The sequence below is a fragment of the Euprymna scolopes genome, chromosome 31, assembly GCF_053919585.1.
Source record: "Euprymna scolopes isolate OS-2025 chromosome 31, ASM5391958v1, whole genome shotgun sequence".
Taxonomy (NCBI): domain Eukaryota; kingdom Metazoa; phylum Mollusca; class Cephalopoda; order Sepiida; family Sepiolidae; genus Euprymna; species Euprymna scolopes.
Window position 1 is genome coordinate 14022146 of NC_136512.1, and position 72089 is coordinate 14094234.

The 72089-nt window shown below is 35.3% G+C and overlaps 1 protein-coding gene across 1 annotated transcript; it reads right to left on the reverse strand.

Annotated features, from left to right (window-relative positions):
• Positions 1-13571: 13571 nt before the first annotated feature.
• On the reverse strand, positions 13572-56079 carry LOC145255633 (thioredoxin domain-containing protein 17-like). Its single transcript, XM_080114162.1, has 4 exons — positions 55498-56079; positions 42105-42186; positions 24018-24099; positions 13572-13730 (listed from the first exon to the last, which is right to left on the reverse strand). The coding sequence occupies exons 1-4, from the start codon at positions 55634-55636 to the stop codon at positions 13662-13664; spliced, it is 372 nt and encodes a 123-aa protein (XP_079970288.1). The 5' UTR covers positions 55637-56079; the 3' UTR covers positions 13572-13661.
• Between the last annotated feature and the right edge of the window lie 16010 nt (positions 56080-72089).

Sequence of the window (72089 nt, forward strand, 5' to 3'; positions counted from 1 at the left end):
ACAGGCCAATAAGTCTCCTGTGCGTCATGAGTAAGTTGCTGGAATCTGTCTTAAATAGAGAAGTAATCAACCATCTCAGCAAAAATAACCTTCTTAGTGACACGCAATATGGTTTCCATTCTGCTAGATCTACAGCATCTGTTAACGGTTATATCTCATAGGATTAGCGAATCTCTTAACAGAGGCTCCCTTTCCAAGACAATTGCTTTTGACATATCAAAGGCCTTAGATAGAGTATGGCATAAAGGTTTACTTCACAAGATCTCCAGCTAGCTGGAAATGTTTTCTTAATTATTAAATCATTTCTCTCTGATAGGTTCATATGAGTAGTGGTTGATGGGCAGAAATCAGAAGCTCTCAGTATCAATGCTGGAGTCCCTCAGTGGCCCATCCTGGGCCCAACTCTCTTCCTGATCTACATAAATGATCTCCCAAATCACATCCTTACATCATTCGTAGACATTTATGCTGATGATATTACTATCTATGGTAGCACATCTAAGACCGTAAACGACCAAATATTCTTTGATTCTCTCTCCTCTGATCTTGAGCAAGTGGTTCAATGGGGAAAGAGGTGGCTGGTTACTTTTAATGCATCTAAAACCAAGCTTTTATCTTTACATCATCAATGCTCTGATCCTCATCTGACATCAATTAAAATGAATGACTCTCGTCTTGGGGAGGCCTCATGTTTTGACAAGCTTCTGGGCTTGACCTTTACTCCTGATCTTAAATGGAACACATGCATTAAATCTCTTGCCAAGGCCGCTGGAAAAATGGTGGGATTCTTCTATCGATCCAGTAGATATCTCACTACTGATGCAATTCTCTATCTATATAAGAGCCAGGTATGTCCAAGGATGGAGTACTGTTGCCACATCTGGGCAGAAGCTGCTAGAAAGGACTTATCCTGACTTGATAGAGTTCAAAATAGACTTTGTAGCCTCGTAGGGAATGCCCTTTCTCTTCCCTGCAACCTCTTTCTCACAGAAGAGATTTTCGAGTTTGTCCCTGCTTTATCGTTATTTTCATGGCAAATGATTGGCTGAGCTCCAATCTATGGTCCCCCCTCGCCAAGCTTTCACAAGAAACACCCGTCTAGTAGAAAACACTATCACTAATTTCCACCACTCTTTATCTGTGCCTAAAGCTAAACGTAGATTCCATGAGCAAAGCTTCTTTCTTAGAACTGCACGCCTGTGGAATTGTCTTCCGTTTTTCTGCTTCTCCAGCTGACTACAATATGGTTGTCTTCAAGTCTAATGTAAACAAGTTTTTGATGAACCGTTCCATATAAGTTAACAAATTTACCGAATTTCCATTACTAACGATTACTATATTGTCCAATTTCTACTGTACACTCTTTAACCCTTATCCTCGAGTGGCCTCTTGGCCATGATAAGTAGTAAATGTAAAAAAAAAAAAAGAGAGTTCAGCATCATGCAAAACTGCTAAATAGAAATACACAGAAAATTTTGGACAAATATGGTGAAATAGTCCCAAAAATGAAGTGTTTTTATTAGCTCTAAAAGAGCCCCTGGGGCACACCCAAGAGTTATTGCAAAGTATAGACAAACAAAGCTATATAGAAATCAGTTTGTTACAACTTTTCAGAAAGTTTTATAAAAATCAAAGGCATCAATTTCTTTTAATAAGCATAAAAGTGTCAATTTTAGCTATTTTAACCCGAAAGGCACCTCTAGGAGCTTTCCCGGAAAATCCGTTCTATTACTTTATTACTCATATCATGTTTAATGTTTGTCCAGAATTTTCCAAAATTCCAAGGCGTAGTTATTTAGAAAAGTGCGAATAGACGAACGGACAAGGGTGAATTTACAGGTCCATCCTCCTTTTGTTGGACACCGATAAAACAAAAAGCGACAACTACCCTTTATAAAGGACTAGCGAGGGGTACCCGGCGTTGCCCGGGTGTTTGGAGGTGCTGAACGCTTTTTATCCCCCCCAAGATGTTATAGGGAAAAGACTAACCCACATGCAGTGAGCGACAAATGTTGAATATTTATCTTCCCGAAATCGACCAAATTAAATAGACAGGTGAGCTTCGTTGTTAACTGTGAGATATTACGATTTATATGTGATATAAAAAGTTTTAAAAAGTTGTGAAGCGAGCGACCGCTTCTCTTCTTTTGTAGACACACAGAAAAAGCGAACACACATACAAACATACATTTTCGCTTTTATATTTATAGATATGGAAAATTTTTAATTAAAATAAATCACATTAAGATATTTTTATTATACAAATATGTAGTCTATTTCAAATAATAATTTTTGGCATTTACAATTTAAATACAATGGCTGCCGTGACTTCTGCATGAATGGTATAATTTAGCGGCTTCATTTTTCACAAACTATACACAGTAAAATAGGTTGTATTTTGCCAATAACATGTCGAATTTTGTCTTTCAAGTGGTCTATTATGTGTGGTTTATCAGCATAAACATGAGACCTTACATATCCCCAAAGAAAATAATCTAATGGAGTTAAATCGCATGAATTAGGTGGCTAGTTAACAGGTTCGTTTCATGAAATTATTTGTTCATCAAATTCCTCTCAATGTAAATTCATTGTATCGCACACTGTGGCATGTGGCTTCATTCTGCTGAAAGCATATGATGAACTGCCAAACCAAATCTTTGGTTAGTAGTTTTGAATTTTTAGTTGGACATACAAGCATACAAACACACAGACAACTACCCTTTATATAACAGATTATTTTTTGGAAAAAGTTTATGGGTGTCACTTTAAAAACACTTCTAAGCCACACCTACAGATTCGTACATCCTGAAACAGATATTCACACACATGTTTACTCATAGAAAGAATCGGTATTTCCTTTCCAAATTAATGCATAATAACACTGAAAAATCGAATCCCCCCCTACTCCCCAACCTGACGAAACCTGTCCCAGAGAATGGCTAATTCTTTTTCTAAATTTTACATATTATTTATCCAGGCCAACACCAATCAGGAAAATACTAACTTTGTGGGTGTTTGTTTTGTAGTTTTGGAATTTTAGCTGGACATACACACAGGCAACTGTCCTTTATATAACAGACTAGGAGGGGTTCCCGGCGTTGCCTGGGTGTTTGAAAAAAAAGTGTTACTAGGCAGGGAGGCTTGAACCTGAACACGCAACGTGAAAGCGGAAAAGAAATTGAAAGAAAACGTGACATTTTACCGCTACACCAAGACGAGAGCCATTTTTTTTTTTTTAACTCGCTCAAAATAAATGTAGAGACGACGAAATTCTCCAAAATAGTACACCCCCTCCCCAAAGCCTTTGCTGAGCATATAAAAATGTGCGCGCCCGTTTTGCCTTTTATGTGTATAGAAGACTAGGGGGGGGGGAAGCGTTGCCTGGTCGTAAAATACGGTTAAATATGATATGAGTCAAAAAAAAGAAAAAAATAGGACTTGGGTGCCATCTTATCATGGCATTAAAAGAAAAAAATGTCACGTGGTGGACGAGCGTAAGAAAGTTGAGAAATTTAAAAGATATGAGAGAGAAAACATTATTAAAAGAAAAACAAATGCCGCATGGTGGACGTAAACTTGCAGAAGTTCGTAAGCGAACACTCTATTTATTAGACCACAATGACATATGTTATCACGTTGCAAATTTAGCTTTTTAAAATGAAAGAATGAAATAACTGTTCACACATGTGCAAATTAATAAGCAGTGTTGAAATCAAGATTTTTATCTGACCTTCCCCCTTCAACCAAAACGACATTTCTACATGAAATAATTGACGATTTTTTCTAATTTTTCTATTATGTGTCCTAGGGATCGCTTTTTCTAACACTATCAGGTCCATGCTGGTTCGATGCGGATGATAAAAGTTTTTAGGGGACATACAAACATACAAACGACTGAGATTTATATAATAGACTATCATGGCTACCTGGCGTTGCACAGGGCCATAAAAAAAAACTAAATATAAGAAGTTAAATAGTATAACATCTTTAAATAAAAACTTCTATCTCTCCTTTTCACTCTAGCCATCTTTTTTTATTTTTTTTCTTCTTCCATTATCTCGTCTTTCTCTCCAACCTTCCCTTTCATTTCCATCCAACCCATTCCTTACTAATGTAATTCATTAACTATGGTTATCTCTTTTCAATGTAAATATCTTTGTCTAAATTTTAGATATTATACATCCGGAGCAACACTGATCCAGAAAATATAAACTCTGTGGATCTTTGATTAGTAGTTTTCGACTTTTAGCTGGACATACAAACACACATACAACTTCCCTTTAAATAATAGACTGACAGGGCTACCCGGCGTTTCCCAGGATCGTATAAAACAAAGAGAACAAATGAAGTCACGTTTGAACATACTTGCTATTCTTAGGATAGTGAGCACTTTTTAATAACTATCACTTTTTATTGCAAGCAAAGCCGAGTAGATTTTCTTGCATAAAACAGTATGACAAAACATAACTATATTGTCTCCCCCTCCCCGGGGGGGGGGGACACGGTTTTTGGACATATCTGCTCTATCCAGGATATTGAGCACTTTGGATTGACTAACTTATATTCCTTGCCATATGCGATACTGTAGTATTCCTATTTCGTGTTTATAGATATCCCTTTATAAACGCTTCTAAAGCGCGCCTACAGATTTGTACCTTTTAAAAGAGAGATTCACGATTGCGTGAAAAAAAATGTTTATTTATTGTTGAAAGAGATTCATGCTTAGATGAATTTTCCTGCTATTTAGATCTGCTTCGGACGACATTAGGGTCATTCCGCCCCGCCTGCTAAGTGGCACACTTCTTTCTCGCATTACAGCACAAGTCTGCCAGCAAAATCGTTACTTCTGTATTTATTTGGTGCTTACCAACGCATTTCAAACATTATTACATACTTAAGTGGCATGGCGAAATTAGTGTAAAGCGTTTGTTTTACAATCAACAGAGGTACGAATAAGTTGTCGAAAAAACAAAAAACAAATGTATAACAAATAAATGTTATCAAAGGCAAGATAAGTTACTTTTCTACTTAACTGGATAAGTTTTTAGTGTTTTTATTTAATGTAAAACGTTTATCCAATTTGAAAAACGAATAATGTTGAACGCTGCCAGAGAACAAAAAAAAAAAAAAAAAAAAATGGGCGTGATGTCTTTGAAGTCTCAACAAAGGCTTAAAAATAAAAAATCTCGACAAAGATTTTGTAGTGGGGGTCAGAAATTTAAGTGAGATTAAATTGCCTCGCCCCAAACAAATAATAAAAAAAAGAATGAAACAAACGACACCTCCTGCTAATTCAAATGCACAGCATTTATTTTTTAAACAACAAGGTGATCACAAAAGGTCCAACGGATGAGAGTTCTTTCGAACTTAGAATTAGAATGTTAGATGAAAGTCCTACATGAAAATAATTAAAAAAAAGAATTTAAAGTTTGTGTATCTGGCGAAGTTCGCCTTGCCTAAAAAGTCCCATAACGAAGGAAATTCAAGAAGTGCGTGATTTTGTTATTAACTTTAGAAGATGTGCGGGATAGATGCGTGTGTACACAACTCATTTGTTTTGTGTCCGCATGGCGTATGCGTGTGATGTTTACGACGTTGGCGGCGTCGAGGTCGTGAACAAGAGAAACATGCTCTCGTGGTGTCTCGAAGTCAGCTGAGAGGGAGAGAAAGCTGAAATGTCTCCGTAGACGGCTATTTTATACATTTTTGGCCGGGCCCCAGAAAAGTGTACCGCTTCGCTTCTGCTGATATTTTCTCTTTTGGAAATCCGTAAAAAAAGATTATTTCTTAATTTTTTCATTGGCTGGTTGTGTCACGTGACCTGCTTTCAACTACGTCCGCCAAACATGTTATTTTTACGTTTGTTGTTTTGAGAAAAGTGTGTGGGCGTATTTAAAAATGAGCCGTTGCTGACAGAATATGTTTTTTTTTTAAATGCGCGGGGAAAATCGAAATGAATAATGGTTCGTTATTTGCGCGCGAGTGTGTGTGTGTGTGTGTGTGTGTGTGTGTGTGTGTCTGTGTGACTGTACAAATAAGAAATAAAACAAAGTAATGGTAGAAACCCACCCAATAAATGTTACCGTGACATTTATTGGGCGTGTTTCTACCACCATTTTGTTTTATTTCTTATTTTGAAGTGATTATCGAGACTTCAAAGATGTAAAGAAATATCACGGCCACTTTTTCTTGTTCTCTGGTAGTGGTCAATGTTACTTGTTTTTAAAACAGAATAAACATTTTGCATCAAATAAAAACACTAAAAACTTATCCAGTTAGGTAGAAAAGTAACCGATCTTGCCTTTGATAACATTTATTTGTTATAAGCCTTCAGACCAGGATCACGGTGTAGTATCTGTTCTAATGCTATACTACACTACATCTTTCTGTCCTCTGTCAGTGGAGGAGAAATCCTTCATGACTGAGACAATTTTTATTTTTTGCATATATATATATATATATATATATATATATATGCATATAATAACAATAATAAAATAATAATACTAATGATAATGATAAGTTACCTTAGAATATTAAGAATAGATAAAAGATAAAATTAAAATTAAATTTATAAGACTAGCCTGGGTGCCTGGCGTTGTCCGAGTGTTTGGAGGTGTGTGTTGAGCAAAAAAAAAAAAAAAAAAAGTGGTAGTAAGCAGGCAAGCAGGCTCGAACCCGTACTGCAAAGGAGGTAAAAGAATGTGAAAAAAAAAAGTGATGTCTTTACATCCATAACAAAACCAGAAGTGGCGAAGGTTTAAATTAAGGCTAGTCAATCGAATAGAGGGGATGACTTTCGAAAATATCTGCGAAAAAAGCAACCCCTCGCTGTAGAAAAGTGCCCAGTTGAGGATGAGTGTTTTCAGCCAATTTTTCGATATTTGTTGTTTGAAGGGTCGAGCTTCAAAACTCTCACAAAACTCTGTCGCCTCTGTCGAAAGTTTTAGGCAGGCATACATACATTTAAACAGACAGGTAAGATTTATATTATAGATTAAAAGAGATAACATTATATGAGAGATATAATTATACAGGGTCAGGAAGATAGAAGGACCAAGGAGAGAAAGCACTAACCCGACCTCCACTAGATGAGTGCAAAGAGTGCTGGGATCTGGGGGAGACTTACTGCCACCCAAATTTCAGTGAAGACAAATAGTCAATGCCAGTAGGAAGTCAATGGTAAGCGGCAGTTGTGATAAGGCAAAGTCATTTGCAAATGGTTATTAAAAGAGGTAGAGAATACCGGAAATTTGGGAAGGTCTGTTGTCACTCAGACTTTAAGGAAGATCACCAGTTGTTCTCGGTGAATAATCTCTAACGATGGCCTGGGAGGTGATGGTTGTCTAGTGGTTGACGACACGGACTGATGACCAAGGTGTCCCAAGTTCAAATCCACTTTATTCCATAAAAATTACTTTCACTTATGATGTTGGCAACCATCACATGGTCCCTTCCATAATCCCTGATGTCTTTCTAGAAAAAATTCTGACAAGAAAACTATCAGGGAAACCAATACCAACAGTAGAATCTTCAGGTCCAAACGATATGATGATGGAATGATGACCTGGGTGAAAACTCCTAGTGAGTACAAAAAAAAAAAAAAAAAAAATAATAATAATGATAATGATAATAATAAAAATGGTAGTAATAATAATAATAATAATAATAACAATATTGATAACTAGCTGTCCCTATCCGACGTTGCCCAGTATACAGTGACATCATTTAAATTTAAAATTTTTATTTGTTTGCACACGTAACAAAGTACTTTATTTTATTGCCAATAACATGGTACAATAATAAGAAATGGAAATTGGCTAGTTAGAAACAATTTTACAGCTATCAGGGTAGCAAGATTCAGTAAGGCAGCTTAATATATATATATATATATATTTTTATTCACGTTCACCTCTAACAAGGCGTATCGTCACTTGGACGTAAGGGGCTACTAATTGGGACCATGCCTAGGAAAGATTAACAAGATCTTGGTTTACATTACATTTAAACTTCTGCATATCAGTACAGACAGGGAAGCAGGTAGCAGGAAGGGAATTCCAAAGTCTAGCTGTTTGAGGGAAGAAACTTAGAAACTATCACAAATGCTATTTGTGTCTGAGTTCAGAAAATACGACAGGTTGACATTATTTGTTAGATTAGCCTGGGTGCCTGGCGTTGCCCGGGTGTTTGGAGGTGTATGTTGAGCAAAAAAAAAAAATAAATAAAAGTGCTAGTAGGCAGGCGGGCTCGAACCCATACCGTGAAGGAGGAAAAGAGCGTGAAAAATAAAAAAAAGTGATGTCTTTACTGTTGCGTTGAAGTGGCGAGAATTTAAATATTTACATTAAGCCTAGTCAATTGAAAAGAGACGATGTTTCTCGAAAATATCGGCGAAAAAAGCGACCCCTCCTTGTAGAAAAGTATCCAGTTGAGGTGGAAGGAAGTAATGTTTTAAAGCCAACTTTTCGATATTTGTCGGCCAAATGGGTCGCGCTCCAAAACGATACCAGTCTTGTGAAAATCCGTTGCCTCTGTCAAAAATTTTTGCAAGACATACAAACATACATACATTTAAACAGACAAGTGAGATTTATATTATAGATGATGTCACTGGCATGTTTCATTCTAATTAAACCAGGTGTGGATTAAATATTGCATTGAGAATAGTTAATCCCTTAGATTCATTTAACCTTGACATAGACAACAGTGTTAAGTCAAACAGAAAAATTGGATCAAGCGTCATTGTTGATTATATAAGTGGGAATGTGTTGCTTTATTAAAAGGATTAAAAGATGCCAGAAAAACTGTTTTGTTTAATGAGTAAACGATAAAGAGGGTTAAAAAAAAAGAAAAGAAAAATAGGGATAGATAGTTTTAAAAAAAAAGAGAAGAAAAAGTGAAAAAGAAAATTGAAAGACAAAAAAAGTAAAAGAAATGTGAAAAAACTATGTGAAGGAGAAAAATGAAAGAAAAAAGTGTGGAAAAGAAAAAATGAAAAAGAGATAAAAAGTGAAAAAAAAAAAAATTGAATGAAACGATCTGCTCTTGAACTTGGTCAGAAATAAATCAATAATGATCAGATTTGTTTAAGAAGGATCATTTATAATTTAAGGTTATATTTTTTTGTTGTTTTATTATGATTTACATACAAAGAACGAAAATAAAGATGAATGGATAGTAATTTGAAGAAAAATACCAAGAATGAAAATTTGAAGAATAAAAATGTAAAGAATATGGGTGCTTGTCTAAAACTTAACCCCTAAAAATTAAAAATAGAGAAAGAAGACTAATGGGGACAATAATTGTGACGATCAGTTCCTTCACCAGAATTCTTGAACACAGGTACCACAGAAATAATTTTACAGCTATAAAGGAAGCAAGATACAGTAAGGCATTTGTTGTAGAGTTTGGAGGGAACAGGGGAATAGCTCAGCAGAGCATTTCTTTATTAGTATAATATGGATAAGATCAAGCCTTCACACCTTGGAAATGCATAAGTTTTTATGATATTATGGACATGGGAAAGGGTGATTACGAGATCAGTAAGTGTGGCTTCTATTTGCCAAAGGGAAATTTAGGAGGGAATGATTTGTGGTGTAAGAAGCAAATCGTCAAGCAAGCAGTTTAACCTTTTCAGTTACTGTGCAGGTGACATCATGGTTGTTGGATAGTGGGGAAATTATTGATTGCCTATTATACATTACATTATAAATTTTCAAGAAATCACAAGTTCTTAATTTCTGCCAGTAACTGTGTTTTCTGGTCATTTTGGGATATCTTTTCTTGGCTGCAGCTCACAACGATTTCTGATATGTAACCTCTCCCAGGTTACGCCAGTATGTTGAAAACTGATTTTGTTTTGAAGGTTGGTTAGGGTAAGAAGAATTCAAGGATTAAGTTGCTGACGTATGTCAAACTCTGTAGCTGGGTTCAACAATAGCAGTTTGAAATAGGACATTCAGGTACGTGTGAAAGAGAAGGTGGAAAGAAAGAAAAAGAGAGAGAGAGAGAGAGCATATCTTTTCTCTCGCATGCAAGTCAGTCTGATTTCCAATTTTCGGCGGAGCAGACACGTCGAGATTGGTGCAAAGACGCGTCGGAGAAAGAAACTGGGCACCGCCAATACTGAGAAAGGATAAACCAAGCATTAATTAAAAGAAACCTCCGATTTATTTTGTGCAGTTATGAGCGACGAAGCCAAGAGGCAGAAAAAAAGGTATGCCAATGTTTGTTCAAACACACTTGCACACACGTACTAACTAGACGATAAGACATTATGAACACTGACATATAGACACTAGATGTATCCCGATTACATACATAGATACAAAGACACGTATGAGATATACACGCAACAGACAAAATCCCCCCCCCCCCGAAATCTTACATTTCTAGTTTCTATAAATATTTGCCTTATTGTATCTGACTTATAACTAGGGTTATCACAAGAGAATATTCTTATCAATGTTTTGACTCTCGAGTATATATCCGACACAGTTATACACAGTTAATCAATCGAGAACCACATCACTCTATATAAAAACATAAGATATTAACTGATATATACTTGAGAGTCGAATAATGAAAAGAATATTCTCTTGTCATAACCCCTACTTATGACAGGACGTTTTCAGCTTTTTTCACAATGGCAGCTGAACAGTTTTAAGTGAACCATTGGGGAGTGGGACATGCTAAAAAATATTCCGTAAGAAAACACCTACTTCAATGCTTGCTTTGACCCCTTCAGCAACGTTGACCCTGGTCAGTACCAGCAGGGTGACCAATACTAGGCGCTGTATGTATAGTTGCAAAAACGTAATGTCATCATCCTTAACAAAGATAATGTATTTACGTACTAATTCGACAATCCTAATGATCCACTTTCTAAAAATTGTTTGTTTTCTTAAAATTATTGTAGCCTTGGTGGGAAGAGAAATTATTTAACATGTTGTACAATACCTGTCGATAGTATGTAAAATTGTTTCAGGTATGTATTTAAATTACCTGTCCGAGGGTAGGTAAAATTATTTTAAATATGTGTTGTATATTACACATCCCCGCAAAGATAACATTATTTCATATACATGCTATAAATTTCTTATCGTAGGTAAGGTACAATTATTTGATACGTGTAATACCCGTCCTAGGGTAGATAAAACATTCTTTTGCTCGAAAAAGCTAATGATACAAAGACATTCAAAATTCCTCTACCCGAAGAATAACAAATATGTTCAAAATCTTCAATTTTATCAATGTTTGTATGGTCACGAGCAACGCCAGGTAGCCCCGCTAGTCTCCCCTAAAGGGAATATGCATGCGACTGGGGACCATTTGTGAATTTCATCCTCCCATTTAACTTCTTTTGAAGGAAGCCGGTTAAATCGGCATTAGAATTAATGCCGCAATTTCATTTCATGGAGCGTCTCAGATTCCCAATCAGCCTGCTTGAAGCATTTAGTCATTTTGAGAAATGGCTTTTCAGCTTGAGGTAAAAAGATAAAGGGTGATATCTACTAATATAACACAGTGATCATTCCTGAGTGTACTACGGGCATCAGTTACACAAACTTAAAGTAGTGTAGTCAAGAATAGATCAAGCAGTAATCAGTGCTCGATATATAAGTAGAGCTGGGAAGTAAGTTTTGAAAATATATATGGCTACTGAGATAGACAGAATTTTCCATGTTTCATCATCGTGAAGATTTGTCAGGCTATTGTTAGCAAAGAATCTGATTGGTTGACTAGCAAACCCAGTACTACAGAAATATATAAAAACACAGAGCAACATCAATTCCATGCTATAGCCTGACGACTCCTCACAAGGATGAAACCCGGAAAATTCTGTGTAGCTTAATTGCCATATATATATATATATATATATATATATATTTATTCTCAAGAATATTTAAAAAGCCAGTTTTGTGTCCAAAGTCTTTGTCTTTAAAAAAATGGAAAATAAATTCAAATATTTCAATTGTTATCCAACTTTCCTCACTGAATTAGACATTTTTTTTTTCTTCCCGCATTGTTAGCAGGTGACAGAATACGAGTTCTAAATGTTATAAATAGAAACAATATCAATCCTGTTCCAATTGTAGTTTACACTGGCACATGTATTTAGTTAATAAATCAATATTTCTACATTTTAAAAATGAAAACATTAAAGACATTTAAAAAGTCAATTTTAGTGCTATTTACAAGAAATAGCGTGTAATCAGTCGCTGGCACTTTCCATTATCTGTCTACAATGAGAAAAGGCGGGGAAAACATGTCTAATTCACTGAGGAAAGTCAGATAATGATTGAAATGTTTGGATTTATCTTCCATTAAAAAATAAAAAAATAAATAAAATAATAATTTTCAGCAGCAAAATTAAAAAAAAATATATATATTTTTAATGATTTCATATCTCCTGTGTGTTTAAAATGCTGAAATGGTGATCCAATATGTATAACAAATAAATGACAAAAGTCTATATTCCAAATTTCATGATGCTGACCATCTTACAATTTATTCCTTTAAGTATGTTAACATGCACAATTCTTGACAGCATCTGTTTCATAGCACAAAATCATTCATTTAATTATCATACTAACCAATGAATCTATTCTGCTCTTAACGCATCAGAAGAAAAAGCACCTATCAATCCATTAAAAGAAAATGAAATGCATATGGGTAGGATTCCAAAATCCGAAAGATATGGGCAGGATTACAAAAATGGCGTAAAAAAAATAAAAAGTAATCAAAGCTTCTCTCCCAATTTTCGGATTTTGTAATCATGCTTATATGCATTTTATTTTAATGAATTGATAGGTGCTATTTCTTCTTAAGGGCAGAATAAATTCATTGATTGATATAATAATAAAATGAATGATTTTGCACTACGAAACAGATGCTGTCAAGAATTGTTCATGTCAATATGAATATATATGTGTGTACAGTATTCATTTCTAAACTAATTAACCAACTATTACGAATTTTGGAACACAGCTGCTATGCATAAGTGATCCAAATGTAGGCTATATTTAGTTTTATGCAAAGACACAACAAAAGAAGGTGGAAGTACTAAATGAAAATGCCTCTGGTTTTTGTGAAATTAGACATTGATTAATGAATATTCCCCACAATACAGCTTCTTCGGAGTATTTGACAGAGTTTTGAGGGTGACATAGTTCAGGCACAATTCCCTATTTGAAAATTGAATACATCAGATTTGTATTAAATTTGATCCATAGTCATTAGACATCAATTAAGAAAGATGCCCTGAATGCCAATTTCTTCTTAAGATAGCTTAAGCTTTAAATTTTAGATTCTTTCTAACATCAAACTTATGTAATAATATTTTATTAAAATTTGAATAAGGATTCTAGACATAAAGGTTTATTAGTATTATATCCTGATTTAATCTTTGTGAAAAAGTGATGCAAAACTGTTCAGTTCAAGGAATTCATTTTACCTTGAACAAGTATTCTATTTTATCGACGACAACAGTTAAGAAAATTTTTTGTTTTTTTTTATCAAAAACAATTTTTTTTTTTTTTAAATAAATGAACACAATTAAGAAACACAGATTTCTTAAACTTTTGTTTTTATTTAATGTTTTTTAAAACAAGAAATAATTGTGAATTTTGGAATCAAGAAAATAAGTTCTCGTTGCATCCTTAATCTTCAGCAAACAACATTTGCACCAATTCGTCTTTTGCACATTTTTCTTCTTTTAATTGCTGCGGCTGAAAACGAAAGAAATTTTCTCATTTATAACTCGTTCGTAAGAAAAAGAAAAAAAAAAAATGGAAATGCAAAAAACAAAAAAAGAGAATAGAGAAAAAAGAATAGAAGAAAAAGAGGAGAGAAGAGAAAAAGAGAAAAGATTTTTTTTTCCTTCTTTTAATTGCTGCGGCTGAAAACAAAAGAAATTTTCTCATTTATAACTCGTTCGTAAGAAAAAAAAAATGGAAATGCAAAAAACAAAAAAGAGAATAGAGAAAAAAGAGAATAGAAGAAAAAGAGGAGAGAAGAGAAAAAGAGAAAAATAGAAAATTTTTTTTTTTCCTTCTTTTAATTGCTGCGGCTGAAAACAAAAGAAATTTTCTCATAAATCGTTCGTAAGAACAAAGGGAGAAAAAGAGAATAGAGGAAAAAAAGAAAAGGAGAAAAACAGAAAAGGAGAAAAGATTTTTTTCCTTCTTTTAGTTGTTGCAGCTGAAAAGGAAAGAAATTATCTCATTATCGTTCTTAAGAAAAGAGGAAAAGCAAAAAAAAATTAGAAAAAGAAAAAAAGAGGAGAAAAGATAAAAGAGAAAGAAGGAAAAGAGAAAAATCAAGAAAAAGGGAAAGGAATAAGAACAGGCAAAAGAAAAGCAGAAAGAAAAAGCAGAAAAAAGAAAAAGCAGGATAAAAGAAAAAACATAAGAGGAGGAAAAAAGAAAACGAAAAAAGAAAAGAAAAAGAAATGAGAAAAGAGGAAAAAGAAAAGAAATGAGGAAAAAAGTAAAAAGGACAAGAGAGGAAGAGTAAAGAGAACAGAAAAACAAAACAAAAACAGAAAGAAAAAAAGCAAAGGGAAAAAGAAAAAAAAAAACATGCTTCTACCCCCATCTTATAGTTTCATTATTCAATTTAATAAAAAAATAATTCTTTAATCATTAAGCACCAAATTGTAAAATGATCGATTCCTTCAGAATTAATCTGCTCCGGCAAGGTGTTAAGGTTTCTCATAGCCCCACAGACATTCACTTGTTAGCACATCTGCCTTTAATAGTCTCCACTTTATGTATAACTAGCGGAAGGAGGGAAGCACCCGGTGTTACCCGGTTGTAAAATACGGTAAAAAAAAAAAAAAAGAAAAAAGTAAATAAAAAAAATAAAAAATAATGTTGCGATGAACACAAACTTGCAAAACTTAAGTTTGTAAGCAAACCCGTTATCAATTGGACCAAGATGACACACGTTATCATATTGCAAATTTAGCTTTTTAAAATGAAAGAACGAAACAACCGTTTGCGTGATTAATGAACAGCATTGAAACCAACGTTTTTACCAGACCCCTCCTTCAAACAAAACAACATTTCCATATGAAATAATTGATGATTTTTTTCTAATTTTTTAATGTGTCAGAGACATCGCTCTATTTAATGATACCACATTCGTGCCGCTTCGATGCAGATGACAAAAGTTTTTAGTGGCCATGCAAACACAGACATTTGCCCTTTATATAATACTAGTGGGGGGTACCCGGCGTTGCCCGGGTGTCTTGAGGTAAATCGAAACTCCGGGGGGGGGGGGTTAAATAATAAAAAAAAATGTTTTGGTAGGTGAGTATGAGAATCGAACCCGTACCCTTGAGTTGGAAATTAATGTATGAAAAAAAAAAACAAAAAAAACTGGGCGACATTAACCATTAGGCCACCGCGACATACAACATACACAAGTTTGAATTTATTTATTTAACTATAAAAACAGGCGTGCGCAATAAAAGTTAACTCTGCTGCTTCCATTTGACCTAATTAAGAAGGTCAAATAGAAGTCACGCAGCGTTTGGGTTTGTTTACCCAAATTTGACTGTTTTTTCCCCCAACAGATGTTGGGGAGGGGAAAGCAGCTTCCAATTGTCCAGATTGAATAGCAACTGTCTGATATACAAGATTGATCAAAGCTGATTGCTTCTGGCCGTTTTTTCTGCTATTTTGGCTTCTCGCGTGTTGATTGGGCTTTTTAGTATAAATAAAGTGAAACTAAACTCGAACAGACGTATTCTCGGCATTACGCCGGGAAAATCTCTTAGGGTTAGTGGTAGTGTCAAGGATGTCATATAATAACTTTATTTATTACTTCATTTATCACCACCAACCCGATAGCATTTTACTGACATTTAACAATTTTCCATATTAAGTTCCTTGGCCTTTTGGTGAGGAACAATGTGTAGTATCTGTTCTGATTCTACCTTTAGTCTATTCTGTCCTTGGTCAGTGAAGAAGTTCTTCTAGACTAAGGCAATTTTTAACTTTTGTTCCAATCCAGAGCACTGCTTTTTGGGGAGCTGGATTTCTCCTCACATTAAAATCCAAATTTGTGTCTAACTTTGCCCTAGTAACAAGGCAAGTAAACGGGAACAATTTTACAGTTTTATTTTTTCAATTTAATAAAATAGAAATAAACAAAAAAAAAAAAATAGAGTTCAATTACTTTCATGTTGGTTGGTTACATTGAGGGTATTGCCAAGGCTGCTGTAAATAAGGTGGGCTTTTAGTGGGGTAGTTATACCCCAGCTAATTATTTATCTTTTAGAACCCTCGATAAAAACGACAAACTCCTTTTAACATTGAACATTTGCAAGTATTTATTCAACGGGATAATAGTGGTGGAGCTCGAAGTTATTGAGTCAGGTCCATGTCGGACTGTCGGTGCTGGGAGAGGAGGAGAGGAAGGTGTGTCTTCGCTCGCGGCTCTGTGCTGACTGTTGGATGTCCCCTGCACTCTTTTTGGGGACAGTAGGATCAATGTGCCCTGCCTGTCGATTGGCCAGTCTATGGCCGAAGAACTTACAGATCCGCCAGAGAGTATAGTTCATTGGGGGGGGGGGTTGCTACATCCTCTCTCTAACATGCTAGAAAGTTACTTATGCCTGAGAGTATCCTGTATTGATACAAGGCCACCATTCGCCCATATATGGAGTATTGTTGTCACATTTGGGCTGATGCATCTGCTACTAGTCTCTCCCTCTTAGACAGGATCAAAAAAAAGAGTTGCCAACCTAATAGGTCCCGCACTATCAGGTAGGCTTTAACCGCTGTCCCATCGACAAAATGTTGCATTCCTCTGCCTGTTCTACAAGTATTTTAATGGTAAGGGCTCTGACAAACTACAGGCCCTTGTCCCGTTTAATGTGGAAACAATCTGAATAACTATTTTACACTTTAGATAGGGGGTGGGAGTCAGTTTTTTTAACATGTAAATTTAACATAAAATGATCACCTACTTTCTGACTAGATAGAATTTTGAACAACATGTAACCACTTTCTGCTTTAAGTTAAATCTTAAGTCTTTTTATTGGGGGGGGGGGGAGTGGGGGGGGTCTGTTACTACCCGGACTTTGGGTTAGTGGTAAAAGAGTGCATGTAAATTAATTTCTTTATGACACTTTTTTCCAGCTATTTCTTAGAAATCATGTCCCTCCAAACAATACTTAGTTAGAAGTCGTGGTCCAGAAGTGGGTGATCATTTTGTGTTACATTTGATTTAATCACTCACCCTAAATTATAAAACAATTGATTGTTGTTTTTAAACATCAAATTTTTACAGAGTGCTAGATTACCGAAGTTAAGCAATATAGACTCAGGTCGGTACCAGATAGGTGACCATTTGGGAATATCAGGTGCTGTATGTCACCTTCCCATGAGTTGGGATATCTATGCAGTTGGAGACTGCCTGTCGATTTCATATTCCCTGTTAACTTCCTTCTTTGGAGGAAGTCGGCATAGCCGAACCAGTTTGGGTCCTCCTATACATGCATAGAAGGCTTCATTTCCGAGCAGATCTGATGCCATTCTTGGATTCCTCGAGTCAAAAAAACTTACCAGAGTGAATTTTTACACTCACATCCTGTTCCCAAGTGAAAATATCCCAGAAAATGTAATTATTAAAATTTCGCGTAACAGGAAAAAATAATTTTTCCAAGTTGCAATTTCACCGTAATTATAATTATTTTTCTACTGGACCATTTTATTTTGTAATTTTTGGAATTTATACTAATTTCGGCATGACATGTAATAATGTTTTTCTCTGAAATGCATTTTTTCGAAGAAACACTATAGTAAAATTCCACCCAACTGCTTGAAGAAAATAGAATCTCTTTGCTATGAGGTGAAGTGGGTTGGGTTAGGTTGTGGTTGAGATTTAGCTGAGAGTTCTCCTAGACAAATTTATCAAATAAATGAAACGTGTTTTTGGGGTGCAGACGTGGTCGATTGTTGTGCGATAGTAGAAGTCTAACAAAAAAAAACAAAAAAACTTCAAGGTGCTTTTATATTATTACAGCTGGGTGTTTACTGCCGGCAGTAAGCAGAAAAAGATTTTGTAATTCTCTCTCTTAGCATTTTGAAAACTAGAGTCGTTTTGTTTTTACTTACTGCATCAGCTGGTCAAGGAGTAGATTTTTTTTTTTTTTTTAGAAAGGTCATTGGTTTCTTGTTACATGAAATTGCTCACACACAGGTAACAAAGTCTGGCACAATGTTATCCCATCCCACGTAGTGTAATCACAAAATTATGTTACAAAAGGATAGTAGGAAAAAGTATATATTAAAAAAAATTCTGAAAGGGGAAGAGCTAAGAAAGAGAGAAAAAAATTCAACATATTTAAAAAAACAAACAAACAAAAAAAACAAACAAAAAAACTAAAAATACAAAAAAAATCTTTATGATGTACATACCTGTCACCAAAACAAAGATGTCATGTTCCAAAAATCACATAAATTGATCAAGTAGTTTTATTTTTTAACTAAAACAAATGTTACAAGTAAGCAAAAAGGGACTGTCTCATATCACTAGCTTAAAAAAAAAAAAAAAAAAAAAAAACAATGGCAGAAAAGTCCACAATAATTAACACTTGCAAGATCACCCTTGTAATGCTACAGATTTTACATTAATTAAAATCATTTAAAAATTATTTTCTTTATAAAATTTAAAAAAAAAAACAAACCCTACTTGATCAATTTACGTAATTTTTGGAATATACCAATTGCATTCCAGTTGACATTTACAGTGTATACAATAAATGAGCATAAAACAGAGCGAAGACAGAAGGTGTAGGAATGTGTAAATAAAAAAAATTAGAAAAGAATGAATAAAAACTCAGACGGTGAGCAACGCAGGATAAATACGGTTAATGTAGGACAGTGCAAACATTTTGTTGCGGCAATGTGCGACAGAAAAGAAAAATAGCGATGAATAAAAGAACGTAGAAAAATCAATAAGGAATCAATATCATGAAAAAAATAAAGTGATGACAGCAAAATAGTCGTGGGCAATAAATAGAGCATAAAAAACAGAGGAGGTGCAATATGTGGCAGAGTCAAACTCGGACAGAGGAGGTGCAATATGTGGCAGAGTCAAACTCGGACAGAGGAGGTGCAATATGTGGCAGAGTCAAACTCGGACAGAGGAGGTGCAATATGTGGCAGAGTCAAACTCCGACAGAGGAGGTGCAATATGTGGCAGAGTCAAACTCCGACAGAGGAGGTGCAATATGTGGCAGAGTCAAACTCCGACAGAGGAGGTGCAATATGTGGCAGAGTCAAACTCCGACAGAGGAGGTGCAATATGTGGCAGAGTCAAACTCCGACAGAGGAGGTGCAATATGTGGCAGAGTCAAACTCGGACAGAGGAGGTGCAATATGTGGCAGAGTCAAACTCCGACAGAGGAGGTGCAATATGTGGCAGAGTCAAACTCCGACAGAGGAGGTGCAATATGTGGCAGAGTCAAACTCGGACAGAGGAGGTGCAATATGTGGCAGAGTCAAACTCGGACAGAGGAGGTGCAATATGTGGCAGAGTCAAACTCGGACAGAGGAGGTGCAATATGTGGCAGAGTCAAACTCCGACAGAGGAGGTGCAATATGTGGCAGAGTCAAACTCGGACAGAGGAGGTGCAATATGTGGCAGAGTCAAACTCGGACAGAGGAGGTGCAATATGTGGCAGAGTACAAACTCGGACAGAGGAGGTGCAATATGTGGCAGAGTCAAACTCCGACAGAGGAGGTGCAATATGTGGCAGAGTCAAACTCGGACAGAGGAGGTGCAATATGTGGCAGAGTCAAACTCGGACAGAGGAGGTGCAATATGTGGCAGAGTCAAACTCCGACAGAGGAGGTGCAATATGTGGCAGAGTCAAACTCGGACAGAGGAGGTGCAATATGTGGCAGAGTCAAACTCGGACAGAGGAGGTGCAATATGTGGCAGAGTCAAACTCCGACAGAGGAGGTGCAATATGTGGCAGAGTCAAACTCCGACAGAGGAGGTGCAATATGTGGCAGAGTCAAACTCGGACAGAGGAGGTGCAATATGTGGCAGAGTCAAACTCGGACAGAGGAGGTGCAATATGTGGCAGAGTCAAACTCGGACAGAGGAGGTGCAATATGTGGCAGAGTCAAACTCGGACAGAGGAGGTGCAATATGTGGCAGAGTCAAACTCGGACAGAGGAGGTGCAATATGTGGCAGAGTCAAACTCGGACAGAGGAGGTGCAATATGTGGCAGAGTCAAACTCCGACAGAGGAGGTGCAATATGTGGCAGAGTCAAACTCCGACAGAGGAGGTGCAATATGTGGCAGAGTCAAACTCCGACAGAGGAGGTGCAATATGTGGCAGAGTCAAACTCCGACAGAGGAGGTGCAATATGTGGCAGAGTCAAACTCCGACAGAGGAGGTGCAATATGTGGCAGAGTACAAACTCGGACAGAGGAGGTGCAATATGTGGCAGAGTCAAACTCGGACAGAGGAGGTGTAATACAGTACAGAGTGAAACTCGGACAGAGGAGGTGCAATATGTGGCAGAGTCAAACTCCAACAGAGGAGGTGCAATATGTGGCAGAGTCAAACTCCAACAGAGGAGGTGCAATACAGTACAGAGTGAAACTCGGACAGAGGAGGTGCAATATGTGGCAGAGTCAAACTCCGACAGAGGAGGTGCAATATGTGGCAGAGTCAAACTCCGACAGAGGAGGTGCAATACAGTACAGAGTGAAACTCGGACAGAGGAGGTGCAATATGTGGCAGAGTCAAACTCCGACAGAGGAGGTGCAATACAGTACAGAGTGAAACTCGGACAAAGGAGGTGCAATATGTGGCAGAGTCAAACTCGGACAGAAGAGGTGCAATACAGTACAGAGTGAAACTCGGACAGAGGAGGTGCAGTAAGGGGCAGAGTCAAACTCGGGGAGAGGAGGTGCAATATGTGGCAGAGTCAAACTCGGACAGAGGAGGTGCAATATATGGCAGAGTCAAACTCGGACAGAGGAGGTGCAATATGTGGCAGAGTCCCACTCGGACAGAGGAGGTGCAATATGTGGCAGAGTCCCACTCGGACAGAGGAGGTGCAATATGTGGCAGAGTCACACTCGGACAGAGGAGGTGCAATATGTGGCAGAGTCAAACTCGGACAGAGGAGGTGCAGTAGGGGGCAGAGTCAAACTCGGATAGAGGAGATGCAGTAGGGTTCGTTCAAGTTTGACTCTGCCCCATACTGCACCTCCTCTGTCCGAGTTTGACTGCCCCATATTGCACCTTTTCTGTTCAAGTTTTACTTGAGCAGAGTCGACCATGTCTGCACCCCAAAAACACGTTTTAATAATTTTATAAATTTGTATAGGAGAATTCTCAGCTAAATCTCAACCACAACCTAACCCACCTCACCTTATAGCAATGAGATTCTATTTTCTTCAAGCAGTTGGGTGGAATTTTACTATGGGGGTGGGGGGGGTCTTCGAAAAAATACATTTCGGAGAAAAACATTATTGCGTATTTACATGTCATGCCGAAATTAGTATAAATTCCAAAAATTACGAAAAATGGTCCTGTAGAAAAATAATAATAATTATAGTGAAATTGCAACCTAGAAAAATTATTTTTTCCTGTTGGGCGAAATTTTAATAATTACATTTTCTGGAATATTTTCACTTGGGAACAGGATATGAGTGTAAAAATTCACTCCAGTAAGTTTTTTGACTCGAGGAATCAAAGAATGGCATCAGATCTCGGATAGAGCAGAGTCAAACTCAGACAGAGGAGGTGCAGTAGGGGGGCAGAGTCAAACTTGAATAGAAGAGGTACTATATGGAGCAGAGTCAAACTCAGACAGAAGTAGTGCAGGTTCAATAAAGAACAGGGTCAAATTCAAGTAGGGGAAGTAGGAGTTTAATGAGGGACAAAGTCAAACTAGCGCGGAGATGTAGAATATTAAACAGGATCAAACTTAGACGGGAGAGTCGAATACAAACAGAGTCAAATTTTAACAGGGTAGAGGATGGGAAATATGCGACAAATTACAATATTTGGATGATGAGGGACAAAATCAAATTCAGGCATGGGACAGAGTCAAATACAGATGGGGGTACAATATGAGACAGTGTCAAACTTTGATGGGGGTAAAATACATGTCAAATTAAAACTTAGAAAACAATAAGAGAGAAAGTCAGATTTGGGGCTAGATGAGACACTATTACCAAGGCAGTAAGTCACATTTGGGACTAGATGAAACACTATTACCAAGGCAATAAGTCACATCTCGGGCTAGATGAGACACTATTACCAAGGCAATAAGTCACATTTGGGACTAGATGAGACACTATTACCAAGGCAATAAGTCACATTTGGGACTAGATGAGACACTATTACCAAGGCAATAAGTCACATTTGGGACTAGATGAGACACTATTACCAAGGCAATAAGTCACATTTGGGACTAGATGAGACACTATTACCAAGGCAATAAGTCACATTTGGGACTAGATGGGACACTATTACCAAGGCAATAAATAACATTTGGGGCTAGATGGGACACTATTACCAAGGCAATAAGTCACATTTGGGGCTAGATGGGACACTATTACCAAGGCAATAAGTCACATTTGGGACTAGATGAAACACTATTACCAAGGCAATAAGTCACATCTCGGGCTAGATGAGACACTATTACCAAGGCAATAAGTCACATCTCGGGCTAGATGAGATACTATTACCAAGGCAATAAGTCACATTTGGGACTAGATGAGACACTATTACCAAGGCAATAAGTCACATTTGGGACTAGATGGGACACTATTACCAAGGCAATAAGTCACATTTGGGACTAGATGAGACACTATTACCAAGGCAATAAATCACATTTGGGACTAGATGAAACACTATTACCAAGGCAATAAGTCACATCTCGGGTTAGATGAAACACTATTACCAAGGCAATAAGTCACATCTCGGGCTAGATGAGACACTATTACCAAGGCAATAAGAGACTGATAGGAAACAAGAGAAGCTGTTTAGTTCTTTTCCACTGCAAGAACTTAGACACCAGGGTCGGAAAGGGGGTTTGAGAAGTCAGCACCCCCGAGGAGGGGTCACTATGATCAGCAAAAAGTGCTTGAACAGCTCTATTGGTATTCCCTGATGAGGGCACCTCAGGCGATTAGCAATACACTAATTCCTTCTCACAGAGAAAAGGCAAAGCCTAGAAGGGTGGACCTCCTAGAAATGCACAGAACTAAACTCCCACCACAAAATCAATAGGGACTGAATCATTACAGGAATGGTCCAATCTCTGTTGATTTTGGGGGTCCAGGATAAAAATCCCTGGCCGGATTCAAGAGAAAAACAGGAGAGTAAATATGGATAACAAAGAGAAAGGAATATTTAACGGAGGATGAAAAAAAAAAAAAAACATCAAAATGTGTGCAGAGAACTCTGTAATCGTATTGGATGGTTGACTCCAATGTTTTTCATGCCGAAAATCAAATTCAGGGATGGGACAGATTCATATACAGATGGGGGTGCAACACACGGGACAGTGTCAAATGTTGATGGGGGGGGGGTAAAATACATGTCAAATTAAAACTTAAAAAGGTAATAAGGGACAAAGCCACATTTGGGGCTAGATGAGACACTATTACTGAGGCAATATTAGACGAATGGAAAACGAGAAAAACAGGAGAGAAAATCTTAACAATTAAGAGAAAGGAATATCAAAGGGAGATAAAAAAAAGACATCAAAATGTGTGCAGAGAATGCTGTAATCTTATTGGATGGTTGACCCCAATGTTTTTCATGCTGAAAATCTTAATGATATATAATTACTTAAGTCAAATTCAGTTCGCATGACTAATAGATTATCTAACTCTTTTTTATAATAACACCCACATAAATATTCATGCCCCAAAGAGTAGCATACAAAGGGTCGGTAATGTTAATTCACTGAGGAGTTTTTGCAACAAAAAACCCGTCAAGCTAAAAAGAATAAGCAACACTTACCTCTCCATATTTTAACAATGTTGGAACAGATGTTAATTTTAGCTTTGGGTCTTTGCGGAATACATTGTTCTGATCTTTCCAACTAAGAAAAAAAATTAAAATAATAAAAATTCAATGAAGATATTTTGAATTCATTATGAAATTCACTGTCCTTTATTTGAAAATTAAAATGACAAAAAAAAAAAATAAATAAATATTTGAAAATTAAAATGACAAAAATACACTTGAAAATTAAAATGACAAAAAAAACATTTGAAAATTAAAATGACAAAAAATATTTGAAACTTAAAATGACGTCGGGTGATTCCAAGTAGTCTATTATGTAAAAAAAAAAAAAAATGTGTGTGCTTATTTGTTTTTATGTCCAGCTAAAACTTTAAAAATCCAAAATAAACACACACAAAGTTTACATTTTATTGATCAGTATTGCCCAGGATGTATAATATTTAAAATTTAGAAAAAAATATTAATCTTTTGAGATAGAAATGACAAATAATTCGTTTGGAGGTGTTCAAATTTACTCATACTATTTTTTTTAATGCACTCAGACAACGCTGGGTATTCTTGCTAGTAAGTTATAAGTATCATAAAGAAAAATAATAATAACAAATAAAATAAAACAAATGTTTAAAAATTAAAGTGATAAAAAATAAAAAAAAGTAAATTGAAATCTTCACTCTTATATAAAAGTCATTTTGCGTATGTTTGTGCGAGTTCCTTCCTCATGGGTTCCGAAACAGCTGAGCCTATCTTTTACAAATTTTATACAAAGCTAATTTATATGTCTGGCAGTGTTCTTAGATATGTTTTGTACAGAAATTCATGTGATAAGTATCGGAAATCGAGACAAAAAAAAAAAAAAAACGATCTTAAAAAATAGATTAAAAAAAAAAAAAGAATTTTTACAGGGAAATATTTTACATTACACCAGCCAAGGGAAATAATAAAATCTCAGTGAATCATTTTCAAAAATTGAAAAAGTCCGATCTTAAAAAATATTCTTTCTCTCTTATAGATAAAAAAGAAAAATTTTTACAGGGGAATATTTTACGCTACAATGGCCAAAAGAAATAATAAAATCTCAGCAAATCATTTCTTCTTCAAAAAAAAAAAGAAAAAAAAAAAACATTGTGATCTGGAGGTATAGCTCAGTGGTAGAGCAGGTGTACCTCCCCATTTTATTTTAATTTTTTCTTATTAATTAATTCAATTTACAATATAAGAAGAGGTACCATTTAAAATCACAGCAAATCATTTCATCACTTGCATATTTTAAAACCAAACATTAATCAGAAGTGACTTTTCCAGGGCATTCATCGTCAAGCCCAAATATCAGCTGAAGTGATATTGTAAACAAACACAGATGGAATTTGATAAACGACATTATTATTATTTTTTTTTTTTTGCGAATTAGTTAACTGGTAGTAGTAGAAAGGTAACTTTGAAGTAATTCAGGAAATCCTGAGGAATTTCGAAAGTGATTTCTTTTAAAAGAAAAAGAAAATCTCGAGTAGAGAAACCAGCAGAAGAAGGAAGAAAGAGTGTGAAAAGGAGCGAGTGAAAAAGACCAACATAAACACAGAGAGTATACGTACATACATTGCTTCATTAAACTGGGATAGTGCTCAGCAGATCTGGAGAAAAGTACAACATTATTATCTTCTATAATATAAAGGGCAAAAATCTGCTTAAATGTATGCATGTATGCTTGCATATCTCGCAAAAACTTTCGACAGAGGTGAGGGATTTTCACAAGATCGGTATCATTTCGAAGCCTGACCCTTCAGACAACAAATATCGAAAAATTGGTTAAAAATATTAATTCCTCCACTCTCAATTGGGCACTTTTCTACAGGGAGGGGGGGGGGGGTAGCAAAAAATCGTTCCTTCATGACAATTTAACCATACACGCATGCGCAAAAAACGGTTGTTTTCTAGCCAAGTTATGTACTAATCAAAGGGAAGTAACTGATTTTAAATCAAGGGGTTACTTCCCTTTTGTTGATTGAGTTGTGTGTGTGTGTGTGTGTGCGCGCGCGCGCGCACTGGATGAAGAAGGAAGATCGGAATGAGGAGAGGGAGAAGGAAAACGGGGGAGAGAGATACAGAAAGAGAAGATATGAAGTTTTAAGAGATATGCTACTTTTGCCCTGAGCGATTCCGAGTAGCTTTGCTAGTCTATTATAAAAAAAGAAAGCTATGTGTTTTTATGTCCAGCTAAAAGTTTAAAAATCCAAAACAAGCACACACAAATTTTTTTTTTTTTTTTTTTTTTTGATTGGCATTGTCCTGGATGTATAATATACAAGATTTGGAAAATTCCTTGAGATATTTTAGGGTTTAGAATGCTTTTAGGGCACAACCTAATAAAATAAATAATTCCACACAAGCTTCTGAAATGACAAACACAACAACTTCATAAAAGGTAACACAGAAAAGGTTTATTAAGCAGAATGTTCACCGGGTGACATGTTCCTGGTCAAAAGCTGGACTCCGGCTATCTAGTGCTATCACGGTAGTTATTTCAGTGGAATCGTCAATACCAGATGAAATAACACTGAGGTGGAGAGAGCAAAGCAAAAAGGGTCCGTTCTGTTTGGTGTCTCTCTCAGTAAAGAAGAGTTCTTATCCTTCAAACCGGATGATGGCTGCTTTCCTTAAGGGATAGAAAAGATCAATGCACTGCACCCCCGATTGGTCAATATGTGGCCAAATAGCACGGGGAAGAGGCGTTGATTCGTGAAAGAAAAAAGTTCCATTTGTTTCTGCTACAATAGAAATTACAAATAATTTGTTGGGGGAGGGGAGGGCAAATTTAATCATACTATTTTGTTTTTCAATGACCTCGGGCAACGCCAGGTAGCCTTACTAGTAGGTTATAAGAAGAAAATAAAGAAAAATGAGAGCATTTTAAGATGGAGACAAATACAGGAGGTGGGGGAGGGGACAAAGACTGAGAGACTTGGGCTTTCCCTAACTAAAATGTCTAATTTCCATATATCGGGCTGGGCTTTTCTTTTATGCTTATGTGTAAAATATGCGAGAAATGACAATTTTAAACTTTGTTGGTGAATAACAAAATAGTGTAGGACTTTTTCGTCTATGCAACTGAATAATTGGCGACTTCCAGACAACTACATCACACCACTCCTTGGGTCATCCAACTATGTCAGCTCAACTTAACAAGCCAGATAAATTGTAACATATTTACAATGTAACAGCTATATCAAAACAATTTCATAAATTTATTCAGAATCAAAATCATTCTTCCATATAATATCATAAAATTTATATACTAGAAGGCCGCCTGGCATTGCCTGGTCATAAAATATGCTTAAATATGATATTTTGATTAATGCAGACGTGATATTTATTATTATATTATATTGGACCCAATATATAGTATATTATTACTACACCACCTTGACAACGCTGGGTACCCCTACTGGTCTATTATAAAAAAGAAAGTTATGTGTTTTTATGTCCAACTAAAACTTTAAAAATACAAAACAAACACACACAAAGTTTTTTTTTTTTCTGATTGGCATTGTCCTGGATGTATAATATTTAAAATTTAGAAAAAAAATATTAATTCCTTGAGATAGAAATGACAAATAATTTGTTGGGGGAGGGGAGGGTGTTCCAAACTTAATCATACTATTTTGTTTTTCAGTCGCCTCGGGCAACTCCAGGTAGCCTTAGGTTATAAGTGTCATAAAAAAAAAGAAAGAAAAATGAAAGCATTTTAAGATGAAGACAAACACTGGAGGTAGAGGAGAGGACAAAGACTGAGAGACTTGAGCTTTCCCTAACCAAAAAGTTTAATTTTTATATATTGGGCTGGGCTTTTCTTGTATGCTTATGTGTAAAATATGTGAGAAATGACAATTTTAAACTTTGTTAGTGAATAACAAAATAGTGTATGACTTTTTCGTCTAAGCAACTGAATAATTGGTGACTTCCAGACAATTACATCACACAATTCACTGAGTCATCCAACTATGTTGGCTCAACTCAACAAGCCAGATAAATTGTGACAATATTTGCAATGTAACAGCTATATCAAAACAATTTCATGAAATTATTCAGAATTTAATATCAAAATCATTCTTCCATATCATATCATTATATTTATATACTAGCAGGCCGCCTGGCATTGCCTGGTTGTAAAATATGCTTAAACATGATATTTTGATTAATGCAGATTTTGTATTTATTATTATTATACTAGTGGGGTACCCGTCGTTGCCTGGGTGTGAAGAGGTTTTATAGTAAGGGTATTAATCAATGGAGCCTGCAAAAAAAAAAAAAAAAAAAAAAAGTAGCAGGCAGGCTCAAACCAGTAATGCTAAGAGGAAAAGGAAGTGAAAAGAAAAAGCAACCGTTTAGTTGCCACGCCCACAGCGACATACAACGTCGCTGCCGTTCGAAATAAGCTTAGTCATTGCAAGGCGTATGATGACTTTGCAAAAATGTCAACGAAAAAAGTGACCCCCCTCCTTGTCAAAAATGGCCCAGCTGACAGTCAAAGAATTAATGTTTTTTGCTAATTTTCGGATATTTGTCATCTGAGAGACTGACCTTTCAAACGATACCAATTTTGTGAGTGTTGGTCGTGGGTGTTGAAAGTTTTTGGCAGGCACGCACACATTTTTCCTTTTGTATATATACATATATATATATATATATATATATATATATATATATATATATAAGTAGGTTGTAGTTTGCTTAAAGCATTGTTGAAGAAAATTATAAGATAAAATTAAAAGCCAAGAACAATGCGAGATTTTTTTTTTTATATAGAGTAAAATTAAATGCAAACAAAAGAAATAAATTTCTTTTTTTTTTGTTGTTTGTTTTTTCTTTTTCACACAAATTTTAACTCTAAACAACAGTAATTTTTTTTTTTTTTTCTGTTGTATTCAATGGTGTTGTAAATCTCAATATATTTCAGACTTATTAGTCCATTTTCAAGAGAAGACAGCGGAAGAGTGTTCAAAATTGGAAAAGTAGCCGCAGAGTTTGCCACGTGATACCGCGAAATATAGAACAAAAAATGACGTTAGGATAACGTTAAAATAAATCAGTTGATGTTTGAAATACTTGTTGCGTTTGTGAATCAAGGGAGATGACTATTCAAGCAAGGTTTTTTTTTTTTTTTTTTTTTTTTTTAATTATTGTTTTTCTTATGTTTTAAACTTATATTATAAAAGCGGAGCTCAATTCCAGTCTATTGTTTAGTGTGGGAGTATTTTTTGAAATAATTAAAGATTCGAGGATACGAAGTTGACCTACGTTTCTTGAAGAAGCTCTAACAATTGTTTTCTAAAACTACCCTTCCTCAGTGACAAAATCTCATCTTCAATCCGAAAAGCCATCTGCAGCGAGGGGCTCAACATTCAACTCATCCACACTGGATCTACTTTAAGACAACAGCTCAACCGAAAACATCCATTGCATACACCTTCCCCTTGTTCACTCTCTAATTGCCCAATATCACACACAGGTTTATGCTTTAAGAACCACGTTGTTTACGACCTACAATGCGCTAAATGCAGTGCATCTTACATCGGAAGCACTACCAGATTGCTTCATCACCGCATTAAAGAGCACTTAAACACTACTGCTTCGTCGTTCTATAAACATATTCGCACTTGCATTAATTCAGAACCAGATTTTCACATCAACATTCTTGCTTCTTCAAGAAACGTAGGTCAACTTCGTATCCTCGAATCTTTAATTATTTCAAAAAATACTCCCACACTAAACAATAGACTCGAATTGAGCTCCGCTTTTATAATATAAGTTTAAAACATAAGAAAAACAATAATTTAAAAAAAAAAAAAAAAAAAAAAACCTTGCTTGAATAGTCATCTCCCTTGATTCACAAACGCAACAAGTATTTCAAACATCAACTGATTTATTTTAACGTTCTCCTAACGTCATTTTTTGTTCTATATTTTGCGGTATCACGTGGCAAACTCTGCGGCTACTTTTCCAATTTTGAACACTCTTCCGCTGTCTTCTCTTGAAAATGGACTAATAAGTCTGAAATATATTGAGATTTACAACACCATTGAATACAACAGAAAAAAAAAAAAAATTACTGTTGTTTAGAGTTAAAATTTGTGTGAAAAAGAAAAAACAAACAACAAAAAAAAAAAGAAATTTATTTCTTTTGTTTGCATTTAATTTTACTCTATATAAAAAAAAAAATCTCGCATTGTTCTTGGCTTTTAATTTTATATATATATATATATATATATATATATATATATATATATAGAATATATTGGACCCAATATATAATGATTTAAGTTAAAAAAAAAAAATAATAAAAAAAAATGACTCATGCAGATTAATGCAATTCCACAAGCCATATATAAAAAAGTTGTATTTTCTTTTTAAATAAATAGAAAAAAAGGGTTTTTAATATGAATATCAATACACAAAAAAATAAATGATAGGTTGGTTGTTTTTGTTTTACGGCATATCAACCCTTTTCAGGTTATTTAATGCCGAATCGAAACATTTTGAAGAAAAATTTTTTAATAGAATATATTTGTTGTTTTCAAGTCGATTTCTATTTAACCCATAGTTGGGACCCTAACAGGTACTATCACTCCAGGTCAGAGCGGACCTGGGAGCAATGGCAATTAAAGGGTGGCTCCACACTCCCCAAAGCCCGCAAGCTGGGGCCTCACCACTGGATATAGTTTAAGGTCATATCCAGGACCTAAATGATAGGAGTAAGATATAACTAGCAAAGAGACCTCACGTTGCCCAGGATTGAATGAAGATCAACAAATGTTTTGAGACTTCCTATACTTTTATTGTTGTCGAAATTGGACCCAATATATAATAATGATTTAAAAAGTCTAAAAAAATAAATGACTAATGTGCCACCGCTAAGAATCAAAACCAAAACGTTCAGCTTACGATTTACTTTTTCCTTTGACATTAATGCCTGAGCTTTGAAGACATATTTGCTGCAAGGCTAAAAATTTAAACATAAACCAATAGCTATTACGTTACGCATGCATATTTGTAATGCTGTCGTTCAACCTTCACCTGGAAAATTCCTTTTTTTTTTTCTTTTTTTTTTTTTAAATTTTCACTTTTGCACCGATTTTCCTTGGCTAAAACCCAAATATTAAGTTTTGCATGGATTTGAATACACTATATTATAAGTTTCATATCTGTAGACCAAAAATCACAGAGGAGTTTCGTAGGCAAATTTTTTTAAACAAATATATATACGCATACATAGATATATATATGTACATGGAAAGAGATTTGTGTTTACTATAACTTTTTTACGCAAATATTATGCAGGTATAAATCATGTAGAATATCCACATGAATATAATTAGACATAACGGTAAACTAAAGATGATCATCCCATAAGACAATGGAAAAACTAACAGTGAATTAATTAAAATGAATGTTTAAAAGAATATATAAATTAGCTGGATCTTATGCAGATTCATGCAATTCCACAAGCCATATATAACAAAGTTGTATTTTCTTTTTAAATAAATAGAAAAAAAAGGGTTTTTAATATGAATATCAATGCACAAAAAAAAAAAAAAAAAATGATAGGAGAAAGATATAACTAGCAAGGAGACCTCACGTTGCCCAGGATTGAATGAAGATCAACAAATGTTTTCAGATTCCAATACTTTCATTGTTGTCAAAATTGGCCATTTTTCAATCAAATCAATTGATTGCATGCAGGACCTACCACGTTGTTCTCTCCTTGCAGTGACATGGGGCATAATGTATTATAGTCTACATTGCACTGTAGCGAATCTACTGTTGATTTTATAAAATTATTTTTATAAAATAGCTTGAATTAAAGTTTACAAAAATCAAGTATCATGATTCAATTGTGCTAAACATTCATTTTGAACACACCCTTGTTTTCTATATATATAAAAGCGAAAATGTGTGTGTGTGTATGTTCACTTTTTGTATATGTCTGCAAAAGGCTTTTTTCTGCTCGGCTCGCTCCTTCTTAAAACTTTATATCGTGTCTAAATCATAATAACTACGACTTAAAAACAGGGGTCGTGTGTGTATTTAATTTGCCCAACTTTTACTAGCCCGCCGTGGCTTCAAAAAGCGAATGATCTGGCTTGCAGCGCAAAACTAGGTCAGACACAACGCCACTTCCTCGCACCTGTTTATTTTGCTTTATAACCCTTCACTTAATGCACTTATCAGTTCCTCTCCCCTTGTGGCAGAGACGGTTAGGTGTCTGGCTTTTTTTCTCTTTCGTTTCCATCTTTGCGTCAAGGCTTCAGGGTTAAATCCTACCTTTCTACTAAAACTTTTTTTTTTCTTTTACCCGGCCAATGTTTTTTTTTTAACACACACCTCCAAATATCCGGGCAATGCCCGGTCCCTCCCACTAATCTATTATATAAATCTGTATATATGTATGTATGTATGTCCGTCTAAAACTTTCGACAGAGGCGACGGATTTTCACAAGATCAGTATCATTTTGAAGCGCGACCCTTCAAACGACAAATATCGAAAAATTGGCTAAAAATATTAATTCCTTCACCTTCAACTGGGCACTTTTCTACAAGGACGGGTCAATTTTTTTGCTGACATTTTTGCAAGTCATTCAAACCCAACGACGTTGCAGAAACGACGTTGCAGAAAAAACGTTATTTCGACCACCTGTGACGTCAAAATCGCAATGGACACATCGATAAAACAGTTTTTTTTTTCCTCTGGTGTGTTACGGGTTCAAGCCTGCTTATTACTTCTAATTTTTTTTTTTTTTGCGTAACCAACACCCTTACACACACCTCCACTTTCTTTTCCGACTTCGGGTAACGGGTTTGAGCCTGCCTGCCTACTACAACTTTTTTTTTTTTTGCTCAACACACACCTACAAACACTCGGGCAACATCGTGCACCCAGGCTAGTTTCAAAGAACTTATTGTTGATTTTGAATGCTGGGTCTTTTTGCTCGTGTGGTTCTCTACAATGCAATGTAGATTACAACGTATTATGAGATAAGTCACTGTGGGGAGACATGAGAATCTTCCTCCTAGTGCACCACAATGGGTTCCCAACTAGAGCAGGCAATCAATCGATTTGATTGAAAAATGGGTGATTTCACCGATTTCAATAAGAAGGGCGCATTCTACATGATAGCCGGCAGTTGGCATGCAGGGGCCTCTTTTGTATATGTTCGCCAAAAAAAGTTATATCTAATATATAATTACACGTAATAGTTAAATAAAGATGATCATCGTATAAGAGGAAAAAAAAAACTAATAGGGAATTAATTAAAAACGATAAAAAATATGCACATTAGCTAGATCTTTTGTAGATGAATGCAATTCCACGACTCATAAATAACAAAGTTGTATTTTCTTTTTAAATAAATAGAAAAAAGGGGTGTTGATAAGACTATCAATACACACAAAAAAATATAGATTTATTTTTGGGTAAAGTTCCCCCGGGTTTTCCTTTCACTTCAGTAAATAATGGTCTTTTGTTATATATATGGCGTACTATTATCCTTATATATATGATGTTTATGTTTATATATATATATATATATATATATATATATATATATATATATATATATATATATATATATATAAGTGATAGTGTCTGTGCGTCTGTGTGCATTTCCCTACGCTAAAACTCTGTCAATTTTAAGCCTACAGATTCGAAATTTGATATACAGGGTACTGAGATTTGGGAAAATCGATGTGATAGGTTTTCGACAGAAATCTGGCGATTAAGTGGTCAATATTCAACAATTTGACCTTTGAGAACTCTACCAAACTCCTCCTACAATTTAGGGTCTAAACACGTGATATTTTATATATAGATTCCTTGGACATGGATCTAACTTATTAACTTTACTTGATCCCTAAACAATAAATGTTAAGAGGTCATAATAGGGGTCAAAGTTTTAAAAAATTGACCGTTTTTTTTTTTTTCCTCAGCATACACTTCAAAACACCTGGGCAACGCCGGGCACCGATTGCTAGTATATATATATATATATATAGATATATATCCATCCCAGCAAAGGTACAATTAATCCATGCCCCTTTTACAAAGATTATAAACAAGATATAATAATACTAAACCTTATGTCGAGAATCCTTAGGCTTCAACCACTGTCCCATCGACGAAATGCTGAATCCTCTGCCTGTTTTACAATTATTTTAATGGGAGGTGCTCCAACGAACTACACATCCTTGAACCTCCTCAATGTAAATACTCTCGACAAACCAGACAAGCAGCAAAATCTCATCCCTCCATAGACTTGAGTCCCTAGGGGGACATAAGCCAGGAGGAGTTTTTTTTTTTGGAATGAGGGTGCTGGTCCCACAACCAACCTTTCTAGACGGTACATACAGCGTCTATTCTTCCCAAATGGTCACCCATCTGGTACTGGCCAGGTTCAATGTTGATTAACTTTGGTGAGCTGGCAAGAACTGGTTTGTCTACATGATTGTGCTGTACATAAAAAAAATAAATACCCTCGACAAACCAGACCAGCAGCAAAATCCCACCCCTATGCAGTAGAAATTCTCAGATATAAGAAATCCTTCTACTCTAATAGTTTCTTTCCTAGAACTGCTAGACTTTGGAATTCCCTTCCGGGTTCCTGCTTCCCTGACATGCATAAGTTCAAGTGTAATGTAAACAGACATCTTGCTGCTCAACTCCCTACATAGTATCACTGTAACTTATGTCCCTGATAGTAGCCCCTTACATCAAAGTGGCAATGTGCCTTGTTTGGGGTGAAAATCCAATAAAAAAATTTTTTTGTCCTTTTCCTGATTAGAAAAAAAATATAAAACGTTTTTGGATGTCGAAGTGTTCATGAAATCATCCATCCAGAAATAATCTTTTTAAACACTATGCCCCCCCCCCTCGCTAAACTTTCACAAGAAACGCTCGTCTAGCTGAAACCACTATCAATTTCTCCCACGCTTTATCTGTGCCTAAACCGAAACGTAGATTCCATGAACAAAGCTTTTTTTTAAGAACTGCACAACTATGGAACTCTCTTCCGTTTACCTGCTTTCCAGCTGACTACAATATGACCATCTTCAAGTCCAACATAAACAAGTTCTCGATAAGCCGTTCCCCTTAAGTAATCACATTTACCAAATTTACACTTCTAACGATTACTATGATATTGTCCTTTTGACCACTGTACACTCTTTAACCCTTCTCCCCGAGTGGCCTCTGGGACTTGATAAGTGGTGATTCTTTTGTAAAAAAAAACAAAACAAAACAAAAAAAAAACAATAAAAAACATGGTTATCAGAATCAGGATTCAGAAAAAAAAAAAAAAAAAATTTTCAATTCCAAAAATGATTCAAAGTATTTTTTTTTTTTTAAAATCAATTTTCACCCTAAACAAAGCACAGTGCCACTTTGAAGTAGGGGCTACTATCGGGGACATAAGTTGCAGGGGCATCATGAAGGGAGATGAGTAGCAAGATGTTCGTTCATATTACACTTGAACTTCTGCACAGTTCTGTACAGTTGGGAAAGCAGAATCCCGGAAGGGAGTTAGTTCCAAAGGCTTTCTTACACCTAGGGATCTCTACTGTGAAGAGGTGGAACTTAACTGCTTGTTGGGTTTGTCAGGGGTAGTCACATCGAGAGGGTACAAGTGCTTGTAGTTTGTCAGAGCATTCACCATTAAAGTACTTGTAGAACAGGCAGAGGGATGCAACATTTCGTCTGTGGGACAAAGGCTGAAGCCTAGATGACAGTTCAGGACTTATCAGGTTGGTGACTCTCTTTTGAACCCTGTCCAGGAACAAGAAACAAGCAGCAGATGCACCAGCCCAAATGTGACAACAGTACTCCATACATGGGCAAATGATGGCCTTATAGAGGGACCGGATACTTTCAGGTGTAAGTAGTTTTCTAGCACCGTAGAGAGAGCCTACCTTCTTTGCAGCAGCCTTGGCAATGCTCTCAATGTATCTATTCCATTTCATGTTCCCTGGAAACGTTAAGCTGAGGAGTTTAAAGGAAGTACTTTCAGATAATGTGTTCTTGGCCACTGCTATTAGTGATGGAGAAGGTTTCTTGTAATTATTGGAGGGAAACAAGTTTAGTCTTAGCAGCATTGAATGTGACCATCCATTTTTGTCCCCATTCCACTACAGATTGGAGGTCATCCATCCTCTGATGTTTCTGCCATTTCCTTAGATATGCGTTCATTTATTTTCCCCTCGCGCCTGATATATGTTATCAGCAAATATACCCATCTCCGAAACAATTTTATCAGGGAGGTCATTTATGAATATCAGGAATAATAATGGTTCAGAGGATAGACCCCTGAGGTACTCCTGCATTTATAAACTCATTCTTTCATTGCTGATATACATGATAAATATTTACTGTTTTTAAACTAAAATTCAAATATACGCACCATAATAAAGTGATAAAAATTTTTTTTTTTTTTTACCAAGATGTTACCAATTATCAATTTTTTAGCCTAATTTTCAATTTAAAAATTATTCATAAAAATAACAGAAAAAAATTAAACTCATTTTTCCATAGATGGTAATGATAAATATTGTTTTTAAACTAAAATTCAGATATACATATCATAATAACATGATGATGTCATTTTTTTTTTTATCAGGAAGTTTACAACTTATCAAGGTGTGAAGGCCACTTGAGGATAATGAACGTAAGGTGGTAGTGTTGTAATAATTAATGATGTAGATTGGATAGAATTTGGATTATCCAAGGGGACAGCTCAACAAGAGCCTATTTAAATTGGATTTGAAGGCTACCATGTTGTAATCAGCCAGGAAGCAGGCCAGTGGAACAGTGTTCCACAAACAGACAGATCTGGGAAAGAAACTTTATTATTTTTAGATTTTTAATTAACAATTCTAAGTTAAACATTTTTGCCGCTTTTGTATATAGATGGATTTAGGTCATACGCTCCAATTTGGAAAGCTTTGAAAATTTTGGTTTCGATTCTAGCTAATGGCAGCTAGGTCATATTTTTTAACTTTTGGAATCATTGGGTAGAATATAATAATCTGTAGAAAATTAACTCTATAATAATAAACACGAAATCTGCATGAATGAAAATATAATATTTCAGCATGTTTTATGACCGGTCAACGCCAGCCAGCCTGCTAGTAACAAATGAAACACTCGTCTAGCTGAAACCACTATCAATAATTCCCCCCACTCTTTATCTGTGCCTGAACCTAAACGTAGATTCCATGAACAAAGCTTCTTTCTTAGAACTGCACGCCTGTGGAATTGTCTTCCGTTTTCCTGCTTTCCGGCTGACTACAATATGGTTGTGTTCAAGTCTAAAGTAAATAAGTTCTTGATGAGCCGTTCCATATAAGTTATCAAATTTACCAAATTTTCATTATTAATGATTACTATATTTTCCAATTTCTACTGTACACTCTTTAACCCTTATCCTTGAGTGGCCTCTGGGCCTTGATAATGTGGTGATGCCTATGTAAAAAAAAAAAAAAAAAAAAATATTTCATAATCTAAAAAGTACCGGTTTTTTTTATATTTAATAACACTAACTGCCAGTCACAGTTGTCTAACTTTCAGATACTCTAAACTAGCCATTCTCAGATTTTCCTTCACCATCGACCCTTCGGTTTTATGCATATCTCCCTTCACGAAACAAAAAAAAAATCATCATAAAATGACAGAAAAACGAGGTCAAATAGAACCTTTTATTGTTTAGGACTTAAGTTTTGTTTCTAAATAAAATAAAAAAAAAAATATGAAGTTCATTTTCATTACATTTCTTAGACATGACACAATCTTAAAAAGAAATACTTACTTTTAAATTATCAAGTATTTCAATTATTTCCTCCTGGATATATAATTTTTTACTTCCAGGGGGTAAATTTACCCAGGTTTGAGAACCTCTGCTCTAAACCAGGGTTTCTCAAACTTCAGGACACTCCGGAGCCGCTGAGCAGGGCAAAGGTTTTTCATGGAGCACTAACAAGATAATTTCTAAAATAAATATGAAAAACCTTAATTTCAAATTTTAACACTAATGATAATGTTTACAACCATTTTTTGTTTTTGATTAAATCAAAAATTGTTGCATTTTTTGTTAATTCATTTTTTTTTTTCTTTTTCATGAATCATCCTGAAACTCTTTACACGTGTAGTTATGTATCATATCTTTTTCCAGTAAAAAAGATAAATAATTAAATGTGTGCTATCATTTAATTTTTCCATATCAAGCATTTGGTCCTCTTTAAAAAAGGGCTTCCGGAGCTCCTTAGCCTCATACATGGAATCCCAGGGCTCCATGGAACCCAATTTAAGAAACCTTGCTCTAAACAGTCAATCAGCAAAGGGGAAATAACTCAATCAGCAAAGGGGAAATAACTCAATTAACAACTAATGTAATTTTTTTTTCTCTCTTGTTCACCCCAAACAAAGCATATTGCCACTTAGATGTAAAGGGCGACATTTTGGGACCATGTTTACAGGAGATTAATGTAAGGAGATGAGTGAGATGTTGGTTTACATAACATTTAAACTTCTGTATGTCAGTACAGTCAGGGTTTGGTTGGTTGGTTGTTTTTGTTTACCGGCATATCAACCCTTTTCGGATTATTTAATGCCGAATCCAGTTATTTTGAAGAAAAATCTTTTAATAGAATATATTTGTTGTTTTCAAGTTGATTTCTATTCAACCCATAGTTGGGACCCTAACAGGTACTACTACTCCGGGTCAGAGTGGACCTGGCAGCAATGGTAATTAAAGGATGGCTCCACACTCCCCAAAGCCCGCAAGCTGGGGCCCTCACCACTAGATATAGTTTAAGGTCATATCCAGGACCAGTAGAGTCAGGGAAACAGAAAGGGACTTTTAAAGTTTAGCAGTCCAAGAGAAGAAGTTATTAGAGTAAAAGTCTTTACGGCATCTAGTGACCTCTATAGTTAAGGGGTGAGATTTTGCCGCTAAACAGGTTTGTCGGGAATATGTACATCGAGGGGTGACAAGTGCAAGGAGTTTATCAGCGCACATTCCAATTAAGTAGTTGTAAAACTGGCACAGAGATGATATATGCACTTAAGTGATGAAAGTCGGATTTAGTACGATACAGATATGCGAGTATTTCTTCACCTCCTCTCCAAGCGAGGTTAGACACAGGTTCAGGTGTAGCTTTGAGAAGCCACCGCATTCTGACTTACAAAGGAATGCCTGAGCAGTTTCGTCGGCACTCATCGGTAGGGTCGCCTCAGATGATTAGCAATAAACTAACCTCTTCTCAGAGAGTGGGTGGACCTCCTAGGACTGAACAGAGCCATGCCTCAGCCGGATAACATCAAAACCACCGTCGGATTTGTATCGTAATTCTATGCAGAAACATTGGGTAACATTTTTTTTTTTTTTAAAGTTATGTTCACCCCCAAACAAGGTGTATCGCCACTTGGTCATAAGGGGCTACTATTTTGGACCATGTTTAAGGAAGATGACCGAGATACCAGTTTACATTATAGTTAAACTTCTGCATGTCGGTACAGTTAGGGAAGCAGGTAATCAGGAAAGAAATTACAAAATCTAGCAGTCATAGGGAAGAAGCTATTAGTATAGAAGGCTTTCTGGCATCTAGGGACCTCTACAGTGAAGAGGTGGGAGTTTGTTGCTAAATGGATTTGTCGGGGGTATGTACATAGAGGAGGCACAAGTGTGATAAGTTCGTCAGAGCAGATGCCATTAAAATATTTTTTAAACATGCACAGAGGTGCAACATTGCGGCAATAGGACAAGAATTGGAGCTTAATTGACAATGCAGGACCTGTTAGATTGGAGACTTTTTTCGACTCTATTTAAGATGGAGAGACTAGTGGTTGATGTGTCTGTTGGTTGGTTGGTTGTTTTTGTTTTACGGCATATCAACCCTTTTCGGGTTATTTAATGCCGAATCCAAAGATTTTGAAGAAAAATTTTTTTTTATTAGAATATATTTGTTGTTTTCACGTCAGTTTCTATTCAACCCATAGTTGGGACCCTAACAGGTACTACCACTCCGGGTCAGAGTGGACCTGAGAGCAATGGTAATTAAAGGGTGGCTCCACACTCCCCAAAGTCCACAAGCTGGGGCCTCACCACTGGATATAGTTTAAGGTCATATCCAGGACCCCCATTTAGGGACTTTTACCTTCTGCAGGGGGGCAGTTGGCGTATTCTAATGCCCCACCGACAGGGCCTGATGTGTCCGTCCGAGATGAGTACATTTACTGATGATAATAGACACAAACGAGAAAAATAGATGTACACATATCTAAGGCAATGGAAGAATCGTTAGAAAACGAGAGGAATGGGGCCAACGTTTGTTATTTTATTTATCTCCTCTGCAGGATGGCTAAAACACAAGATCAAGTGTGAGTTTAATGAACGTGCTTCTGTGGAATGAACAGGATTTGAACTTGGTACACCCTGGTTTTCAGTCAGTGTCGTTAATCACAGATAACACACGGCTCTACGGACAAACTTATCTTTAGTTGACCTTTGACAACTAAATATTTTCGTTTACTAGCCAAATAGAAACGTTACTAGCCAAACGTATATGATTTTTAGAATATGACATCTTTGTTCTGTGACGAGTATATACATCATAACGATTTTTCTGTATATTTTTTAATTCTAAATATACAACAAATTTTATGTTGATACTTAAAGGTATAAACATTCTGATTTTATTTTTAGATGTTTTTGTAAACAGGCTTCGTTAAAAAAAAGAGAGTATATTGTTCTATTAAACTTTTATTGTTTAAATAATTTAACTTTGTTCATTTTATTAAAAAAAAAAATTGAAAAGATATTTTTCACTCAGTAGTGAGCTTTGGAAGATTGTCAGTGAAAGAAATGCAATCGCGAAAAGATAAGCGTTTCATTATTTCTAGTCGCCATTTTGAAAAATCACTTGCAAATGCGACTGTTTCACTCACAATGTAAAGCCCTGTAACAAGAAACTACATTTTAAAAAAAGTGCCTTTTGAAAACTTGGTTCATCCAAAAGGTCTATTGCCACTGAAGTGTTAAGGGACTACTGTGATAGAGGATAGATTTACAAGAGGCAACATGGATGAGGAGTTAGGAGCAAGATATTTTTTTTTTACATTACATTTGATTTTTCGCATGTTGGTACAGTTGAGGGGAAAACAGGAAGCAGGGTAAAAATTCCAAAAGGTAAGGCTCTAGCAATTTGGCGAAAATTAGCTTTCTCTTAAAAAAAAAAAAAAATTGGAATTTTGAGACCCCCCCCTCCTCCTCCCCCCAAAAATAAATAAAAATAAAAATGGACAACTCCTGTCCATGGGAGACTCTAGCGATCCAAATAAAAATTATCTTTTTGAATTTAATTGAAAATTTGTATTTTTTTTGAATTAAAAAAAAAAAAAAAAAATATTGTTTTACAAGTATTTTAATGGAATGTGCTCAGATGAGGTTATTGTACTTGTACCACCTTTGACACATATACCCCCCTCCCTGACAAACCTGTTTATCAAGAAAACCCCACCCTTCAACTGTAGCAGTCCCTAGATGTCGGAAAGCCTTCTACTCAAACAGCTTCTTCCCCCAAACTGCTAGACTTTGGAATTCTCTCCCTGCTTCCTTGTCTGTACTGACATGCAAAAGTTTAAATGCAAACAAACAACTCGCATATAGTCTTACGTAGTCCCAAACCCTAACCAGTTCCAAATAGTAGCCTCTTATGTTAAAGTAACAATGTCTTGTTTGGGGTAAAAAAGTGTTTCAAAAAATAAATAAAAATAAAGCAAGATTAAATGGATAGGGAATAGAGGAAAAGCAGGAAAGGAGAAGAAAAGATAAAGCGAGAAGAAAAATAAAATCCAACCAAATAGCAACAAAAAATAAGAAGGTAAGGCCCTAGCGATTTAACAAAAATCGCCTTTTCTTATAAAAATTTTTATATGTAATTTCATTAAAAAGCAGGGAGCTCGCAGCCTTTATAATAATGTTTTTAAAAATCATTATTCAGAAAGTTTTAAATCAACAGGACTTTTATTTAGAAGAACAAACTTACAAAGCTCGATCACCGACAGCGCAACGGATAAAGACACAATCAGCAGGTATGTGTTTTAAGTTCCTCTCAATAACAGGATCAGCTGTAAAAATAAATAAATAAAAATAAAAAGTTTTTAAAAATGGTAAAAAACAAATGTACATTCCTAGTAATGCCAGGGGGTACTCTTGCAGAATTTGACCTGGATCCTCAGGATTTTCCGTCAATTATGGATCAATAGTCACTGAATTAAACCGAGCAAAGTAACAGATGCACATGAATTTTAAAAAGAAACCGGAAAAAAATATATATATATTTAAATAAAAAAATAACAAAAATCTACTATAAATTTACTATATATATATCTAAATATAGATTTTTTTTTCAAGAAAAGTTGCATTTTGTATTGTCTATTTACTTTTATTATTCTTTTTTTTTTTATCAAGAAAAGATGAATTTTTTTTTTTAACTGTAAATTGTTTGGTGAAAGTACAGTTTTTTTTGTTACTAGAAAACTTCAGTTTTTTTTTTTTTTTTTTAAAGAAAATTGGCAGTAAATGTTTTTTTTGTTGTTTTTTTTAATAAACAGAAGTTGTTTTTTATAAGGAAAGATCAAAACTGTAAATTGTTAGGTGAAAGTACAGAAAGGTTTTTTTTTTTCAAGAAAATTTACAAATCATTTTTTGTAAACAAATATTCAAAAAATAAACAGAAAAAAATACTCCCATCACTTCAAAAATAATTTTAAAAATTACATGTTTTTATACAAAAAACAAAAAAAATCGATTTAGCATTTCAACATTTGAACACTGCTCAGTTTAATCCAGTGATTGCCGGTTGATCCCAAGCCATAATTGATGGAAAATCCCAAGGATCTGGGTCAAATTCTGTAAGAGTACTTGCCTGGGAGTAACTACTAACATAAAAGTTTGGAGTAATTGTCAGATTTGAGCGATTGTTAAATATCCAGGTCAGATTCAATGAAAAGCTCATTTGACAGGAGTAGATATACTTTGTTAAATATCCAGGTCAGATTCAATGAAAAGCTCATTTGACAGGAGTAGATATACTAAACATGGACAAGAACTGGTTGAGAAAAAAAAAAAAAGAAAAACGTGATTGTCAAAAATAAAATAATTGTTTATTGAAACCATCTGCAAAAGTTAACGGTAGAAGGAAGGAAATACGCCATCGCTGAATAAAAAGCTTTGGGGTTGTGGCTACCTTGATAGCAAAGTCCTAGAGTGAAAGTTTGAAGGTTTGTTGTTTGTTGTTGTGTTGGCATTCAGTGTGGGTCGGTTGAGCCGGCTCTTCCAACTCAATTCTTTGCATCATGTATAGATGCTACCCAGGCACATTGGTTTGAAGCTGTGGTCAATATCAGGTCCAGCCATTCGCGGTTAGTCAAGAACACAGGATCAGATCGGCATCTTGCTTCACCGTCGTTTCTTCCAACCCTGGAGTGGGGGTGGGTTAATGGTGGCATGGATGAAGTCATCTGGTTGCCAGCGCATGATGACCAAACCATCGGAGACGTCTTGAAAGGAGGGTCTGTTTGAAGGATGGTGTCCGGCACCGAAAACGGATGATGGCGTTTGGGACGAATTGGTACTAATGAACCCGAAAGATGTGGCATAGATATTGGTGATCAAAAACTTCCAGTCTGTGCAGGTCACAAAACCGTACCGGCCAGGTATCGCATCCTTATAGGAGAGTGGAAGTTTGAAGATTCGGACAAGGATGTAATAAATTGTTATTATAACAACAATCTGAAATTAATATTGTGAGCTGAGTGGTGATTTAAACCCTGAGAAAAAAATCACCCGGCGAATTCCTGTGCGCAAGTCTTTCTTTCTCACCAATCCGCACTCGTTTATTACCAATGACAATAAAGACATTTTTTTGTATACCAGTGTGTCATCCAAGCACACGACTTTTCTACAACCCACAGAAAGATAACTTTAATAAACAAAGGTTAATAGGGACGGTTCTAAGCTCCAATCATCATCCTGATCTTTTTAAAAAAAAATTTCACGTCTCTACTTAGCTCTCACTCCTATTTAGAGAATGACCTGCTTGTTTTTAGTTGAAAATTAATTAAAGAAAAATAAAGAAAATAAAACATATATATAAATATTAAAAATACTACTGGACAAATGGTTGACAAAACGCATGTTTAATGTCCCCACTTAGCCCCTACTTCCATTTAAAGACTGATCTGCCATTTAGGTGTAACAAAGCTTTGGTTGAAAATTAATTAAAGAGAAATAAAGAAAATAATATATATAAGTATTAAAAATACAATTACACAAATGGTTGACAAAACAAGTGCTTAATGTCCCCACTTAGCCTCCACTTCCATTTAGAGACTTACCTGTTTGTTTTCGGTGTACCCAGAAAATACTGGATGGTCTGATGCTTGGCAAAGGGGTTTGGAGGGCCTTACTAACCTGCCATATCAGCATTTTATCTAATTCTTTAATTTTTATTTTTGGGGGTGTTTTCAGATCTTCCCCATCTCGCGTCATCACTTCTGTATATATATATATATGTATTTGTAAAAAAAAATTTCATCAAAACAACTGGGGATCTTTTAAGTAGGGTTTTTTTTTTTCAAACTCATGTTCACCCCAAACAAAACCTAGCTACTTTAACATAAGATGCTAATATTCGAGATTATGTTCACAGAGTGAATGCAGTATTTTGGTGAAAGAATCTAGTTGAGAGTAACCCAAAGTTTTTTGATAGAGTACAAAACAGGCTTCGTGGCTTAGTGGGGGACGTCCTTTTCTCTGCAACCTCTCTCCCACAGAAGAGACGTTGCGAGCCTGTCTTTGTTTTATCGTTACTTCCATGGCAAATGCTCGTCTGAGCTCCAATCTCTAGTCCCCCTCTCGCCAATCTTTCACGATAAACACCTGTCTAGCTGAAACCACTGCCAAAAATTTTCCCCACTCTTTATCTGTGCCAAAACCAAAACGTAGATTCCATGAACAAAGCTTCTTTCTTAGAAGTGCACGCCTGTGGAACTCTGTTCCGTTTGCCTGTTTCCCACCTGACTACAACTTGGATGTCTTCAAGTCCAATATAAACAAATTGCTGATGAACCGCCCCCTTAAGTAAGACACTTTATCAAATCTCCAATACTAACATATTATACACGCAATAACCCTTATCACCGAGTGGCTTCCGGGCCTTGATAAGTGGTGACTACCTAGTTAAAAAAAAAAAAAAATGACACTTGAAAAAACCTATCCAATACATAATATTACCAAAATAGTTTTAAAAGATTTTAAAGTGTTTTCAATAATAATTCTTAAAAAAAATAAATAATAAATAAAAATAATTTCAATTTTTCAATGATTATTAAAAAAAAAAAAAAAAAAAAAAGAAGGATTCAAAATATGTAGTAAAAACAAAAATAAAGTACATGCACAAGGGAGATATAGGTGTGAGAAAAAAAGTGAAATAACTGATTTGCCTTGTCACCGCTTCCGGTAGCAGCCACGCAAGTACGTTAGCTAACTATAAGCCAAGACTTCCTCAAGATGACCGATTTAAAAACAAAACATAGAAGTAATTATAAATGCTGCAAACTTTGGACAGACTGTAGATAATATTATATGACATGTCTTTGTTCAAAGACATGTCACATACATGCCCCAAAATGCCATATATATATATATATATATATATAATTATTATAGTAAATAATTATGCTAGCCCCTTTAAGAAACTTGTTTCTTATTGGTGAGCACTTTCAGTTGTAATAAAGTCGGTCAACTTAGCTCATATGTGTAGATTGTTATATAATGATTAGATCATTCTGACTGACGTTAAAAGCATTTAATAAGAATAAATGTTTAAATTCAACTGTGTCTTTTGCGGTTGACGGTAGCCGAATGGTTTGGGTCCTTGCTAATGAAACCAAACATGACTTCTGTTGCCGGGGTTCGAATCTCTTGACTGACGTTAATCGTGACACCCTGCACTGATAATTCCCGAAAGGAGGAAACACTAATGTCTGTAGGTATTTAATAATTATTATAGTAAATAATAACAACACACATATATATATACTTGCAAGGAGACCCAACATTGCCCAGGGTTGAATGTTTCACCCTCCCATATTTTATTGTCATCGAAATTAGTGAAATCACTCATCTTTTAATCAGATCGCTTAATTGCCAGCTATAGTCGGGGACCCATTATGGTGCACCGTGAGGGAGTTTCACATACTTCCCTGCAGTGACAGTCCACAATAGATTGTAGTTTACATTTCACTGTAGACAACCTACTGTTGATTTTATAAAATTATTTTTTTTCTATATAATGGCTTGAATTGAAGTTTAAACTGCAGAAGTCAAGTATCATGGTTCAATTGTGCTCTAAAACAGAAACATTAATTTTGAACGTGTGTAGAAAGTATGTTAGCTGATTATAACCGCAGTACTCCATCTTATGACATATTTGGCTCTTATTTTATTTACCTCCTCTCCAGGGGAGGTTAGATGCAAGATTAGGTGTGGGTTTGCTAAACGTGTTTCTGTGGAACAAGCAGGATTTGAACTTGGCACACCCAGGTTGTCAGTCCGTGTCGTTAACCACTTGACCACCGTCACTTCTCATTGTCTTCGGTGAAAATGTGTCACGGTGCTAAACAGTTCATAATGACTAAGTAAATAACTCCAGAACAAATGACTAATTTATTTGTTAGAAATCGTAGACAATGAATTAATCTCCATTCACTATTTCCGTGAACAACTTTTAAAATAATACTAAGATGAACTTGATGGAATTTGCTTGCATTCATGCTTGTAATGACTCTCACCCGGGTTGAGTTTTGCTGCCTTCTTCCCTCCCCCTGACCTTGTATCACGTCTTCCTGTAGTAGGAGGAAGGGATGGAGGGAGGTAAATGTCAATTTAAATGCTTACGGCATGAATCATGCATTATAAAATCATTTTAGCACTACCACACAGATGAACACACATTATATCTATATCTCTGCTATTATAGAAAAGTCATATTGTGTGTGTGAGGGGGGGGGAGGCAAGTTCGTTCCCCATGGACTCGGAAATGGCTGGGTCATTTTTTTTTCTTTTTAAATTTCACATAAAGGTACTTGATGTGTCTGGGAGTATTCTTATGTAGGTTTTGTATCGGAATGCATCTGATAAGTATTGAAAATCAATAACCGAAAAATTCTGATTAAAGAGGGGAATCCGATTTTGACCAACGTTAACACTTTTATGAAACCTAACATCACAAGTGCATTTGAGAAGCTTTATCACTGCACAAGCAGAAAGGCTCAACCTAAAAAATTAATTGTAGATTCTTTAAGACAAGGGCATGTTCGAAATGAATGTTTCCGTTTCGGGCACAACTGAACCATGATATTTAACTTTTACATTTTAAACTTTAATTCCAGCCATTATTTACAGGTAATTTTATAAAATCAATAGATTCTCTACAGTGCAATATAATTCTCTACAGTGCAATATAATTCTCTACAGTGCAATATAGACTACAATGTATTGTGAACTAAGTAACTGGGGGAAGCATGTAATGCTTCCCCCAGTGCACTGCAGGGAGAAGGAGTTCCCTATCTATCAATTGGATTAAAAAATGAGTGATTCACTGATTTGGATGCTAACAAGCCGAGCATGCAGAACCCCACCCCTCCACAAGTGAAAAATTTACTTTCACCATGATTAATGTTTGTGCAAAATTTCCACAAAATTGAACGATTTTGGGGCAATTTTATCCCTATAATGCTTCCTAGGGTGTGTAACCAGAGTTATCCCGGAAAATCCGTTCTGGCAAAAATTTACTTTCACCATGACTATTGTTTGTACAAAATTCCAAAAATAATCCAAGGCATGGTTATTAAGAAAAATGCAAAGAAACGAATAGATGAACGGAAGTGAATTACTAAGTCCAATCCCTCCTTTGTCGGGAGACCAATAAAAGTATGGGAAGGTGGAACATTTATTGATCCTCATTCTAACCCGGACAACATCGGGTAACCCTACTAGTATATTATAATGTCTCAGTGTATATGTGTGTTCTTTATAGAAAGAAAGATTTGAAAATTTACATAAAATCTAAATTCTTGTGTAAAAAGGGTATACAACGTTACAAATTTACCTAAAATCTAAAAGCATATTCTTACGTAAAAGGGGAGACAATCAAAGTGTTTCTGAATCGCTAAGATTGTATTACCTCCCCTTAAAACTTCAAATATATCCTATTTTCATTAAATTTAAGTCATATGTAGAAAATTCTCTGGGGAAGACAATGGAAGTGTTCCCAAATTTCTAAATATCCTCCTAACCTACGAGAGTAGTGGCGGGTGGGGAGAGAACCTGCTAAAATTAAAAACTTAACTTTTTTTTTTTTTACAATAGAGGTACCAGTTATCAAGGCCCGAAGGCCACTTGAGGATAAGGGTTAATGGATGTAAGGTGGTGATGTAGTAATTGTTAATGGTGTGTAGATTGGATAGAATTTGGATTATCCAAGGAGACTGCTCAACAAGAGTCTATCTGCATTGGACTTGAAGGCTACCATTTTGTAATCAGGCCAGTGGAACAGTATTCCACAGGCGTGCAGTTCTAGGAAAAAAGCTTTGTTCATGGATTTTAGCCTAATTTTCATTCCAAAAATTATTCACCCCCCCCCCACACCAAAAAAAAAAAAAAAATTAAAATTTTTTTATTGCTAATAAATATTTGTTTTTAAACTAAAATTCAAATCTACACATCTTAACAAAAATAAAAAATGTAAATTTTTATTTTATTTTATTTTTTTTTTACAAGAATGTCATCATTTATCAAGGCTCAAAGGCCACTCAAGAATAAGGGTTAATAAATGTAAAGTAGTAGTGTAATAACTGTTAATCGTGTAGATTGGGTAGAATTTGATTGGGCAGGAGCTGCTAAAAACAGCCTATCCTGCCTTGACAGAGTACAAAATACACTTCGTGGCTTAGTAGAGGAGCCCTTTTCTCTTCTCTGCAACATCTATCCCACAGAAGACACATTGCGAGCCTGTCTTTGTTTTATCATTACTTCCATGGCAAATGCTCGTCTGAGCTCCAATCTCTCGCCCCCCCCCCTTGCCAATCTTTCACGATAAACACCCGTCTAGTTGAAACTACTGTCAGTAATTTTCCCCACTCTTTATTTGTGCCTAAATCAAAACAGATTCCATAAACAAAGCTTCTTTCTTAGCAGTACACGCCTGTGTAACTGTTCCGTTTGCCTGTTTCCCACCTGACTACAACTTGGATATCTTCAAATCCAGCATAAACAAATTCCTGATGAATCGCCCCCCCCCCTAAGTAAGACACTTTATGAAATCTCCACTACTAACGATTACTACATTGATTATTGTACATGCAATAATTCTTATACCCGAGTGGCTTTTGGGCCTTGATAAGTGGTGACCTCCATGTATAATAAAAAAAAAAAAAAAATTTAAGGGGACGGCTCAACAAGGACTTCTTTATATTGGTATCCAATTTCGACAAAATTTATATTGTATGTCTAAAATTCGCCAAGAAAGACAAGGGAAGTGGACCCAAATCAATGGGGCTGCTCAGGCATTTTTATAGGCCAGAGTACATTTTTATATACTAGCTTTTCAGTTCCCACCTTCCAACCTCGTGCGATATCTTTCCGTAATGGGAGGAAGTTAAATACCATTTCAAACGCTTACGGCACAAATGGTGAGTTATATAAACATTTAAAACAATCCTGCACACACAAACACAGAAAAAAAACAAAAAAAAAACGCTCGATCGCACGTACATGCACACATTTAAAAACACACAATTTTCTACTCACTTGTACCTATAACAACTATCACACTGATCATGATGAGCCCACATCCTCCCAAGCAAAAAATGCGTTATATACCTGTATTACCTCCCTTTAAGACTTCAAATATATCCTATTTTCAAGCAAAAAGTGCGTTACATACCTGAACTATCTGAGATGGTATTGGAAAATAACGGAAAACTTGGAAATAATTTATTTATCTGCTCATCTCGGTACTGCTACCTGTTGTCCTGGATTTTTCTTTGCCAGTGGATTTCAGCAATAACAGGCCAGGAGAAGTGAGATTAGAGAATTGTGCAACTCTTGCTTCTTTTTAACTCTCAAGATTGAATGGCAGTGTTTTTAAGGATGGCTGAGAAAACAGTTTCATTCATTTGACAACGTTTTGGTATATTCTGTGCCTTCTTCACAGGTTGGTTGGTTTTGTTTTATGACATATCAACACTTTTCAAGTTATTTAATGCCAAATCCAGTGATTTTGAAGAAAATTTTTTAATAGAATATGTTTTTTTTTTCAAGTCGGTTTCTATTTAACCCATAGTTGGGACCCTAACGTGTACTACCACCCTGGGTCAGAGTGGACCTGGGAGCAATGGCAATTAAAGGATGGCTCCACACTCCCCAAAGCCCGCAAGCTGAGGCCTCACCATCAGATATAGTTTAAGGTCATATCCAGGACCTCTTCACAGGTGAAACACTGCATACACACACATAAAAGAAAGCCTCGGTTCTGTCTCCAGAAACAATGGATACCCACTGTAAGGGTGGTTGCACATGTAATTCTGAAGCAAGGGTTGCGCAATTGCCAACCTTACCTCTCTCAGGTTGGCATTGTTTGAATCCAGTAGGAAAGAGAAGTCCAGATGATCTAACCCAGGGCTTCCCAACAGGGTCCGTATCTCCCACCAGGAGGACATTACGAGACTATAGGTGGGCGGTGGCCAAATTTATCAGATAAGGGGATGGGGGTGAAAGACTGAGAGCTTCTAGTAACATTACTAGGCGTTTCTCAACCCATTTTCTTTGGGATTCCCAATTCATGTGGAAATTGATTGCATCACACTTATTTTTAATTGGAAAAAATTAATTCAAGAATCACAACTTTTAATGTTGACCAAGTTTCTTAAGTGTTTCCGGAATCTAATTGATTTTTTTATTCAAATTTTTAAACTTTTCACATCTACCAAATGGATCCTGGCAACCGTGACTAAGCTGACAGACCATGATTACAATCTATTATCCTATTATGATTTCTGTACAAAGAGTGTATGTTAATTATAGCAAGGCTGTCTTGAATGACAAAGTACAGTATGATTTATTTCCAAAGTGCTGACAAAATTATCTTTTGTTTACTTTGCAAAAATATAGTTGAAATTTTATTTATATTTGGAAATTTGATGTACAACTTTTGATAATTGTGTTTTTGGTATATACAATTCTTAGAGACAAATGGGTAAAATTTAGGTTTTAAACTGTCAATATTGATAAAGAAAATTCCAATTTTTATATTCAACATTGATGCAGAATTTTTTATATATCAGTGTAGTATCTGTTCTTATGCTACTCTTCACCTTTTCTGTCCTCGGTCAGTGGAGGAGAAATCCTTCATGACTGATAACTTTATTTTTGTTTCTATCCAGAGTGTCTCTTTTGGGGGAGCTGGATTTTTCCTACATTATAAACTTGTGTCTAACTCTGCTCTCGTGGGGAGACAAGTAAATAGGAATAATAAGTTAAATAAATTATGTACAACCACTACTACAAACATTATTATGTAAGGATGCATGTAGAGAGGGGGGGGCGGAGTGTTCGAGGAGGGGGGCGAAAAAAAAAAGTGTCAACGTGATTACAAACATATTATTTAAAAACAAGTTGAGCATGCAGGGTCCTCGTCCACGATTGAAAAATTTACTTTCACCATGACTGATGTTTGTTCAAAATTTTTTTAAAAATCCAAAGTGTGGTTATTGAGAAAAATATGAACAAATGAATGGATGAACGATTTGGGGGCAATTTTACCCCTATAATGCCCCCTGGGGATGGGGGGGGGGGCAACCAGAGCTATCCAAGAAAATACGTTCTGGCAAAAATTTACTGACACCATGACTAATGTTTGTGCAAAATTTCCCAAAAAATCCAAGGTGTGATTATTGAGAAAAGTGCAAACAAACGAACGGAAGTAAATTACTAGGTCCAATCCTTCCTTTGTCGGGTGACCAACTATGCATTACATAGCAACTGTCATCTTCCTGATGATTCTGTATGGTAGAATAGAGTTCCTTCTGGATAAGGGTAATCATACTTATTTGTGCAACTAGTCTAAAAGAAGGAAAACGTCTATCCCTGTACTGTCCGCCCCCCCTCCCTATTGTCAGTGGAACAAATTGGATTCAGTTGTTCCTATTTACTTGCCTCCCCACGAGGGTAGAGTTAGACACAAGGTCAGTTTTTAACGTCAGGAAGATCCAGCTCCCCAAAAACGAGCACTCTGAATGGGAACAAAAATTTTTAAAAAATCTCAGTCGTGAAGGATATCTCCTCCACTGACGACAGAAAAGGTGCAGTGAAGCATCAGAACAGATACTACACTGTGATCTTGTATATTTATAATTTTGTATTCTTATTTTAAATTGTACTTTTTCAAGGCTATTGTGCCTTGAAAAAGTACAATTTAAAGTAATACAAAAATTTGTGATTTACAATAGCAACAAACTTAGGCACGAAATCCTAATAAGAACGGGGGGGGGGGGTTCTATTGTCATTACTCTTGGTCGCACCTTTCACCACATTCACACCGTGGAGATAACCCTACTTAATGAATCCCCCCAAAATATAATAAATATGTGTATGTATGTGTGCATGTATAATCATTTTTTTTTATCTCTACAATTATATAAATAAAACTTTGTGTGTTTGTGTGTGTGAGAGAGAGAGAGTTCCTTGTAGACTCCGAAATGGCTGAACAGATTTTCTTTAAAATTTACAGAAAATTAGTGTATACATCTGAGAGTGATCTTAGTTAAGTTTTGTCTCAGAATACCCCCGATAATTACAGATAATCAATGCCATTATCTATATATATATATATATTATATATATGCACACACACACACACACACACAATTATAGAAATGCAACTGTGTCCGTGTGTGTGAGTTTGTTCCTTATAGACTCCGAAACAGCTGAACAGATTTTCTTTAAAATTTACAGAACTTTAGTGTATACATCTGGGAGTGATCTTAGTTAAGTTTTGTCTCAGAATACCCCCGATAATTATCGATAATCAATAATCGAAACCATTATTTTCATTTATCGATCATCGGTAAAGGCATTTTTTTCATGTTGTCGCTTAGCAACAAATGATAGAACAACGAGCCGTGAAAATTCTACTGTGGGTAAGTTGATAGCATGGTTTTTTTTTTTGCATGACATGGTCTGTAGGTTCAAACTCTGCACATACATAAATTTCTTAATTTTTTTTTTTTGCATTAACTCCAAAGAATTTTATAAGATTTGAAAATTTACGTGTTTTTTAGCAGTGCAAAAGTAAACTATGTTTCTGTTTTTGAACGTCCATTGAACAAGCAACTGACGCTGAAGAAATTGCAAAACAGTCTACACACATATTTAGTGAAAATGTGATTCGGAGGTTTCTTATATGTCGGTTTAACAAAACATAGCCCCCCCCCCAACAACCAAGCACAAGTAGTATGCCCAGCAGCATAAAATAAGGAATTTTTCGACACAATTAACTAATTGTAAAACTATACAGTGACAACCACATAAATTCTTACAACAAATAAATAGTCGATGTTGATCCTGTGGTTTCTTTTGCATACAGTTCAAGAAATCATGGCCTCCAAAACCTCTGTTGACTATGTAGAAAAATAAAATTCTGGATTACAAAAGATTACTTGTTTTAATGGTATCACTTCCATCTTTATAGCTCTTCAACTTTTGGAGCTAACAAAAAAAAAAAAAAATAGGAGGCTTCACCTTTGGAACAGAGCTTCACATATATGAACTCATTCAAATAACAAATCTTAGAGACGGAAAAAAAACATTAAAAACAATGAGGTCAATATTCTTGGTCACATTCAAAAGTCGTTACTGATAAAACACTAGAATGAAAAAACAATAGAAAGTATTATTGTAGATTAATCCCCACCCACCCCTCAAAAAGGCCAGATTCTACTGTTTTTGTTGTTTAGGTGATTACGTGTGAATACCTTGAAAAATTTGGCACAAAAGTTTTCTTAGAATTTTCGGTAAATTTATACAAACACCGTGACAGCGAATTAACCCTAACCCTAAACCCTAACCCCTAACCCTAACCCTGTCACGGTGTTTGTATAATAATACCGAATTTTCTAGGTATCAATTTTGCCTATAAATTTAACGTAAATTGATTCAGTGAATCAATAATACACAATTTCCAGGACATTCTAGCGTTTTAAGGCAGTTATCCCCCCCTTTTTTTCTTTTTCTTTAAATCAGGGAGTTGGTTAGTTTTCTCTGTTTTATTTAAATTTATTTATTTTTTTAAGGTGATTGATTTTACGACTTTGCCTGTCGGACTTGGTTCTTGGTAAAATATTTTTAACAGCGGATCATTTTACGATTATGTATGAAATTGTTTTATTTACTCCAAATTCTAAAGTAATTATTTTTGGGGTTGTTCACACGTAAGCATATAGAAAAATAGAATCGTATCTAGAGGAGGGGGAGAATAGAATGGGTCAGCAGACGTATTAATCTACAAGTTTACCATAAAAAAAATGTTTAACGAGTAAACATTTGGCCATTAACACTGCCGCTCCCTCTCCACTTGCATCCTATTTGGTGTTTTTGGCTAAATCGGACAGAAATTAAAATCCGGATTTTTAAAAGAAAAAAATGTTTATAATCAGTTTTGTCAAAAAAAAAAAAAAAAAAAAAAAAAAAAAGAAGTCCACTGATGCCAGCCCATGCCTACGAATTCGGAATAGGGACATGTGAGCGAGAAAAAAAGAGACTATAAACAGGAGACAATAAGTTCATGAGTACCAACAAAAGATACCGTAAAAATTGAAGGTCATCCACCACTTATAGTACGGCGACGGCGCTATTTTTAAAACCACTTTTAAGTTAAATTCAAGTTTTACGATATCTTTCATTTAAAATTTGTTAGGTGAAAGTACAGAATAGTTACAAAACATTCTCCCCTCCCCATGTTAAGAATGGCTTTCGAAATAATTTTATAATTTCAGCATGATACAATAAGTGCATACTAAATTGGATCTAATTTGAAAAAATTCGATTTAAAAAAAGGGTACTCATGCAGAGAGTGATCCGTGCTGAAATAATAACATTATTTAAAATGCCATTCTTAAAATGAGGGGAGGATGTTTTATTCTGTACTTTAACCTTACAATTGAATAAAAAAAACATATCATAAAACTTTAATTAAACGTGGAAATACGATTTAAAAAATAGCACGGACCACTCTTTGCATTAGCACCAAAAAAAGATAGAACAGTGAGTATTCTGCGATTTTTTTTAAGCTTAAAAAGAAAGCAAGATCAAAGTACCGGTTACACAGTCGGGGCACCAACTTTTGCCACCGGGTCCAGCACTTCCAGTGAATAAAGCAAACACGGTTTTATCAGCATGTTCGGCAGCAGCTTTCTGAAATTCGTCGTAGCCTTCGACATTCACATGCTTCGCCATCTTGTCAGATTAACCGGTGAATAAACTCTTGCAGTTTTGTCAGACAATAATAAATGTTTGAAGCCAAATTTTTCAAAGGAAAAGGCCAAAAAAAGCCAAATTGAAACTGAAGCCAGACTTTTAGAAACAAAAAAGCCAAAAAATAGGCCAAATGGAAAATTTTCTGTATTAATCTATATCTATTTTCTATGTAACTATATACGACGTAATCATCGTTGACGCACCGGTTCCCGTTAGATCGTCGAAGTTAAGCAACGTTTAACTTGGTCAGTACTAAAATGGGTGACCATTTAGGATTTCCAGTTGCTGTATGTGGTCTCTGCTTATCTTAGGATTTTTTCTAGTCGTCATGAACTTCTTGCCACTGTATTCAAGCTGTGTCCATTTAGAAGAGGTGTGGTTGGAGATTGTGCAACCCGGCCCATTTGCAATTTACGGAAACTAAAATATGAAGAAGAAAATGGGACATAAATCGTGTTACACCCGTAACAAGAATGCCAGTTGATTGGATAGTGAAATTGGCGTCATTTTATAGGAGGAAAATGTTGTGCATTTCTCTCCTAATAATTACTTAAATAAACACAAGGTCAAATGACATTATTTTTAACAAAACAATAATGAAGGGTTTATTTAGAAAAGGCGAGATTGTATCTCAGGCTAATGAGAAAGAAAGAAAGTGTAAATGTCTGTTTGAAGGTGTCGTCTGCCATCAGACTGCAGTCGTCAACAAGTAGCAGTGGGAGGAGTGAGTGAGAGAGGTCTGTATAGTTCACTTGCTGGCGTCGCTCTGGCGATCGCAGCTGAGAACTGCGCAAGCCTTTTCTAGTCTCACACAAAAACACGCGTTCACATTTCAAGCCATATTACTTGTCATATACATACGCGCACACAAACATACGCGCGCACGTCCACACACGTACATATATTCACGTTCGCGTATATACACTCACATTCACGTGTATACGCACACACGCTAACGTACACACATGTACTCGCATACGTGCACATGTACGCACACAAGGACAACGTCACTTCCCCTTTCAAAGGAAATCCACATACGCGCAAAAGACCACCGGAAGCAACTGTAAAAGGAAGAGACAAGCTTTTTCGACTTAGCTCTCGAGTTAGCTTTCGGGGCGCCCGCGCGCATCACGTCCCCTGCTACTATGTAGGGGGCACGAGCTAACAGACAGTATGTACACTTTATACATTTTCTATCTCCATGGCCGGGATTGACTTTTTCTCATTCTCTCTCTCTATACTACAATACACTTTCTTCCTCACCAGCTAACAGCGAGAGACGCGCACCAAACTGGATTGACTTTTTCTCATTTTCTCTCTCTCTCTATACTACAATAGACTTTCCTCCTCACCAGTAAACAGTGAGAGACGAACGCGGACATGAACACGTGTTGTACCCTTTTCTTTCACTTGTTTCTTCACGAAATAAATTCCAGTTCGTTTACTTCAAATAAATGCGTTGTTCGTTCCTTCCTCAAAGCAGTTCATTTTTCCTTTCCCAATTCAAATCATTTCCCATGTTTTGTACGACTGGGGGAATATGTATAATATATCCACCAGTCCACTACAGAACCCAAAGGGCTAAAAATAGTCTTTAAGGGGACAGCTCAAATCAATGCGCCCTGCCAACTGATTGGTCAGTGTGGCCGAATCGCATTGATCCGCTTATAGTAAATAGTTTGTTAACTGCTACATCACCCTCTGCTTAGGCGAAAAGCTGATGAAGAAAAATAAAAAGGTAGCAGTCTTTAGAAAAATACAGAACACAGGGCAACATAATGTTTGGAAGTTTATGTTGCTGAAGAAAGAATATATAAAGGGGTAATGAGAATAGAAAGTTCCAGCTAAAATTTATTTTTTTAAAATAAACCGAATTTACAGGGGTTTAAATATACAAAGTTTTGCATAATTTTGTGGGCCAATGTACACGGCGGCCACTACGTGTAGTCGTGACATAGTTGTCATTTTCAGTATTCACTTCAGGTGTTTGATGTGTGAATGTAGGTGGGATATGTGTGTCTTGTGTTTCTGAGTCAAGAAAAGCTCTCTTCACTCTGTCAGCAGATACTGTTTCTTTTTTGCCCCTAATATCCAGGGTGAAAAGTTTAGAAGTGCGTGATAACACGCAATAAGGACCAGTATAAGGCGGTGTTAGAGGGGCTTTCACACAGTCTTTTCTAAGAAACACATGTGCCCATGAAGAAATGTCTTTGGGGACCGAAGATTTTATGGTCTGCTCCCTAGGTTTCATGGATGGGAGCTTACTAAAGTAAGCTTGCAGTCTGTTTTATAAACAGAGCTGGATCTGACAATCCTAGTTCTATCGGGATCAGCATCTGACCTGGCAGCGATAGAGGTACTCCATAGACAAGTTGGGCTGGAGAGTATCCCAGGTTCTCTTTGATAGCTGCATGACAGCCAAGAAGGGCAATAGGTATGTATTCGCTCCATCGTTGTTGGTCAGGGTAAGCGCGTAAGGCAGCTTTCAATTGTCGATGGAAGTGTTCTATCATCCCGGATGGATATGGTTGTGCACCTTTGACTTCTGACAGGAAATGCAGGAACGTGTTCAGGCAGTGATATCACGCCTCATATTAGGCCAGAAAAATGTAGCTGTAATCAGCTTCACTGTGGCTTTGCGTCCTGGGTGTGCCAGATTGTGTAGTGTGTCAAAGACAGCTCTACGATGAGTCATGGGAACAAACGGTCTAGGTGAATCTGTTGAAGTGTCACATATGATCTGCGTGTCCAAAGTAGGCACGGGCAGATACGCGAATTTGCAAGTTGCGAATTCAGGTGACGACAGATCCAACATGTCCAGAAAATGAAATATTGAAATTGACAATATTAGAAAACAGATTGTTTTTAATTAAATATATTTTTTTTAAATACAGGAATTAAAAAAAAAATGATTTTTAGCAGTTTAGATTTTTTTTTATTGAATCACTTCCGCGTAATTTTATAAATAAAATGACAAACTGTTATGTGAAGATAGGTAACCAACCCGGAACGTTCTACAGAAGGAACTGAGTCATCGCATTTCACTGGACCCTTGAAAAAACAGAGACTTCCCCTTGAACGTTAATGCACTGTATTTGTCTCTATGTAAAGGCGTAAATAAACCTCTCTTTCAGTATTCAAGCCACAGTGTATATTTATTTCTTTCTTTCCTGGAATGCTTTATCTTTGATTGCCCAAATAATAGGCCACCTTAGGACATATCACAAACAAATAAAGATAATTAGAATTGATAATAATGAAACGGTGTTGAAATTGACAATAGTAGAAAACAGATTGTTTTTACGAAAAAATAAAAGATAATTAGAAATATTGGTACTTGTACAGTTTAATCAAGACATTAAAAAATGAAAATATCGAAAAAGAAGTTTAAATTTTATGTATCCGCTATGACATGAAGTTCTCTGAAAAAAAATTTCACTTAATTTCATCAAGTAGTTTTTTTTTTACAGCGAAAAAACAATTTATTATGATACCGAGCAAAATGTTTGATTTTTAGGAAGAAAAGCTAGTATTAAAGATGGGAAGGGGTGTCAGAGCTTTAACTGGAGTTATCTCCCTTTGGCATTTCTAAAATTCAAACAAAATTTTTTTAAAATCCAAGATGGCTGTCTTCAACGCGCTCTCATAAAAACATGTTTTTCCGCTATAAAAAAAAAACTACTTGATGAAATTAAGTGAAATTTTTTTTTGGAGAACTTCGTTCTATAACAGATACATACAATTTAAACTTTTTTCGATATTTTCATTTTTTAATCTCTTGACTAAACTGTACAAGTACCGAAATATTAATCGAATGATATTGAAACTGACAATAGTAAACAGTTGATTTTTTTTTTTTTTTTTGATAAATTCCATTTCCAATTTTTGTTTAAATTTTAAAATAAACTAAAATGTTTCACTTTTTATAACCAATCGAATTGTGCTACTTAAATATGACTTTAACTTTTAAAAAATTCTTTTACAATAATTATTTTTATATATACTTCAATATCGTTTCATTATTACCATTTCTAATCATCTTTATTTGTTTGTCATTTAATTTATAAAATTATGCAGAAGTAATTCAATAAAAAAGATCTAAACTGCTAAAAATCATTATTTTTTTTTAAATTATTTTTTTTTCTTATGTCCGATTTTTTTCTCCATATTTTAGTTTCCTTAAACTACAAGAGGGTCTTGTATATATACCTATGTAAAGTTGATTTTTTTTTTCTCGCTCAGACATTGATATTAAAAGCATACATTTTCTATTTAAAAAATTTGTAGCAGTTAACAAACTATTTACTGTAAGCGGATCAATGCCCGGTGCCAAAGTGATTCGGCCGCACTGACCAATCGGTTGGCAGGGCGCATTGATTTCAGCTGTCCCCTTAAGAACTATTTTTAGCCCTTTGGGTTCTCAGCTGTGATCGACAGAGGGACACCAACAAGCCACCTATACAGACCTCTCTCACTCACTCCTCCCACTGCTACTTGTTGACGACAGCAGTCTGATGGCAGACGACACCTTAAAACAGACATTTACACTTTCTTTCTTTCTCTCCAGTCTGAGATACAATCTCGTCTTTTCTAAATAAACCCTTTGTTGTTGTTTTGTTAAAAGAAATGTCGTTTGGCCTTGTGTTAATTTAAGCAATAATTCATCCCATAAATTTATTTATCAAAAATATTTGACAATTTAATTACATAAATTTTTTCTCAACTGGGAGTCGTCGTCCACTTGGTCGAATCTCTAAAATAGTTGCATTTACCAAAATACCACATTCTCTCTATGGACCTAAATTGTCTAAAATATCCCCGGATGATGTGATGGTATTTATAAAACGTTTTCCATTTTTTTTTTTTATTACAAGATGGCAAAGATGAAAGGTGATATATCCGATATGTGAGGTGATGATGGAGGGGGGGGGGGAGATAATGGAAGCCTTAAAAATACCCCCAAATAAAGAAAAATAACAATAAGAAAAATAAAGAAACTAAATAAAATGCAAGAAAAAAGGCTTGCTTTTTTTCTGTTGTTTTTGGCCTTCGGGCCCCCATTCCTTACCCACAAAATTTTCTTTTCTCCATTCACCCCCATCTAGAGGCCACCCCCACTTAGACACTGACCCGCAAAAGCCAGATTCCTTTTACAAACCTAGTGGAACGGGCAGTCTATCAACTAGACGGGGTTGGGAGGGTCCTACTAATCGCCCCCCCCCGCCCTCGACACAAATGAATTATTGTACCATTTTTATTGTTATCTTTTTTTGTTTTTACACGTCAATAAAAAATGTTTTAAAAATTGGGAGTTAAGTAGGATGTCCCCCAGTATGAAAGGGTGAATGCGGTATTATGGTGAAAGATACTAGCTGGGAGAAACTTTTTGATTTTGTTTAGTTCTGGAGTGACAAGGATGACCAACGACACCCACAATCCCCCCTTTTGAGTTGGCCATATGCCTAAGTTTTTTGTTTATTGTTGATTTTCAATGTATTTTTAACATGAATAAAGGATTTAATATCTCAAAGTGTAGTATCTGTTCTTCAGATGCTTTATTACATTTTTTTGGTCTCGGAGAAATCCTTCATGACTGAGACAATTTTTTTTATTTTTGTTACTAACCAGAGCGCCCCTTTTTGGGGAGCTTGTTTCCCCTCACATTAAAAACCGACCTCATGTCTAACTCTGCCCTCGTGGGGAGGCAAGTATACAGTAAAACAAAAAAAAAAATGCTAATCATATTGTGTTAGTGTGGACCCTCTCTTCCTCTCTAATCTCTGAAATGCATCCTGTTTTCAAGCTCTCACCGAAAAGGAAGTCATTTTCCTAAGTAGGAGTCGACGATATTTATGGACAAAAGAATAAGGTAGGGGTTGTAGGGATGTTCGGTGACCTCCTAGATGTGTACCATTTGGATAGGTTGAGGTCAAAAATAAATTCATAGGGAGTGGGGTTCTTTTGTAGATATTCTAGAACATGAAAGGCTTTTACTCCAATAGTTTCTTCCCCAGAACTGCAGGTCTTTGGAACTCCCTTCCGGGATTCTGCTTTCCCAACTGCACTAATATGCAGAAGTTCAAGTGTAATGTTAACAAACATCTTTCTACTCATCTCCCTTCATAATGACTCCGCTAATTAAGTCCCTAATAGTAGCCCCTTGCTTCAAAGTGGCACTGTGCCTTGTTTGGGGTGAAAATTGAATTAAAAAAAAAAAAAAAAATGAAAATAAAATTAGGGACATGGAACTCATTTGTACCAATTAGTTATGGGACTGATCAGCCATGGGATTGACTATTTATCTGGACAGGATCTACAGGGTGGAATGTTAAAATTGTTGCTATAGAAAAGATGACCTGATTCCATTTCCATTTGATGAAAGCCGGTTTTCTTTTTTTTTTTATGCATACCATCTACTAGTTGACCAGTTATGTGCAAATCCCAAGAGTGATAGGAGCCTTATATCATGTCTGAAAGTGAAAAAATGTTCAATGGGCAATATCGGAGATGTGCCACTGTAGAACTCATGCTCTCTACCGATCCAAGTTATGACAACAGGACCATTGCCAGCACTCTCAAAATGCAAATCAGAATAATAAGGACGTGTCTAGGGTGATGAAAACAAAGTTTCCGGCCACAGTTATGGTCTTTGATGTGATTTCAAGTGAGGGTCACATCATGCCACCTCACATCTTCGAAGTCGGCTTGAAAGTCAACACCAAAGTGAACCTGGATGTGCTGAAGAGTGTGCTGATCCCTTGGTGCAATCAGGTGGCCGCTGCCAGACCGTGTGTAACATTTTCACTAATAATTATTTTCAAATATATATTTGTAAAATAGTAAATTAAAAAAAAAACACATTTACAACGGTCTGCGGAATATTTGAAGATCAAATACAGACAATTACTGACTAAAGGTAAATACTACCAAATAAATATTTTTGCAAAATAATCCCCAAAAATCCCAAATTGAAGCCAAATTATTTAAAAGGTCAAATTCAATTTTTGAAGGCCAAACTACTTCGAAAAAAGGGCTAAATTCGCACGATTTGGCCTTAAAAAGGTCAATCTTGCAACCTTGCGACGGAGGGACAAATTTGATAAATATTACCTCCCTTAGAATAATAGCTCTCTAAAATAAAGCGAACAGAGTTATTTCCCCACCGTCATTTTTGTTTCCATTTCGTATGGAAATCTAACGATTCCTCCACTGATATAGCATTACACGATGCCAAAACTAATTCAACTGACAGTCTGTCTATTTTACTAACTTTTATTCTCGATATGGCTTTTGGTTTTAAATGATGATTTATTTATAAAAGAAAAAAAACGGAGACTGTTTTGAAAAGACCACGTGGGTTAATTGACTATTAACGGTCCCGTTAAACTATAAATTTATTTTTTAACGGCTCCGTTAAATTTTTATCTTTTTAAATTAATTTTGAAATTCAAAAATTAACCCGCCATGTTGATTACTGAGCTTGCTCGTCATGCCAGTGACGTTACCAGTGCTAAAAGCTTTCTTCGCCAACGCCGGATCCTTGCATCTTTACCCCCGAAATGTCCCAATTGTCCGCGGGAAATGACAGAAGTGAAGCGTAAAGAGTTGAAGGATGGAGTTGCCTGGCGTTGTCCAACACACAAAAGGGTCAAGATGTCGATCCGTAAAGGCTCGTTCTTGGAAAATTCTCACCTCACACTTCAGCAATTCATTTTTATTGTTTATTTTTGGTCGTACGGCATGACCGTCTCCACCGTTTCTCAAATGGTTGGATTATCCCAGCGTGTCATGGTGGATTGGTTCCATTCCTTCAGGGGTGTCTGCACCCACTGGCTGACGACGGACCCCTACGTAATCGGGGGTCCCGAATCCGTGGAAGTAGAAGATTACGTTGAAGAATTGTGGCAGCATGCAAAACGCAAACTCAACGCGTTGAACGGTTCGACCGATTCCATGTTGTCAAGTTACCTGGATGAATTCCTTTGGCGACGTTTAAATGCTCCAAACGGTGCAGAAGCGTTCAAGGCTATATTGTTACACATTTCCGAGTGGTACGTTGTTCCACATTGAAGAGCCCGTTAGATTCGACTTCCAAAAAAAGCGTTGGGTAAAATTCTAGGTAAATGTTAAGAGTGACGGCGACGGGTTTTCTTCAAACAACCTCCCCTTGAGTCCTTGACGCCTGCAGGGGGACCTGTCAAACTAAAATCAAACATCACAAAAAAAAAAAAAATTCAAATGTATAAAAAATCTTATGAAAGGCAAAATAATATATGCCACAGTAATATAGGTAGTGGTGATGATGCTAGTGCACTTACTGATCCGCGCTATTTTTTAAATCGTATTTCCAAGTTTAAAGTTTTTTTTTTTTTTATTCAATTGTATGGTTAAACCTTACACCGCCAAAAATGGCCGAAAAATCAAGTTGTTTTTTAAAACGAAATTACATTTAAAATCCATTATTTCTGAGTAACTTTTTTTTTTTTTTTTTCCAGAAAGATAAAACTCTGAATTTTATCATATAGAAAACAGAATAATGTCGAACTTTTTCTACTATTTTTAATTAAATTTTAAATGTTAAATTTTCCCAAAAAGTTAAGAATTGACATTTTGGGTTTGTGTACACATAGATTCGAAAAAGTTGACAAAAAACAAATATATAACAAATAAATTTTATCAAAGGTAAGATAAGTTACTTTTCTTCCAAACTGGATATATTTTTCGTGTTTTTATTCAATGTAACATGTTTATTCAGCTCGAAAAACATACAGTGTTTACCGATTGGAAAATTATATATAAATATCGTTTATGAAAAATAAGTACACTGTTATAAAGTTCATTCTTCTCTTAATAATCGCTGAAAATTTCGTATTGATTGGATAATTACCTGATTTTTGGTAGAATAGTTACAAAACACCCTCCCCCTCATGTTAAGAACGGTTTTTATAACTCCTTTTCCGAAAATTACCGTGACAAAGAGAGTCGGGTGCCATTTTTAATTTTCCAATACATCGCTGTATGTTTTTTGAGCTGAATAAACATGTTACATTAAATAAAAACACTAGAAAATTATCCGGTTAGGGAGAAAAGTAACTTATCTTGCCTTTTGATAGCATTTATTTGTTTTTTTGACAACTTTTTTGAATCTGTGTACTGTAATACAAACCCAAAATATTTTGCATGACTTATCATCGGAGGCCAGTTTTCAATTATAACGTTCTACTAAATTGAACACGTAAAAATATTGCAGCTTTCTTATGCGACCGGTGTTTATTCTCAAAAAAAAAAAAAAATAGAGAGGGGTTAGGAAGGGAACTTTCTTGAACCTCATTCTACTATTTCATCCATGTCGTCTCTCGATTGAAAGAATCCTAACTATAAGAAAATGCTTTTTTTTTTTTTTTTTAAATAAATTTCTTGCCTTTTGTAACAATTTGTAAATTTAAAAAACCTACTTATCTGCCCCGATTATAAATGTCCCGTTCGTAATATTCTATTTTAGCATCGAACAAAATGTACGACTAACCATAAACAAGTTAAACAAATGTTTGCATCAAATGCGAAAAGTTAGACGCGTTGAATTGTCAGATGTTTTTATTCCTAAACCATTTGTTTACAGCATACTCGAAAATCTCTAAGTCGTCATCGAGTTCGAAAGAAAGTAAAAATTTACCCCCCCCCCCTTTTTATTTTTTTTTTTTTTAGCCGGGAATAAACACCGATTGTTATGTCAGGTTTCTATTAATAATAACAGGACAAGGATATGTGACCGTTCAGACCAACATGGCCGACTGACCAAGTCTTGTTTATTAACGTTTACGTATGAGAGTTTACATTATAAACATTGAACAAAGGGGGACAACTCCCACCGATCCAAGGGACATAACACCGATCACGTAAGAGTCGCAATATTTTTCTCTGGCCACAAAGTATGTGTTCAATTTAGTAGAATGTTATAATTGAAAACTGATCCTTGACGATAAGTCATGAAAATTATTTTTTCTTTCGAATTTGTTTTTTTAATCTGAAAGTTAAGTTTGTAATCAATTAGATTAATGTGAAAAAAAGCGTAAATTGTGAAATTTAGAAGTGGAGGGGTCAATTTCTTAAACGTCCGCTTTATTTAATTTTTTAAAAAAATTTTATTTTTCTACTTTTTGAACGATTCTCGGGACTCCAACGAAGAGAACATCATGGCACTATCTTTGCACCCTCACCCCCCAAAAAAAGAAAACAGTTCAAAGAATTCCGAGCATAAATTCTACCAAAGGCAAACTAAGTTACTCTTTTGTCTACTTGGATAAGTTTTTAGTATTTTTACTTATTTTAAGGTGTTTTTTTAAAGTTTGAAACACAAGTAGTGCCTAGTTAACTTAAAATAACAAGATTGCAGAAATTCTTCGGAGTTTCGGGTGCACTGAGTTTCAACTTAAACGTTTAAACATAAGTTAGAGTAACTTATTTTGCCTAAAAACGGAAGTTTTGTTTCATTTTCTTAGGATAGGATTTCATGTTTTCGTCCTAAAATCAACTTCTGCTTGTAAACAAATCTTTGAGACAAACTATTTTTAGTTGCGGGGGCAGATAAAGAACCGATGAACATTACCCGCTCAACATTTAAATGTTTTTCTAGGCACTGCCAAAACGGAAGGAGGGAGTAAGTATTATTTTGATGGAGTCTCTTAAAAATCTACCAAAAATCAAATAATTATTCAATCAATGCAAAATTTTTGCTGATTATTAAGTGTAGAATGAACATTTTTGTTCATAATTGACATAATTTTTTGGCCTAAAAACCCCACTTCTTTATTTGTGGGTACAAATATACTTAAAATAATCAGCCGAAACTGAACAAAATATATTGTATTGTGGGGAGGGTGAGGATTGTAGATCAAACAAACAAAAAAAAAACCTGCTCACATATCACATTTTAAGGTTGAAAATTCGAATTTTGAATGTTTTATTTTTTTATCTTTTGTGTTTTGAAGTGTGAAATTCGTTGAATAATTATTTTCAGATTAGGAAAACAAAATTATATTTTCATTATTTTTGCGAAGAACACTATTTCTTTGAAATATAATTTAATAATTTTATTTTAGTGAGCCCAATATTGCTAAGACACCATTAAATATGAAATGCTTTGAAGAATCAATAGCAGAAAAAAATTTTTTTTTTAAATTGATAAATAACTACATTTTGCTAAAAATATAATTTCTTGTGAATTCACCTATGGTGGACCAAGCATGATACCAGACTCAAGTTGTTTTTAACACATACGACCACTAGCATTCCCAAAATGGTCACTCATCTGGTACTGGCCAACCTCATCGTTGCTTAACTTTGGGGATTATGTAGGCAACAAATATATATATATTGCTTATGAGAAAAGAATTAAACCCTTCACTTAATCGTTAAATCAAATGCTAAAAATACATAACTAAATGAAGTTTTGTTTAGTCCTATCCAGGCTTCTGTAGTTTGTTTTAAACTATCATTAAATTTTGTTTTGTTTTTTTAATTTTGCTGTGCAAGTCTAAAAAGCGATATAAAAAAAAATTGGAATTATTCAAAATTCAAGTGCTTTCTTATTTTTGCATATTCTTATAGCAAATCCTCCTTAATCTTATTTAGACAAAAAAAAAAAAAAAATCAATTGGTTCAAAAGCTTTTAAAAAAAATATTTAAATCCACCGAGACAAAAATGGGGGTGAATGGTGTGATTTTGGAAAATTTTTAATTCTATTAAAAATAGTAGAAAAAGTTTTATATTATTCTGCTTTTCATATGACAAAATTCAGGTTTTTATCTTTCTAGAAAAAAAAGTTGCTCAGGAACAATGGAGTTTAATAGATTTTAATTATTATTTAAAAATAAAAAACAACTACTTGTTTATTTTTTCCATTTTTTTTTTTTTTTTTTTTTTTTTTGACCGTGCCTATGTTTTTTGGACCGAAAAAACGTTTTAAATTGAGTGACACTACAAAAAAACTTTTCCGGATCGGTATTTAGAAGAGTAACTTATCTTGCCTTTGATAACATTTATTTGTTATATTTTTGAATTTTTGGCCACTTTTTCAAATCTCTGTGGATTGTAAAACATACCCTAAAAAAAGCACTAAAAATTGGGTGTATGTTAAGATAGTCAACAAATAAATAAATATGCCGTTTTAAGCAAAAACAATATTACATACTTAATTGTCATGTCGAAAATAGTAATATATCCAAAAATTATAAAAATTAGAACAATAGTAAAAAAAAGTTTATCGCTATAGACAACAAATATTGCAACAATAAGCAAGTAATCTAAAATATTTGTTCCGAGTTATGTCCCCTGTGTGTAGACTCTTACCGTCTACTTTATAATGTCTAAGAAAAATGCAATTTTACCCAATTTTCCGTAAAAATTAATTTTAACTATAATAATTTTCTAGTTGATGAATTTTACATAATTTTTGGATATATTACTATTTTCGACATGGCAATTAAGTATGTAATGTTGTTTTTGCTTAAAACGATATATTTTTTAAAAATCATCGGGACAAGATCAAAGTGTAGTATCTGTTCTTCAGATGCTGCACTTCTATTTCTTGTTCTCTTTCGGTGGAGGAGAAATCCTTCACGACTGAGACAATTTTTATTTTTGTACCTTTTCTCCACGTTAAAAAACGACCCTGGTGTCTAACTCTGTCCCGTGGGGAGGCATAGTAAATAGGTATATCTTAACAGAAACGAAAAATTATTGCATCAACATGATCTGGTGCTAAAGTGATCTCTCAATTCAACACCTTAATTGCTCGGATTTTTATTTTTATTTCATTTTTATTTACTTTTTTATTTTATTTGATATTATTATTTACTTTTTTTATTGAATTTTAGTTTATTTTTATTTTTTTTGTTATTTTTTATTCTATTTTATTATATTTTTATTATTTACTTTTTTATTAAATTTTAATTTATTTTTTATATTGTTATTTTTTTTATTTTAGAAGAAAAAAATTTATTTTATTTATTTATTTTTTTTTAATTTTTATTTTATGTCTATTTTTTAAAATGACTTTCATGAAAGATTAATTTTTATTTTTTTATATGTCCAAACAATGTATATAACATTCAAGTACAACTACCAAAATAAATTGTAAAATTTAACTGATTTGCATATTGTGATGGCGGCGATTTTGAAATAATCATTTTTATCATGTACATATTTAGTTGATTGCTGACATCATGAACACAATGCGAATAAACAAAGCCGTTTTCAACCATTGATGCATGTAGTATTGCCTGCTATTAATAATGTGTGACATGTCGTAATTTTGCGATACCCATGCTAGGAGGGTTAAGTCTAAAAAAATTTTTTTAAATTCTTTTTTTATTTTTATTTTTTTATATGGAGACGTGAAATACTTGTGCCCCTAGTAGGTAGGGAAGAGACTGAACTGTTTCCTTGGAAAAACCTGCTGTAGATGGATTGCACAGTGTGGTAGCTCTCTGCCATTGATCTTTGTGATAGTTTCGTAGAGGTATGAAGTGAGATGCTTCCATTATTAGGTAAAAGCCATTTGTGGTTTCAGCGACGAACCTCGTAAAGGTGAGGGGCCCAGAATCAGTTCAGCATCCTGGTTCAGGACGGTGTAGCAGACTGATGAACTGATTTTAGCCTCCCACCTTTACAGCGTCCATCACTGGAACCGCAAATGGCTTGCATTCATAATGGAAGCAGTTTTGGAAGAAATTTAGTTCTTTTCTACTGCAAGAACTGCGACACCAGAGTCGGAAAGTGGGATTGAGAAGTCAGCGCCCTTGAGGAAGGCACTCTGATCTGAAAAAAAGTGCCTGAGCAGCCCTGTCAACGTTCCTCAATGAGGACACCTCAGACAACTAGAGAGAAGGCAAAGCTTGAGAGGGTGGACCTCCTAGAACTGCACAGAACTTAACTCCCACCACAAAATGAACAGGGACTGGATTATTACAGGAATGGGGAAATGTTGACTGAGATGTTACCATGGGTGTGATTCAGCCCAACGAAATAGTTTGTATAAACTAAAATACGTATTAGATACGTTTGAAGCCAAAAAATATGCATTATTATGAAAATAAACATTTATTTTTGTTTGAAATTTATAAATATATTTCGAAGTTACACTTCATCTTCAGTATTCCTTTGTTTTTTCCTTTTTTTTTTAGCCATGTTGTTGTTGGAGCAGAGAACATAACATAAAATAGTTTGTCTCGAATTTGAATTAAGGCAGCAAATTGTGGGACAGAGACTTTGTAGTGGGAGATGCCCTTTTCTCTTCCCTGCAACCTCTTTCTCACAGAAGAGACGTTGCAAGCCTGTCTCTGCTTTATCGTTATTTTTGTGGCAAGTGTTTCTCTGAGCTCCAATATATGGCCCCTCCCCTTGTCAAACATTCACAAGAAACACTCGTCTGGCTGAAACCACTATCAATAATTTCCTGCACTCATTGTCTGTGCCTAAACCTAAATGTAGATTTCATGAACAAAGCTTCTTTCTTAGAACTGCATGCCTGTGGAACTCTTTTCCATTTTCCTGCTTTCCAGCTGACTACAATATGGCCGTCTTCAAGTCCAACGTAAACAAGTTATTGATGAGCCATTCCCCTTAAGTAATCCAATTTACCAAATTTACACTTATTGTCCTTTTGACCACTGTACACTCTTTAACTTATCCTCGAATGACATCTGGGCCTTGATAAGTGATGCTTCCCTTGTAAAAAAAAAAAAAAAAAATCTTTCACTTAGTGATACAAACACCAAGTGAAAGATTGTTTCAGTAATCTGCCCCACTAAAAACATTGAACTGGAAATGAAAATATAAAATCAAACAAAACATTTGCGATTATTTTTTTTTCCATTTTTCTCAATTGACTATTAGCAAAATGAAACGAAACAGCTTTTCTTTGCACCCCCCCCCCAAAAAAAAACGGTTCAAAGAATTTGCTACTAAATGCCTGCGTTTGCAAAGTTCTTTATAATCACTTTTTCAGTTTGGTGTCTATACTAATAAATGCCTAAAAAAGAATGTTTGAGCATTTATCGTGAATTTATTAAATAGAGCAGTTCCTGCCACTTTTAATATTTTTCCCCCTTAAAAATGTTTGTTCATTCAAGGTGTTAATTTTTTGTTGCAATATCAGCAACTTATTTTTTCTTTTATATTTTATTTAAATAAAAAGTTTAATATTTTATTTAAAAAAAAAAAAAGAAAGTATTTTTTTTTTTATTTTTTAATCCTACCAAACTATAGAAACAATCTCTAGATTGTTTCTATAGTTTGGTAGGATTAAAATAAAGAACAAAAAATATATATATATTATTTTTTATAACCAATTGTAACGAGAACATTTATTAAAGCAGCACGTGTACGTTTTTATCTACTTGTAACACATTTTACCCACTTGTAACCTTTACAAATTTTACCCACTTGCAACCGTTACACATTTTGCCCACTTGCAACCGTTACACATTTTGTCCACTTGTAACCGTTACACATTTTGCCCACTTGTAACCTTTACAAATTTTACCCACTTGTAACCGTTACACATTTTACCCACTTGTAACCATTACACATTTTACCCACTTGTAACCGTTACACACTTTACCCGCTTGTAACCTTTACAAATTTTACCCACTTGTAACCTTTACAAATTTTACCCACTTGTAACCTTTACAAATTTTACCCACTTGTAACCGTTACACATTTTACACACTTGTAACCGTTACACATTTTACCCACTTGTAACCGTTACACATTTTACACACTTGTAACCGTTACACATTTTACACACTTGTAACCACAAAACTTACCCTAATGGCTCTTACAATGCATCGAATAACTTTTGTAAATAATGCATATGACAATGAATTCATGCAAAATGAAAAAAGGACAATCTCAGAAATTTGTCAGAAGTTGACTGGCAATTTCGAAGGTCTTCAATGGGTTGGTATTTATTTGTTCCCCCACCGAGCAAATTAGGCACAAGGCTAATTTTTAATGTGAGGAATGAAGGGGAAATGGGGACCAGCTCCCCGGGGAGTAGGGGAGCTGGATAGTGGCAATTGGTATGAAGGGTTGCCCCTACATTGACCAAGGTCTTATATGTGGGGTTGCCCCCACATGGTCTTTGCTTGCAGTATCTGCCGAAACAGATACTATACTTTGATCTTGGCCAAAAGGCCAAGAATCTTGAAGGTCTTCAATGGGTTGGCAAATGTTGGTTAATAGCCAATTCCAGAACGTGTGACGTATGTAACTCACCATGCGCATTACAATCTAATTCGCAGTCCAGTTATGGATGGAGATGATGATCTTGTTGATAAGATGGATTTCATCGTCCAATCCAGAGGGGCCTTTTCTTTTTTTTTTTTTTTTTTTTTTTTTTTTTGAAAATAGTAATCTTCCCATACAAAC

Excerpts from the sequence above, each read along its gene's own strand:
- LOC145255633 (XM_080114162.1), bottom strand. The coding sequence starts at position 55,636 with ATGGCGAAGCATGTGAATGTCGAAGGCTACGACGAATTTCAGAAAGCT. Across the intron at positions 42,187-55,497 it reads GTGCCCCGACTGTGTAACCG|CTGATCCTGTTATTGAGAGG; the intron begins GTACTTTGATCT and ends TTATTTTTACAG. Across the intron at positions 13,731-24,017 it reads CATTGTTAAAATATGGAGAG|CCGCAGCAATTAAAAGAAGA; the intron begins GTAAGTGTTGCT and ends TTTCGTTTTCAG.